General features: G+C 45.8%; 19 protein-coding genes across 19 annotated transcripts; 10 read left to right on the top strand and 9 right to left on the bottom strand.

Moving 5' to 3' along the window:
• Positions 1–8,847: 8,847 nt before the first annotated feature.
• K444DRAFT_638422 (uncharacterized protein) lies at positions 8,848–9,797 on the bottom strand (the record flags this gene model as incomplete). Its single annotated transcript, XM_024884252.1, has 4 exons — positions 8,848–9,046; positions 9,145–9,181; positions 9,343–9,385; positions 9,765–9,797. The coding sequence occupies 4 exons, from the start codon at positions 9,795–9,797 to the stop codon at positions 8,848–8,850; spliced, it is 312 nt and encodes a 103-aa protein (XP_024726728.1).
• A 3,820-nt stretch (positions 9,798–13,617) lies between these two features.
• Positions 13,618–14,247, top strand: K444DRAFT_283909 (uncharacterized protein). Its single transcript, XM_024871594.1, has 3 exons — positions 13,618–13,868; positions 13,929–14,015; positions 14,096–14,247. Exons 1-3 carry the CDS (start codon positions 13,690–13,692, stop codon positions 14,154–14,156), a joined length of 327 nt encoding a protein of 108 aa, XP_024726727.1. The 5' UTR covers positions 13,618–13,689; the 3' UTR covers positions 14,157–14,247.
• A 1,129-nt stretch (positions 14,248–15,376) lies between these two features.
• Positions 15,377–16,178, top strand: K444DRAFT_283809 (uncharacterized protein). Its single transcript, XM_024871592.1, has one exon. It carries the CDS (start codon positions 15,533–15,535, stop codon positions 16,073–16,075), a length of 543 nt encoding a protein of 180 aa, XP_024726726.1. The 5' UTR covers positions 15,377–15,532; the 3' UTR covers positions 16,076–16,178.
• Positions 16,179–17,426: 1,248 nt separating this feature from the next.
• On the top strand, positions 17,427–18,105 carry K444DRAFT_622442 (uncharacterized protein). The gene has a single exon (XM_024882100.1). It carries the CDS (start codon positions 17,591–17,593, stop codon positions 17,855–17,857), a length of 267 nt encoding a protein of 88 aa, XP_024726725.1. The 5' UTR covers positions 17,427–17,590; the 3' UTR covers positions 17,858–18,105.
• On the bottom strand, positions 18,032–20,478 carry K444DRAFT_638419 (uncharacterized protein; the record flags this gene model as incomplete). The annotated part of the gene is made up of 3 exons (XM_024884251.1): positions 18,032–18,112; positions 18,159–19,781; positions 19,831–20,478. 3 exons carry the CDS (start codon positions 20,476–20,478, stop codon positions 18,032–18,034), a joined length of 2,352 nt encoding a protein of 783 aa, XP_024726724.1.
• Positions 20,479–20,835: 357 nt separating this feature from the next.
• On the top strand, positions 20,836–22,668 carry K444DRAFT_622437 (MFS general substrate transporter). Its single transcript, XM_024882099.1, has one exon. The coding sequence runs from the start codon at positions 21,035–21,037 to the stop codon at positions 22,409–22,411; it is 1,377 nt and encodes a 458-aa protein (XP_024726723.1). The 5' UTR covers positions 20,836–21,034; the 3' UTR covers positions 22,412–22,668.
• A 434-nt stretch (positions 22,669–23,102) lies between these two features.
• On the bottom strand, positions 23,103–25,218 carry K444DRAFT_657742 (SET domain-containing protein). Its single transcript, XM_024886188.1, has 2 exons — positions 24,521–25,218; positions 23,103–24,468 (listed from the first exon to the last, which is right to left on the bottom strand). The coding sequence occupies exons 1-2, from the start codon at positions 25,046–25,048 to the stop codon at positions 23,380–23,382; spliced, it is 1,617 nt and encodes a 538-aa protein (XP_024726722.1). The 5' UTR covers positions 25,049–25,218; the 3' UTR covers positions 23,103–23,379.
• Positions 25,219–25,628: 410 nt separating this feature from the next.
• K444DRAFT_577030 (MFS general substrate transporter) lies at positions 25,629–26,606 on the bottom strand (the record flags this gene model as incomplete). Its single annotated transcript, XM_024877559.1, has 4 exons — positions 25,629–25,816; positions 25,881–26,250; positions 26,309–26,415; positions 26,505–26,606. 4 exons carry the CDS (start codon positions 26,604–26,606, stop codon positions 25,727–25,729), a joined length of 669 nt encoding a protein of 222 aa, XP_024726721.1. The 3' UTR covers positions 25,629–25,726.
• Positions 26,607–27,571: 965 nt separating this feature from the next.
• Positions 27,572–30,702, bottom strand: K444DRAFT_577028 (putative zinc finger protein; the record flags this gene model as incomplete). The annotated part of the gene is made up of 3 exons (XM_024877558.1): positions 27,572–28,335; positions 28,383–30,385; positions 30,552–30,702. The coding sequence occupies 3 exons, from the start codon at positions 30,700–30,702 to the stop codon at positions 27,811–27,813; spliced, it is 2,679 nt and encodes an 892-aa protein (XP_024726720.1). The 3' UTR covers positions 27,572–27,810.
• A 775-nt stretch (positions 30,703–31,477) lies between these two features.
• K444DRAFT_622434 (TspO/MBR-related protein) lies at positions 31,478–32,729 on the top strand. Its single transcript, XM_024882098.1, has 4 exons — positions 31,478–31,615; positions 31,809–31,929; positions 32,015–32,336; positions 32,419–32,729. The coding sequence occupies exons 2-4, from the start codon at positions 31,818–31,820 to the stop codon at positions 32,585–32,587; spliced, it is 603 nt and encodes a 200-aa protein (XP_024726719.1). The 5' UTR covers positions 31,478–31,615; positions 31,809–31,817; the 3' UTR covers positions 32,588–32,729.
• A 416-nt stretch (positions 32,730–33,145) lies between these two features.
• Positions 33,146–34,302, bottom strand: K444DRAFT_548512 (amino acid transporter arg-13; the record flags this gene model as incomplete). The annotated part of the gene is made up of 2 exons (XM_024876379.1): positions 33,146–34,090; positions 34,189–34,302. The coding sequence occupies 2 exons, from the start codon at positions 34,300–34,302 to the stop codon at positions 33,146–33,148; spliced, it is 1,059 nt and encodes a 352-aa protein (XP_024726718.1).
• Positions 34,303–35,051: 749 nt separating this feature from the next.
• On the top strand, positions 35,052–35,510 carry K444DRAFT_638413 (uncharacterized protein; the record flags this gene model as incomplete). The annotated part of the gene is made up of 3 exons (XM_024884250.1): positions 35,052–35,115; positions 35,169–35,314; positions 35,370–35,510. 3 exons carry the CDS (start codon positions 35,052–35,054, stop codon positions 35,508–35,510), a joined length of 351 nt encoding a protein of 116 aa, XP_024726717.1.
• A 502-nt stretch (positions 35,511–36,012) lies between these two features.
• Positions 36,013–37,120, top strand: K444DRAFT_638412 (uncharacterized protein; the record flags this gene model as incomplete). The annotated part of the gene is made up of 2 exons (XM_024884249.1): positions 36,013–36,395; positions 36,430–37,120. The coding sequence occupies 2 exons, from the start codon at positions 36,013–36,015 to the stop codon at positions 37,118–37,120; spliced, it is 1,074 nt and encodes a 357-aa protein (XP_024726716.1).
• Positions 37,121–38,011: 891 nt separating this feature from the next.
• Positions 38,012–41,163, top strand: K444DRAFT_638411 (uncharacterized protein; the record flags this gene model as incomplete). The annotated part of the gene is made up of 7 exons (XM_024884248.1): positions 38,012–38,389; positions 38,445–38,753; positions 38,808–39,084; positions 39,134–39,252; positions 39,305–39,558; positions 39,607–40,450; positions 40,498–41,163. The coding sequence occupies 7 exons, from the start codon at positions 38,012–38,014 to the stop codon at positions 41,161–41,163; spliced, it is 2,847 nt and encodes a 948-aa protein (XP_024726715.1).
• A 427-nt stretch (positions 41,164–41,590) lies between these two features.
• K444DRAFT_577014 (succinate dehydrogenase) lies at positions 41,591–43,983 on the bottom strand. Its single transcript, XM_024877557.1, has 4 exons — positions 43,803–43,983; positions 43,423–43,751; positions 42,152–43,375; positions 41,591–42,074 (listed from the first exon to the last, which is right to left on the bottom strand). The coding sequence occupies exons 1-4, from the start codon at positions 43,938–43,940 to the stop codon at positions 41,855–41,857; spliced, it is 1,911 nt and encodes a 636-aa protein (XP_024726714.1). The 5' UTR covers positions 43,941–43,983; the 3' UTR covers positions 41,591–41,854.
• A 1,302-nt stretch (positions 43,984–45,285) lies between these two features.
• On the top strand, positions 45,286–48,950 carry K444DRAFT_648721 (uncharacterized protein; the record flags this gene model as incomplete). Its single annotated transcript, XM_024885496.1, has 8 exons — positions 45,286–45,334; positions 45,384–45,589; positions 45,643–45,785; positions 45,838–46,421; positions 46,471–46,649; positions 46,698–47,777; positions 47,863–48,174; positions 48,948–48,950. 8 exons carry the CDS (start codon positions 45,286–45,288, stop codon positions 48,948–48,950), a joined length of 2,556 nt encoding a protein of 851 aa, XP_024726713.1.
• Positions 48,951–50,280: 1,330 nt separating this feature from the next.
• On the bottom strand, positions 50,281–52,908 carry K444DRAFT_670641 (uncharacterized protein; the record flags this gene model as incomplete). Its single annotated transcript, XM_024887653.1, has 4 exons — positions 50,281–51,844; positions 51,905–52,174; positions 52,232–52,489; positions 52,550–52,908. The coding sequence occupies 4 exons, from the start codon at positions 52,906–52,908 to the stop codon at positions 50,281–50,283; spliced, it is 2,451 nt and encodes an 816-aa protein (XP_024726712.1).
• A 3,220-nt stretch (positions 52,909–56,128) lies between these two features.
• K444DRAFT_670640 (uncharacterized protein) lies at positions 56,129–58,978 on the top strand. The gene is made up of 6 exons (XM_024887652.1): positions 56,129–56,487; positions 56,538–57,485; positions 57,543–57,953; positions 58,006–58,262; positions 58,326–58,517; positions 58,593–58,978. The coding sequence occupies exons 1-6, from the start codon at positions 56,222–56,224 to the stop codon at positions 58,943–58,945; spliced, it is 2,427 nt and encodes an 808-aa protein (XP_024726711.1). The 5' UTR covers positions 56,129–56,221; the 3' UTR covers positions 58,946–58,978.
• Positions 58,979–59,226: 248 nt separating this feature from the next.
• Positions 59,227–60,034, bottom strand: K444DRAFT_622425 (uncharacterized protein). The gene is made up of 2 exons (XM_024882097.1): positions 59,716–60,034; positions 59,227–59,639 (listed from the first exon to the last, which is right to left on the bottom strand). The coding sequence occupies exons 1-2, from the start codon at positions 59,971–59,973 to the stop codon at positions 59,463–59,465; spliced, it is 435 nt and encodes a 144-aa protein (XP_024726710.1). The 5' UTR covers positions 59,974–60,034; the 3' UTR covers positions 59,227–59,462.
• Positions 60,035–60,371: the final 337 nt, after the last annotated feature.

Below are 60,371 nucleotides of genomic sequence, written 5' to 3'. Positions count from 1 at the left end.
ATATACGAGTTTATAAGAGTAAGAATAATTAGAAGTTTATTTAATAATTTAGACCCTAATATAATAATAGTAATTCCGGATTATATAAATTAGCTAGTATTAATTATAGATTTAATTAGCTATATTTACTTTTTAGATCTTTTTTCTCGGGCTATTATAGATTTATTAATCTTTTATAAATAGTATTTCTTAACTATATTAAATATTATAGTTTTAGAGCTTAATACCTATATTCTTAGATATTTACTAGGCTAATTATAGATATACTAATTAGTAGATTCCCTAGATATAAATAAGTCTTTAAATAATAACTTATATAAGCTATTTATAAAATAGTTATAAAATATTAATCTTTTTTTCTTATTATTATTTTAGTTTACTTTTAAGATTAGAGCTCTAGTATTATTCCTATAAAACCTATATTTATAAAAAGGTTTATATAATAGAACTCGAATAATAATTATAAGCTTATAGATATATTATATTAAGGCCTATTTATTTAGAAGAGATTTCAATAGCTAGTTATAAATAATTCTATAGATTAAGCTATCTATTATAAATACTAGCCTAGAAATTACTTTTTCTTAAAAGTAGTTTCTAATTTATTTATATTTTATAATAATTATTAATAAGTTATAAGATTAGTTTTTTTATATTATTAGTTTAAACTTATAAATACCTGTATTTATTTATAAGTAGTTTTATATAAGAGTTTCTTATATATTATTTATAGAAAACTTAAATATTTTTTTATTATATAAGAACTTATCTAGAATATTTAATATAACTTATTCTAAGGTCTTAGCTAATTTACTTTAGTACTTTATTTCTTATAGGTATTTTATAAGTATTAGATAGCCTTATAAGTTAGATTAAGGAATTTAGAAATCTATAATTATCTATTTATAAATAATTTATAATTATTACTTTAAATATTTTAGGACTTAAATAAACCGAGAATATTATTATTAGTATAGCTATTTCTTTGGAAGTTATATATATAGTTACGGGATACGGGATACGGGATATAAGTAATAGGATATAGGTAATAGGATATAAAATACAGGATATAGTTATATAACCTCGTATCCTATTAGTAACTCGACTAGTAGACTAGATCTCTTTAGGCTTAGTAGATTTAGGAATTATATATTAATACTATAATACTATAATTCCTACTTCTAAATAATAATAACTTTACTAACTAATATAACTAGTATTTCTATACTTATATAATAGTATTATATATTACTAATAAACTAATACTAATTAGTTTATATATATAAATTAGAGAAGATTTTAGATTAGTCCTAAAAGTATTTAATAACCTAAGATAAATCTAGTCTATTCTATATTAAAGGGGGAAACTATTTATTAATTTTACAAAAGTATTTAGTAGCCTATAGAAAAGATATCTAGCTTTTACTAATTAATAAGCAGTTAGTCATTTGACTATCTATCTATTTAACTTCTACTATTCTTTAAAACTAACTTCTTTTGGCCCTAAGACTACCTTTTTAGAAACTATTTTTTCTACTTATATAATACCTGTATTTATAGGACTCTCTTTCTAGAATATATACCTTATATATATCCTTAAAACTATTTAACTATTATTTCGATTTTACTATTAAGTCGAGTCCTTTAAGCTTTAGATCCTCCCGGAATTATAATATTTTATTTTCTAAATTTCTCGTTATAAATGAAATATTTAAGAGCAAAATATTTACTTTAATACCTATAATATCCCTAGATATCTGGGATATCTGGAATCTAAACCAGGTATCTAGATATCTTTATTACTAAACCCTTTCTATAAATCTATTACGAACTACCTTACCTTTAAACCCCTCCTGCTATAAACCATATATATATACTAGAGAGAATCTGAACTCGGTTTAATATAAATACTAATAAGGGAAAAAAACTAATTAAGAAATAAGAAAATAGTATTAATCCGGTAACTATAATAAAGGCTAAACTTCGGAATATATAACTACTAAGATATATTAGTATATCTTATATAGGAAGAGTAATAATAATTTATAGAATCTATTCCAGGATAATTTTAAAAACTTTAATACTATAGTATATAGTCTAATTAATTATATATTTATATAAAATCTTCGAGCCTAACTTTGGTATAATAGTATCTATATTAAATAGAATTATAGAAACCTTACTATTATATAATTCTTTATTAATCTTATCTAAGAAAAGATAAAGAATATATAAAATAAAGCTAATATTATTAATAATAATCTAATTAGAACGGATCTTCTTTAGGGACCTATTATATTAGTTTATCTTATTCTAGATAGAACTAGATATAAGGAAACTAGATAATCTTAATTAAGAAATCAAGCTATTTATCTATTTCTTCTAAATTAAGGCTATCTACTACTTCTACTTTTATTACTACTAGTATTACTACCGAACTCAAATTACTATTAATTAGTATCTATTATTTCTGCTAGAAAGCTTATTAGGGAAATAATAAAGATATATTCTAAAATATAGAAATATAATAGAACTAATAGTAGTTTTAATTATAAACTCACTATTTTCCTTAATATCTACTAATATATAGAGCTCCTAGAAAAGGCGCTAGTAAGAGCTTTTCCTATTATATTAAAGAAACTAGTATAAGACTACTTCTATAATAACTAGCTCTCGAGCCATATATATAAAGAGGCCTATATAAATATTTATAGTTTCTTTAAAGACCCCGGTTTCTATTATCGAAATTTAGATAAATGAAATACTATTACCTTAGTAACTATAATAGTAAAGGACCCTAAAAAGATAATATTTAAGCTTATCCAAATACTAATTAATAATCTATATAAATTATAGTATGGTTTTGCTTCTGCCTTATAAAATACCGAATTCCTATATAATAAGATTATTACCTCTTATTAAGGCTTACTAGTATACTAATATATAGTCTCGAACCCTTCTAATAATCTCGGCTAGCTTATTAATAAGCTCTAATTATCTATTACTACCTATAAGAAGAAGTAATAAATTATTACTAAAACCTATTTTACTAATTAATAATACTATTCTCAAAATCCTTTAAATTACCGTTTATCCGGAAATTATTAATACAGACCTAGCCGTAACTTCGAAACCCGTAATAACTACTTTAAGCCCTGTAATTATAATAAGTATATTCTAAAGTCGTGTTTTATATATAAGAGATCCAAATACTGCTTATAGAAGTATATACTAGAGAAATAAAAAACCGAGAAGGCTTAATTTAAGAATAGAAATATTTACTAATTTAGATCCCGAAATACCCGCAACTTTAATAAATGCTTTAGTAGTACTTATATATAATATATTACCGAATTCGAAGAAAAAGAGGATAATAAAAGTAATAAGAACAAACTAGTAGGTAATACTTTTAAAGCCTTACTAGCAGAAATAAATAAAGAAAAGAAATATTACTCTAATTCCTACTTTACTTCTATTAAGAGCTTCCTAGCTATTTCTATAGCCCCTGTTCCTACTATTCCCATAACTAATACCTTTATAAATAACCTTACTTCTCTTTCCCTTATATACTAGATAATAGGTAAAAACCATACCTTAGAGTCTATTAAATAAATAGAAGATACCCAGACATTTATAATTAATAATATATTAAAATATAATACTTACTACTTTTATAAAATCGTAATTAATACCGGAGCCTCCAGATTCTTAACTACTAGTTCTAACTAATTCCAAGCTTTATAGTAGACTAATAGTAATATTAAACTTAATAAAATTACTAAAGGTTAAGTTAATATCCAGTTTAGTATTAGATCTATATCTTCTATTAGATCTATAATAGTAAGAATACTAATTAGGTAAGTATAATTCCATATTATACCTATAAAGACTTCATTCCTATTTAGCTTAGCTAATATAAATAAGCTAGAAGTTTATTTTAATAATTTTACTAATTATTTCATTATTTCTAATAAATGCTTTATACCTGTAATATAATGTTTTAGATACTTTTTCCTACTTTAGAATATTACTTTATAAAGCTTTATTTCCGAATTCTTTATTTATAACTCCTGCTTTCTTATAAAGATTAAATTATAATATCTATACTACTATTTTAGTTATTTATCTATTAGTAAGCTTCGAAATATACTAGAATAAGCAGGCTATAATATTAATATAGAAGCCCTTAAATACCTTATAAAGTACTATAAATAATACCAGAAATTCGGATAATTACCGGAATAATTTAAGTTTAACCTGAGAAATAATATTAGCTTTAATTACTCTATTATTATTAATATTTTCTATATTTCTAGTAAGCCTATACTCTATATTATTAATAAAAGTACTAGATATTAAGCCAGCTAATAGCTTTAAAATATTAATATATTATATACTTAGAATACCCTAAAATAGTATTAAATTAATACCTATTTAGGCCCTCCCGATTAGATTATAGCAGATACCAGAAAGCAGTTTACTAGTAAGAAGTTCACTTAGCTTATAAATACTATAGGAACTAAAATCAAAATCATTTCTATAGAAGCTTATAGTTCTATCGGAATTATAAAATACTACTATAGCCTAATTTAATATATTTACCTTATTATTATAGCCGAAATTAATAGAATTAATAAGGATACTATATTTTAAATAGCTTTTAAGGCTATTAATAATTTTACTAGACCTAATAGTATTATTCTAATTCTTTTAATTTATAGTACTTTACCCCGAATAACTAAATATAATACCCTATTACTAACTATATTATAGTAATTAGTAGTATTCAAAAAAGTAATAATAGAAATTCAGAAGCTTTAAGCTAGATACCAGATTATAAATACCCTAAATACCCGAAATAGTTCTAGTATTACTAATATCTATAAACTTCTCTTGAATTCGGATATTCTTATATAGTATAAAGGAAGTACCGGTTAATCTAGTAGTTAGGATAAGCCATATAAGCTAGTAGCTATTAATAGGGAAAACTATATACTAGCTCTATTATATAGTAATACTACCTTTTATTTAACCTCTATAAAGCTCTTTTATATAGGAGATATTAAGGTTATTACTAATAGCCCCAAACCTAAACCTATTTCCGAACTCTATAATAAGGCTAAAGATAATACAAGTATAATTCCTTCTATTATTCCCGCTATTTTACTAAAGTATAGCAGAGGACGCCCTTATAAGAACCCGGATTTTATAATATTCTTATAGAATAATAACTTATATAAGGACTCCCGTTAAATTAAAGTCGCTAGCCTTTTAGAAAAAGGTATATTTGAGGTTATTTCCAGATCTCAAGTACTAAAGGAAATATATATTTTTAACTCCCGATTTATTAATAAAATCAAGAATAAAAATATAGAAAGAGAGTTTAAGAAGTCAAGACTAGTTATCCAGGCTTATAATAATAGTAAGAAACATATAGTATTAATATAATTACCTATTATTTAATATATTAGCTAAAGAATTATTCTTAGTATTACTACTATAATAATAGATACTATAAAGCTATATTTATATAATATCTCGCAAGCTTATATCTAATTAATAACCTTACTTAATTATAATTTTTATATTAACCTATTTCGCAAGCTTACTAAAAAGCTAAATCTAAATAATAATTCGGTTCTAAAGGTTATAAAACTACTATATAGTATACCGGAAGCTAGGAACTACTAGTTTAAGACTTACTATTCCTACTATATTAACGAGCTTTCTATAGAATAGTTAACTTATAATTCTTGCCTTTTCTATAATAAGTAATTCTTCGAAATTATTAGCCTTTAAACTAATAATACTCTATTTATCGGAACTAATAATTTTATAAAAACAGAATAACTAAAGCTCTAAGAAGCTAAGTTCTTAGCTAAAAAGTATAAATGCCTTATTATTAATTATAATTTCAAGTTTAATAGAGGTATTATTTATATAAATACTACTAGAATTACTTTTATATAGAAATACTAGTATAAAAACCTCTAAACTATTTCTATAAAGAATATTACTACTATAAATAATAGAGGTACTATTTATTAAGATCTCTCTATTAAGAACTAATATATTACCTAATATACTAGAGAAGTATATATTATATTAGTCTATTAACCAGAAGCTTTATATAATCTATTAATTATTACTTAAGCTATTAAACCCTCGGAAACTAATATAAAGATACTTAATAAGTATATTTAATAGTAAATTAAGAATACTGCCAGAGGACTAAGATTCGTAAAGCTAGTAAAGGAGTTCTTATATTTAATTATTTTTATAAATACTTTATTTGCAAATAATAGAAATCTCTTTTCCCAAATTAAATATATTCTAGTTCTAGTAAATAGAACTAGATATACTAATATTATTTACTAGTTCTCTATTAAATATAAGAAAGTTACTAGAAGTATTCTAGCTTCGGAACTCTATAGTATAGCTTATGGCTTTAATATAGGTACTTTAGTCAAATCTATAATTAATAAAATACTAGAAATAGAATTACTACTAGTAGTCTATACGAATTCGAAGTTATTATATAAATGCCTCGTTAAATTAGGAACTACTCGAGAAAAGTATCTAATAATTAATATAATATACCTCTACTAGGTATATAAATAATAAGAGATTATAGAAATCAAATAAATTAAGGGAGAATTAAATCCTGCCGATTTCATAACGAAATCAAAGCTAATAAATGCCCTCAAGTATCTAATTAATATAAATACTATATAATTAGATATAAAAAAATAGATTAAGTATAAATAGGGCAAGAAATAGATATATGAGATAGAAGGATATTATAAAAGGAAAAGTTATATATAAAAGGCCGCAGTCTTTAGTATATAACTAAAACCTCGGAAGTAATATAGATATATAGAGTATTTGGGAAATCTAGTACTAGGCCGGATTAGAGAATTTGTATATAATCGGAAAGAGATATTATTTTTTGTATTTTTAGAGAATTTCTAGTATTAGTATAGCTATTTTTTTAGGAGTTATATATATAATTACGGGATATAGGATACGGGATATAGGTAATAGGATATAAGTAATAAGATATAAAATACGGGATATAGTTATATAACCTCGTATCCTATTAGTAATTTGACTAGTAAACTAGACCTCTTTAGGCTTAGCAGATTTAGGGATTATATATTAATACTATAATACTATAATTCCTACTTCTAAATAATAATAACTTTACTAACTAATATAACTAGTATTTCCATACCTATATAATAGTACTATATATTACTAGTAAACTAATAATTATATTATTAGATATTAAAAATATATATCTCTTCTAGATAATTCTTTATAGGATTTATAACTTCTTATTTACCTTTATTTCTAGTATTAAATAATCTATTTTCTTATTTTTTTCTAATATCTTTACCTTTTTTTTTTTATAAAGAACTATTAGCTTTTTATAAAGCTTAGTAAAATAATATATTCTTTAAAAAAGAATAAGTAAATAGTAATAATAAATAGTAATAATAAATAGTAATAGAATAATAGGCTATTTATATATTAGTTATAGTCTATAGTAATTTATAGCAGATATATATATATATAAATAAATTACTAGAAATAATCCGGTTAATTATATAATTACTAGTAATAATCCGGAGAAATAAGAGAGAATTAGTAGGGGTAGGGGCAGAAGTAATAAGAGCTAGAGTAAAAATAAGAAAGAAAGAAGTACCTATAATAGTATCTATAAGTATTTATTAGGTTAGTTACGGTTTATAAAAGATTAGTAAATAGGTATAAAAAGCACTTATAGAGAGAATAATAGATACTTTTATTACTATAATAGTAGTTAGTATAGCTTTTACTAAAGAAACTAGCTATAACTATATATATTATCTATATATCCGATCCGCTAGTATAATATATATACCCGGCGGTATAAACTTGACTAATGAATTAGCTAATTTCAGCCTCTAGGTTGGCAGGCCGGGCGGGGTTAGTAGTATGGCCGGGCCGCAAAACAGGTATATGGCGGGCAGCGAGAAGGAAGAGGGCTACTATGGTGCGGGCAGGGCAGGCAGGGCAGGCAGGGCAGGCAGGGCAGGCAGGGCAGGCGCTAGTGCTACTACTGGTGCTACTAGTGCTGGTGCTGCTGGTGCTGCTGGTGCTGCTGCTGCTAGTGCTACTGTTAGTGCTGGTGCTGGTGGTAGTGGTGGTGGTGGTACTGCTGCTATAGCGGGAGCAGATGGGAGAGAAGACATTCTACGGACCGTAAGGAGCGTTACAGGCCAGGGGCAGGCCCGTAGTGGGTATAGGGGTTAACTTACGTATGCGTATATATATGTGTATTTATTAAAGGAAAGAAGCTTTGGAATTCGAAATTAAAACCTACCTTATTTAGCTTACCTGGAAAATTTTTAGCCTTCAAAAAGTGAATTTTCAAAGTGAATTTAAAGTCAGTAAAGCTGATATCCCTTAAATAAGTGCCTGAGGCATCTAATTGATCTCGTGTACCTTTAGGCACGAAAAGAGGCGCGAGTTGGTCGGGACCTCAGCCAAGGCGCAAGATAGTGTCTCTAAATGCGATCCTTCTGACAATGGTGGCTGGTAAGTGAAGCCGTAATGTCTCGCTGACGATTGATTTGGGCACCTTGAGGTTTCTGATCAGCTCGAAAGTTAGGGGTTGGTCACCAATACTTTACACTTCTGCGCAGAGTGATTCCCAGGATTTCGGATGCCGTGCAAACTCGAACATGATGTTGTTTATGGCGATTGCTGAGGCATCGCGTGCTGGGAAGAAGATGCTGACGATCTGGCTTCTCAACGCCAATGGGCCTTGTGTTTCTTGGCCATTTGATGTAGGAGAATGTACTACTCCTTCTTTTCGGCATCATAACGCTGCTTGTGGGTCTGATCAGGCCTACTTTGGTCCTGAAGAGCTCTCTGGACATGCTTATCGATAAATTCGTGGACGTTTGTGTATGCCCTGTCCCAGGATTTGTCGAAGTAAAGGAGAGGTTTGAAAGGTCCTGCCCTCCTGGGACAACCCGAAAACCCCAGATTAACATTGCTTGAAAAGGATAAAAATTAGAGCGAGAGTATGTGGTGTGTGAGAGGCCTAGCCTCATACAAGAGTGTATGATGTGTTCTAAGGAGTGTAAGACTTACAATCGACGTGTCACTCCCATTAAGGAAGTGTCAAATGCTTCCATAAACTCAGTAGCATCAAATGGAGTAACTGGAAGTAGCGATTCGACTAACTGGCCAAAGATGAACTCGGAAGATGTATCAAGGAACTAGGAATATTGACGCAGATTTGGCGAGCAATCTTATGGCGGTGGTTCGTTGATATCAAAATGCACTTACCAGTCTCTTGAACAAAGGCTGCAAATCGACTGTCGTCCCACCCCTAGGTATAAGATCAGAGAGCTAACCAACGTGGATTTCAATGTTCTCAAGGTGCGCAATCTCAACACGATTGAATGTTAGTCTGATGACCCCGCATGTGCGTTTTCCATATCCATCCATATGGGTAAAGACGCCTTAACCTAGAAATTATTTTGCAAGATTGGCACGCATCGGTTCGACGCCGAAACCGTCGAATTTTGTTGCGGCGATAGCTTGGATGTTCGTGGGATTACATGTCGATATCTGTCGGGCACCCAGAGCTTTGAATGTGAACGTTTCTCCATGTTTCCTGTGCAGGTTCACAAAAGCCTTTGGATGCTGGCCACATTTATTTTCTCTTCCAAGGAGACGGAAGAGATCGATTCATAGGAATGGCTCACTCTTGGGATATCAATTTGCGGGTTTGCAGCCATGTTGGTTGACCGCTTTGTTGAATCGAGAGCGTAATGATCATACTTTGAAGGCTGATGATAGAAGATAAACTGCTCTAATTAGGCCAAGATCTCTAGGTAGTGCACTATTTGAGTTAGCTTGGGTTTTGTGTATGTTTGTTGAAGGAGAGAAGCCGAAAGAAAGGCTTTCAAGGGGCTGATGAGGGGTTGTAGGACGGGTTATGCTGACAGTGTCAGCAATGCATGGTTCAAGGAACGCAGTCCACGAGGTCCAGTACAAGGGGGCAACAGTACGAGCGAGCCATATGACTGGTTCAATTAGTTATCTATATGAAAAATCCGGGCGACTTATCACATAAAAAGCCAGTATTGATCGGTGAATAGATGCGTGAACAGTGGATGACCTCGTGAAAGCCATATGATTTTTGTAGTGCTTTGATTACTTTATCCAAATCTATCTGGAAAGAGAAACGGACAAGCAAAGTCACAATCAATTCCTAGATTGTAACCGGGCATTGGGAAAGAAATTAATTGCGCCGATGGGGGTTCACTCGATTGATTCCCCACTTGGAAGGCAAAGCAGTGCAGGCCTGCTCAGATGCATTATCGATTTCCAACACGAAATTGGAACAATGAGCATGGGAGCTTCTCAAGTTGGCAGATAACGCAGGCAAAGGCGAAGAGCAAGATGATATTGCGGGACATAAATTGTTATTAAGAGCTCAGTGTAGAGAAAAGGACATGTCATCCTACTGTATGATTTGTATTGTGAGTTTTACTTGGAAGACACCTTGATAAGAGAATCCCGAGTCTGGTAATGCTCCGCGCGATTGAGGCAGGTGCAAAGAGTGGAGCAGGCAGTGGTATCTCATACGAGCTCTCTGATTTTTGGTCAATGCTGTTTGCTCCTCTAGCAAAACATAGGGATCTAACTTTCATGCCTTTCTGTCGTTTTCGTGCTATAATGTCATTGCAATTGCTCGTTGAGATTGTCGCATAGCCAACAAGCAAACCATCAACGACCTCTCAGCCAGTCAGAAAAAGGCTCTCCGCCGTATCACTTCACAGCAATGAAACCCACCCCATCTCTTGCAACTGCAAGGGCTTTCCTCAACGCCTGCTCCTCCGTGTCGGTCCACTGAATACTCAGCTGGTCCCACTTCTTGGTCTGGTACTCTCTCTTGAACTGTGCTTGCATAGCCTGGAGTCTGCTCATTTCTCGAGGATCGCCAGAACCGCTATAGATAACCAGTGCCGTACATGGCGGGAGTTCCTCGTGGATCTTAGCAATACGCCGAGTCAGCTCTGCTGTGACTTCGGAGACGGATTTAGAGGGATCAATGGTTGCCGGCGGTGGTAATGACGTAGTGGAAGCATTTGAGGGGTCGACCGTTGGCTTAGAAGGCGGGACATCCTTTACCTCGACGTTTGTATCAGTCGGAGAAAGAAAGGGGTTCGATGGAAGAGACGTGGTTCCGCTGAAAGGATTAGAATCCGATACTGGTTTTGCATCCCCGTTGGGCACGACTGCAGGCGTTTCGTCCTTTGCAGCAGCCTCGAGAGCAGTCGCCTTGTTGTTATTCCACCAGCCCTTCAAGGCTTCTAGTTCCCTGAATCTTGCCCAGACAAAGTCAACCCCTCCACCTGGAATCTCCCTTCCGTCAGGATCGCCCTTGACAGCTCGAATGACACCTTCCATGACCTCTTCATCATTCTTGCATCCAATGGGAAAATTTGCAGCAGCGCCGGGCCCTTTTCTTGGATCACCCCAATCAACAGCTGCGCTTGATTTGCCATTCGTCGGACTTGGTACAGCCGAGCCTCCTTGGTTCCTATACTTGACGCCGGCTCTGGCAACACGCTTGAAGATATTCTCGCCTTGTGCATCGCTAGTGCCCCAGTCCTTGCCCTTCTCACATTTTTGCTTAACCAATTCGAGACATGTTCTTGCATCTTCAATCGAGTCGTGACCAGCACCTGGACCGGTTGTGCCATGGCCTTTCTGAATCTCTTTGCCCAAGTATTTTTGCGCCAACCACTTCAGGGACGACTTTAGTGGAGGGCCACGTGGATGGGGGTATATAACAGCGGTGTCAATGATGAATGGGTGGGTGATTTTGAGTGCCGTCAGGTCTGAATTCAAGGAGTGGCCGATAAGTATGGTGCGAGGAGTGAGGATATCAAGAAGCTTCTTCTGGATATCTGGAAGTGTCGTAGTAACAGGCGCGAGCATCTTTTCCGTGATTCCAGAGTACCTATACCACATTAGTCAAAATTTGTTCAGTCTGCGGGAAGGCTTACTGGGTCACGTAGTTTGTAATGGGCTTGGCCGGCTTGACAAGTTCATCTATGATGACAGAGCCATCCCAGCCTACCACGCTGATTCGTGTGAGAGAGAACTCGTTTTCTCCAGTCATACACATCTCGCAGTCCATAGCAAGGATATCTCGACCTGCCGTAATACTGCCTGCTTCGATTTCGTTGTCTGGAGAAGTCCCATCAACGAAGTTTTTGACCAATGTATCAACCCAACCATGCTCCTCAGAAACACCATTAGACTTTCGACGTTCCATCAAATTCTGCCTATCGGTTTCGTCGTCGTACGCCGCAGGATGGAGGGTGTAGTCGTTCTCGTGAAGTATGTCTGGAGGATGAATAAACTCCGTGATGGGGGTTCGAGAATTCTTCCAGCCTTGAGGCTCCTTTGCCGGAGTGGCACCCTTCCTATTCTTGTTCCAGTTCTTCTCTTCCTTACTCTTCGGCAGAGGTGCTGTGAGCATAGCATGGAGCGGAGAATGCATTTTGCCGTACTTGTCATCTCCTGGGGTCTTGACGGGCCATATGTGCTCGAACATATCCGCAAATGGTTGCAGAGACTCCGGTAGTGTGTCTACCTTCAATCTATTGGGATAGTATTGATCTGGTGATCTGTAATTTCTATCATATGATTGTAGTTGGGAAGAATTATCATCGGCGGCCAGTGTATCAAACATAGACATCTCCAGACCTGGGACCATGAGAACAACAACTTTTCGAATCTCGGGTCGATGGCGGACAGAGACAAATTGAGGCGATGATCCATCTGCAAGAATGTATAGAACCAAGGTCTGAAGGTCACTGATCTTGATCTGTGAGTTCAATCGACATTCCTTCGAGAATTGGATGGAGGGGTAATTCTTCGAATGCGATTTGGGTATCTTCTTCGCCTTCTTCCTAGCACGATGATCTACCGTCTGCCACTCCTGTGAGCTGTGCCCATCGTCGTCCTTCGGCGATCCGGAGTCTTGACTGGGGCGTCTTGTAGATGTCAGATTGAATTTTGGGAGATCTAGTTGTTGAAGAGGCGGCATCGTGTTGCCAGTCTGCTCAGTGTAGCTTTCATCCTCAAACTTGCGCTTCTTACCATTGCTTCCGCTGTCAGACGATTGATCTGGACGATAATCGACGACTTCTTTGTCTGCGGTTGCCATCTTGCTTGACGTGATGGTTCGATAGGTCGTAGGCTGGTGATGAACCTCAAGATTTTCGGCGAGGTTTGCTCCCCTGCTTTTTAGTCGAGGCTAGTGCGAGGCTGAGACATGGCAAGGCTGAAAGAGTTCGGAACGGGCTTTCCTCCCACATAGTTTTTCTGAAAGTGATCAAGGGCAAAATTTATTAAAGATGCCCCAATCCATTTAGACCGCCATCATCAGTTGTTTTGATATCCTTTCACGTGGGAAATTGTTAACTTGATTGCCTCAGCCACTCCGTTGTTCGGAGACGCGAAAATTCGCGGTCGACGCGTCCATCGCGTCAGATTCTTGAAAAGGTATTCAACCACTTCGAGATGCATCAAGCTCCCCAAAACCGCCATTGACATCACATCGAAGCAGGTTGAGCTTGCAACTCGTGGGCTAAATGACCCGTTGTCAGGATGGACATCGTTACCTGTCACTGTCTAAAGTGCCAATCGGAGTTGGGGCGCTTCAGGAACTCCTGGAATGGGATTGGCAATACCTACTTCAGCCCTGTGCATCCTCCTCTGAGCGTTAACGGGGTTGAGAGTACTGGAGATATCTACGAAGCCGCCCAAGGTTCTCAAATTGAAGACAGGTATAATTTCTTGAGTCCATGCGATATCCCGCTCAAACTTGCTAATGTCAATCTTCGCAGCCTTCTTCAAGATCTAGCATGTGCAGTATGTCAGCATGTTCTAGGTTTACGGTGCGACAGTGCGCCAGATAGTCATCTGTTGCAGCAGTGAGTCTCCCTATCGCAATGTGTGCGCTCTCTCGTGGTGGATATACAAAGCGGCACTAAGTTTCCATTGTCCTTCAAAGTTTAAATTTACCTGGATCAGAGGGGTCAGGACTTTTAATATTCTACTTCGAGAACCTCTGAGATTTTGGGAAGGGGCGGCGTTTATTGTACGACCACCCAAGGGAACATTCGGACTGGAAGCAGTTGAAATGTTCTAGGGGCTCGAGACATACGGTGCCGCTTGTTTTGTCTATCGCGAATCTCTCTTGCGTCATGGCTAACTCAATTTTATAGAAACCAACTGATCTTAAGACTTGCAGAAATGTCTGTCATGTCAGAGGGATCTGGTGGAAAGGCCAAGATTTCCATCATGAAGACTTATCCCCTCACGAATTCCAGTGTTAGAGCCAGAACCCAGTCTGTCTCCAGAAGACCATCAGTCAGTCAACCGGTCTCCTGCCCGAAGCCTCCACGTCTGTTGCCGAGTGTTTCTCGAACACCTTCTACAATCAGTAGACAGTCAACACCGATGAAGACCCCTCCCCAAGTAGACGTTGCCAAGTTCAAGTCATGGGCGGAGGCAGCCATTAACACCCAGCAAGAGGATATTGGTCGACTCTCTAGGTCAGTTGACCGTATAGAGCGAGACATGCGGCTATTCAAAGACTTTATGGAGGAAGTCCGCACAGAACTTGCTTCGAATCGTCAGCTTCAAGAGCAAGAGAGTGGAGAGGGTCTCGCGAGTGTTAGCGCAGAGCTCGATGCGCTACGTCAACAAGTTAATTCGAATCCAAGGCCCGTTTCAAGAGGCAGTTTCGAGATCTCAAATCGGAGTCTCGATATCATAGCCAAAGATGTCCAGCTAGTCGGCCGGAAAGTTGATGAGATTGATGAGCTTAAGAGGGAACTGTAAGTCTCAAGGCCTTCATGCTATTGCTGATTGTCTTGCGATTTTCTCCTGAGACATTGCCCCAGTTCCCCCGGAACAATGTATATTAAGCATTTAACTAACTCTATCGTTTCTTAGGGGGCAGTTGAAGGCACGCCTCAGCAATTTCGAGAACCCTGCAACGAGCTTGTTGGAGGAAGCAGCGATTCCTTCTTTGGAAGGTCCTGCAAGTACTGCCGAGGCAAGCTTGGCTCATCATCTCAACGAAGCGCAGACCAGCGTCAGGGAGACCCGGTCTCGACGCAAAGGAGACCATGATCAGATCGAAATTAGTGGAACAAGTTCTGTTGATTACCAGCGAGAACTCCCAGCCAAGAGAAGAAGAACCAGAATCAAGCCTGTTAACGGGACAAGCACAGCTGCCGCAGAAAACACCTCAACTAGACCGGAGCAACAATTCAATGCAAGGTCAAGATTGGTGATCGAAATTCCCTCGTCAAAAGGAGCCACTCATTCTGTAATTCCCAGCCAAGACGAAGAACTCCATTTCAACTCCGTTGAGGATGAGGTAAATGATGACTATCAGCCTCTAGGACCGGCCACGCCGGTTTCTGGAGAAGATGCAAGAATGGATGTCACTCCCCCTGTCGATGAAACATCATTGCCGTTGTCAGAACGAATCCTACACCAAAACAAAATCATAGAGCCAGATTATCGAATGCGCGAGAAGGATTTTCAGCGGGGCAGGAAACGAGCTTTAAACGAGCTTCTCCTTACTAACGATAGCAAAGTCAATCGGCGATCTCGCCGTTTTCTTGGTGATCAGGAGAGTCAGACCCCGAGCAGATGGAGTCTGGCTCCCGAGACACCGCGAACAGGAACTCAAGATATTGCGAGCCAGCAGTTAGCAGACCCCTTTGAACTTCCTGTCTTGCCTTCAATTGAGCACTTTGAGTCTGTTCTTCATCCGCGCTTCACACCTCAGCCCCAGCCTGGTTCCTTGAGTAGTTCAATCACACCAAGAGCCCTCAAGCCATTAAAATGCGGTTCTTGCAAGAAACAATACACAAGCCGTACAGGTCTGAAGTACCACCAGGAGCATGCAAAGAGTGCTGAGTGCAGGCAAGGTGAAGGCAACGTGTCTCACGGAGAATTTACCTGCGATATGTGAGTCACAACCGTTCGGAGTATTCCCCTCTTCAATGTCCAGCATTTCTTAGGACATTCTACTGGCAATGTTCAACAGCTCTTGGAGCATTCTACTCACGAAAATATCTGAAAGAAGCATGCTGAATCCGATTCCTTGGGAATAGGTGCGGCAGCAAGTTCGTCGATCTGCAGAGATTGGACAAGCATCGATGTCGTGGCGAATTGGGAATCAAAATTACATTGGAGGACAGGGAGAGAAGCCTAGCTCATGGAAAAGCGGCTGTTGCTGCTTATGAGGCAACACTCGCAGAGAGAGAAAGACTTGTCCGGCAGACTCTAGACAGAGAAATGTCTGCGGTATTGTAGGTATTACGGGTGCGATAACAGCGTAGCGAAGTTTGATCAACAGATCGCGGAAATAATGATTTGTGTGTAGTGACATGGGCATAGTAGAACCATTGCTTCGATATTGCAAGACTCCCCTAGGAATACGGCAAAAGACTGTGTTTATGATAGAGCTCAACTCGACTCGCCTCGAATGCGGATCAGGGGTGGTGCCCCACACCTCCGGTTCATCTGATGCCTCCGCAGTTAGCCGTCACCTCGCCATGACCGCAGCGGCGCACAAACTTCCCCAGATTCCTCGGGCTACGGCCCAGAATCTCGCAGACATGTCCGCCTCCCGGACGGACATTCATACAAGCCAAGAGTCATATACTGAATTTCCATGCAATGTAGTCAGTCGGCTGTCTTGATCTGGAAAAATCCGTATTGTTCCCAGCAATCATCAATCTGGATCAATCCGATCTTTTTCTCCCGACGATCAGGCTGTAGTTCCGCTAATAGTCGCTAATTCGTATCATGTCCTTTCCTATATTATGAGGTCTACCAAACGAGAGACCTCTGGAATTTACTACATTGGTTACGCAACGCGGAAGAAGAACAGGACGATGCTGGGCAATTTACTGTAAGCCCATCCCTCACTCCCTTCTTAGTCCAGAATGAGAAGCTTGGATGAGTGAAAAAGGTAATGGGAGGATGGGAAATAAATAGATTCAACTTCCTCGTCGGACCTCCCTACACAATAGGGCTCTTCCAACTGCCACAACGCTACCAAGTGGTCAACGGCTCCTCGACAATCCGCTCAGGCGTGCCACTTCTGCCGTACTGCTTCGTGATCCCCGTGGGCGTCATCCTCACCTCGCTGCTCGCCGGCAGCTTGAATATTCCGCCTGTTTACTTCCTCGTCCTCAGCACCGTCCTACAGATCCTCGGCTCTGCCCTCCTGTCTGTAACCTCGACGGACGACAAGCTTAATGGTAGCCAGTACGCGTATCAAGCCCTCTCTTGACTTGGGATTGGTATAGGACTGGGCATGATCTTAATTCCTGTTCCGTATCCAATTGAGCCGAGAGATCATTGTTTGTCCCTTCCCCTTCCACCCCTCTCACACACTACAACACCCCAAGCCAAATCAAAACTGTACTGAAGATTCCCCAAAGCGGTAGCAATCGGCTCGGCCACGCAGTTCCGCCTCATGGGCAGCGCCATCGGCTTGGCAGTAGCAACCAGCATCCTGAACACCTACCTCCGCTCACACCTCTCCCGGTTTCTCTCCGCCCCTGAGCTCTCTTCCCTACTACAGAACACACAAAATGTCAGCACGTTGAGCGTCGAGAAGCAGGAATTGGTAAGGAGGGTTTTTGGCGAGGGCTACAATCTGCAGTTTCGGATCGCGACTGGCGTGGCCGGAGCGCAGTTCTTCGCGGCGGGGGTTATGTGGGGGAGGAGGAATGTTGTTTGATTTGACTTTCTGTTGGGTCTAGTTGCGAGAAAGGCATGATAGGTAGAAGAGAAGGAGAGACAATGATGGGCGGAAAGATCCAGCTGAATCTTGTGGGACGATAGGAGGTCAAGTAGAGTGTACGGCACACCAAGCAGGGCTTGAGATTACGTGAGAAGTGAACTGGGAGGTACCTCATACCAGATTATGGGCATCTTCCCAACTGTCAAAGAGCCAATTATTCATACCATCGAAATCGATCATCGTATCCTGCATCTGCACTCGTTAGCCTTCTGCTCTCTATACACCACACGCCACTCACCAAAAGATCCCAATCAACATTAGACTCCGCCATCACCTGACTTGCTCTTTCAACAGGCCTCTGTTCATCAACCAGGGTATGCGTGACCAATCTCCTCAACAACCCATACGCCTCTTCCGCAGCCACTTTCGCCCTCCCAGCAATCGCCTCTCTAAAATCCTTCCCACTCTCCATTGCGGCAGCCTGACTCTGCACCATGCACAAAAACAAGTACCCCTTAACATTCGTCTCACTCCCAATCTCCACCCTCCTCCTCTCCACCCGCACTAGTTTATCCAGTGCATCATGCAGCGGTCTCCTCCCCACCTTCCCTGCTTCCGACGCTGGCGACGAATCCTCCTTGATTTGATTTATCAGCTCCAGCGCCACGGCTGTGGAGGCGCGCCACAGGATTTCCTCGAAGAAGCCGCCGGTGAGAAGGAGCGTGAGCGGGAGGTGTTGGTTTTCTGATGTGGATGTGGATGGGGATGAGGAGGGATCGTTGCTTGGATAGGGGTGCGAGAGAATGGCTAGCGCGGCGTCCAGGGACATTTTCCGCGAGAAGTAGAATCGGTGGTCGGTTTTTGCTTGGATGGCGAAGGGGTGGTGCAAGGCGAGCAGGAAGCGGCGGGTGAAGAGGTCTAGGAGGTTCCTGTGTGATGTTGTGAAGGCGGTTTGGGGCGCTTGAGGTGAGGTATAGAGGGTGGAATGTGAGCGTATGTGGGATGTGAGGTCGCTGCTCAGTGCCAGCACCTTTTCGTAAGGTGGGATGGAGCGAAAATCGTTGATCAAGAAGCTAATCTCCAGTCTTGTACGTAGGGATTGGAGAAGGGTGATTTGAATTGAAGAGTCTGTGTAGACCGTATCTGGTTTTCGAGTTGAATAGGTCTTGGTTTGTTCGTCGATATCCGCGTCGTTGTAATTTGCGGGCGGCTCGCAGTCAAAATCGTTGAATGAAAACATAGGCGGCATTCCACAGTCGAGCGAGGACTGAGTGGTGAGTTCGGTAATTGTAGCCCAGAGACGTCTGCGTAGTTCTGCATGGAAGACTGAAATTTTGGGGAAGTGGGAAGGATCGCGGTGGAGACCCATGCTCATGGCGGTACGGAAAAGTGTTCCAACATTTATCCAGAGTAGATCACTTTCAAGGTTGTGCGTCTGGCGAGCAAGGGTGAAAAGGCATTGGGCTTCAATTCCTGCAAGATTCAATCTTGCCTTTTCGAAAGGGCCGCTAAGCCAAGTTTGAGCTGCGTATATCCACTGAGGAGCCAGAGAGCGTAAAGCAGTTCCGTTGGTACCGTCATCGTAGAAAATAGTACCAATGGCCAGAACGAGTAGCAGCTTGACAACAAAACTGGTGCTTCCAGCGGCTGGGTCCTTCCAATATTGCTCATACTCTTTGAAAAAGAGTCCTCGATGCAAAATCCGATACGTTGACTCAAAGGTATCAAAGTAAAGCTGAACTAGCTGATCCGCAATTTCTTGTGATGGGATATGAGATTTGAAGTCCGGAAGAGTGTAGGAACTAATTGGACGTTCAGCCTTAACCACCCTTGCCATATCTTTACATTTCTTCAAAAGCTTCTGAAGTTCCGAGCCATTGTCGAACTTCTCGTAATTCTTCAAGGAACGGAGTTGATCGAACTGTTTCTCAGGATTGTTCTCTTGTTTACTATGGGGATTTTGGTCATACCTCGTCAAATGTATTCATCCAGTGGCTCATACCAAAGAATCTAGTTTTGTTAATGTTGCCTCGTAGTTTGGGGATTTTGGTTATGGACAACGATGGGCCGGTCTCAATCCGTCTCGAGGAATAGTTATTCGAACTTGATGTTGTATCCTCCAACTTTTGAACACGTTCTTTGAGTTCTTGAATGCCTGCTTCTGTTTGAGGTGTTCTTGCCCCAACTGAGCTTTCAGAGGCATGTTGCTCAGATCGGGTGTATTCGGCTGCTGGCGGTGGAGGTCTCCAGGGAACACTTGAGCTTAGAGAGCGATTTTCGAATCCAGGGAGAACTGGGGCTGATAAGCTGTTGAACGGAATAGTATCGTTTGGCCCGGAAAATCCATGATTTGAATTTGAAGGCGGTATGGATAAGGTATCGTGAAGAGTTTGTTGGGCGAAATTAGACAACTTTCCCTTGGCGGCAACTTCGGGATCGTCGTATTTGCAGGCAGCGCTGGTGGCGCTATTGTATTGGGAACATTGAGTGCAGGGTAACTTCCTATCACACTTGACCTTTCGGTGTCGACATTGGACACATGATAAGGCCGGCCGACGTCGTCTGCGCGGCGTTCGAACGGGCACCTCGCTGAGGCTAAACCCTTCGGATGAGGCCATAGCTCTGTTCGGGCTCAGGTAAGCCACCTTTCATCTTAACAATTGATTCATAAGTTCTAGTATCAAGTCATCGGGGATATCGTAATCGATATGAGAACAACCGGAAACACCCTGTTAATAAGCAAGGAAGCTGAACTCTGGTGAAGATTTTGGAGTTAAATCCGGATAAGCGAACCCGCCCCCCCTAAGGAACGGCCGTCGGCCGAGAAGGTTGAGCCCGAAGTGGGAGTCTAACCACTCCGAGCCACACAAGGGACCTGACACATCAGCACTAGCTACACTGGTCGTCCTCGTCTCCCAGACACCGAGTTTTAGGTAATGCGAGATCAGATCTTTTCCATCATTTAAACAAGTCCTCGAGTGTGCTCGGTCATTTCTCTGTCCATCTTTTTCGTATAAGTATGTGTCCAAAGTCTTGTCCCAACACCTCACCGTAACCACCATTTGAGCTTCGTCACTTTCTCGGCCCACGTATATCATTGGCCACTGGGCTTGCATCAGAACTTCATATAACCGATTCGCCCCTGTTTGCCCCGCAATCGAGTCGCCTCACAAGATGGAGAAGGATCCCCAAAATGGCGAGGAAGCGCCCTCCTTGAGAGAGGAGGGTATCAAGAAAGATCAAGATTACAATGACGCCGATAATAAATCCGACGAGACAGAAAAACCCGTACCCAGGCCAGAGGACGCCCCCAGAGCTGAAGCTCCAAAACCCACTGGAACTGGACCGGTACCAAATGGCGGACTTCAAGCATGGCTTCACGTCCTGGGCGGATTTTTTCTGTTCTTCAACACTTGGGGTATCATGAATGCCTTCGGTGTCTTTCAAACTTACTACGAATCCGGAGCACTTTTCACTGAATCCTCATCCAATATATCCTGGATCGGAGCAATCCAATCATTCATGCTGTTGACAGTCGGATTCTTCTCCGGCCCGCTATACGACAAAGGCCATCTCCGAATCCTGTTGATCGTTGGCAGTTTCGGCATTGTGTTCGGACACATGATGCTCAGTCTCTGTCACACTTACTGGCAAGTACTTCTCGCCCAAGGATTCTGCGTGGGAATCGGAGCCGGATGTCTCTTCGTACCTTGCGTTTCCATTCTCCCAACATACTTCAACACGAAACTCGGGCTAGTCGTCGGTCTCGCCACGGCAGGTTCCTCGTTCGGCGGCGTCATCTACCCAATCGTCTTATACCGACTCATCGACAGTGTCGGTTTCGGTTGGTCTGTACGAGTAATCGGCTTCATCGCCCTCGGGACTCTTGTCCTCCCAATAACGGTCATGAAGATGCGCGTCAAGCCGCCAAAAGCAAGAGCACTTATCGACTGGTCCGCATTCACGGACGTTCAATTCGTGCTGTTCACGATCTCCACGATGATCGGCTTCATAGGTGTCTACGTCTTGTTATTCTATCTCTCCTTCTTCGCGGAAGAACAGCGGATAACAGACACGAACCTAGCGTTTTATCTTGTGCCAATCTTCAACGCAGCGTCGTGTTTCGGTCGAACACTACCCAACGCTCTTTCAGACAGAACCGGACCTTTCAACATCGTCGGTCCCGGTGCTGCGATCGTCGGGACGTTGATTCTCTGCATGATTGCAGTGAAAAATATCGCAGGGGTTGTCATCATCGCCATACTGAGTGGATTCTTCAGTGGTGTTTTCATTGCGATGCCGCCTGTCTGCTTCGTCGCATTGACCCAAGACAAGACAAAGATTGGGACGAGGATAGGGATGGGCTTTAGCATCATTGCTTTTGGAGTGTTGGCTGGTGGGCCCGGCGGCGGTGCTATCTTGGGCAAAGTTACCCCGTTGAACTGGCATGGACTGTGGATCTTTGGTGGTGTCACGCCGCTTATTGCCGCGGTGTTATATGTGGGACTGAGGGTGCAGAGGAGCGGGTTCAAGGTCAACGTGAAGGCTTGATTGATACTTCTTCATACTTGACAGTTTGGTTCACATATTTTGATAAAATATCATGAAGTTTGGAATGGATTCGAGATAAAATGGGCATTTGCATAGCATTGGAGGGGGACTGCATATTGGAAATGGCAGCATAAACACTGGACGGGCTTTATTATCGTATATACGGAGCGCTGGATCTGTAAGGAAAATAATTTAGAACAGATAATTGTATGTATTTTGACCCGGGACATTTGCAACAACTGAATACGTTGTACTCGAGTAATATTGCCTCATCTACTTTATGGGGACAACACCATAACTTAGCGACCCAGCCCCTGAGAGGTGGATGTTTAGCGATGGGGTGGGGTAATGCGGGGTAAAACTTCCCCATGCTACACTGTAGTGACACCCATCCAGGCCGCATCTACAAACAAAATCTCATAAAAATCTCCCGAGGATTATTATCAGGCAAAGGATCAGACAAGGTTGGCTAGTGGGGGTCTCAAGGCTTGAGATAATCAGTAAATGAGATCGACATTTCAAATGAGGACAGAAATAACAAGCAGAACTCTGCTTCCATGTTACAAGGAGATTCTGAGACTTGATAATTTGGCAAGTAGTTCAGCATATTGTTTTGGCTTACTGTGAGCCTAGTTCAAGATTTATTTCACTTGAATGCTGCTTCGATGAAAGCCATTCTGAGAATGAAGGCCAGAATTTCAAAAGTATGTGCAGTGAGGAGATCCGTTGATACTAGGTTGCCGTAAACATACACATGGCTCGTACACTACCAGAGCTGGAGCGCGTCCAGATAGGCCTTGGGACGGGCAATTCGCCAAAGAATGGCCATAAAAGATGTGGCTTTCAGTCATCGCAATCATGAGACGAGGCTGGCGCACCCCCATCCAACTCTTCAAATCATAATATGTTGAATCCTCCAATGTTCGTGATGCGTACTTCCCATTTTGTTTTTCCCCTTTCACATACCATCATGGAGTAGTAGTCACCAGCTCCCATGCACATTCTGACAGCTTCCTCAACGCCTCCATGATCGTTTTCGCCTCCTTTTTACCTTCTGCAGAATTTGCATCGGTCATCCACTCTCGTAAACGCCCTCCCACTTCACGCCTGAGCCTTTTCGCCTCTTCCACAGATCTCAGCTCGGCCTCAACCCTCCTCATAAATATACTGTCTTTTCCATGGCTCTTCGGTGCTTGTTCCACGACGAGAATCATGATCGCATGGACTGAGTTGATCCAATCGAAATCTTCGATCGCACGGTGAAGCTTAGGCTGGAGTTTCGCATCCCCAGCTGAGGCTTTGTTGGCCAGAGGCGAACGTGTTGAGATTTCTTTGAGTAGTCTAGCGATGCTAATCAATCGGATGATACGTACCGGGTGGTGTGGTTGTGGGTAGTTGTAGACATCGCATTCTAGAAACAAGAAGAGAAGGATTACCAGTGCGTCGAGCCAATCGCGGCCATCGAGGTAGTTCAAGTATATCTCGTGCATGATCTTAGGGACTGGGTGGAGCGCGAATTCCCCCCTGTCTGGCTCACACGCACAGGCGGCTTTCTTGAGCACTGGGGTCTTCGCCCCTGGGTATGTGTTCATTGTTTGGCTCTGCTGGAGATAGCTGGTCGCCTTGCTGAAGTCAATGGGACAGCCACCCCCGACATTTGTTCGCTTGTAGCGGCTCACGAGATTTTCAGCGTTGCGGGTCAGAGAGTCGCTGTTGCACAGCAAGTCAACTCTCCCCTCTGCCTTCGGAGCGTAGCGCAGGAATGTGGAGTACGGACTCTCGTCTTTGCTGCACTTCCCGCATTGACAGTCGAAGAAGTATCTCTGTTTGAGGTTCGTTTGTCTTGACGTCCGGTCCTCCGTGGCGGTAATGTAAGAGATGAAGACTTGCTCTCCTTCTCCAATTGATTCCAGTGCCCGCAATGCTACAGATCGCCCATTAAACACGACTACAGCATTCGGACTGCATGAGTGATTGGCTAGCGCCAAGATAGGCTCAAAGCAGAGCCCAACCGGGGTATCATCCGCTAGCGTAGCACGAAATGCATTGGTGATCATCTATACATGTATCAGCACGTATTTCTATATCCGTGGAAAACGGCGTACATACCCGGCAGAGAACCTGGATGGCAAGCTCTATCCGATCTTGCGGACTCTTCGAAAACGCAACAGCACCCTGAGCCTGAAGCACAATGTCGTCCCACCGCTTTCGATTCATCTTCAAGTTTTCAACATGGGATTCAAGGGCCGCCCACCGTGGATTCAAAGAGGCGCCATGCTGGTGCTGAAGGAGGAGTTGGATCAAAGCACGAACAGGTGTTGGGGGAATGTCTGGCAGGCTCTTCAGAATGGGACATTCTTTCAGGTGCCCGGCGAGCCAGTCCTTCTTATGGCATTCGGAAGAACAGTACCGCGGGACTTTGCACGCGCTGCATCTCTTGAGTGGTGGAGCGTCTTTAAGCGGCGAGGCCTCAATTAGGCAGAACGAGCAGACTTTGTCGAGCGCCTCTTTTTCCACTACCAGAAGATAAGGAGAAGAGAGCTGGATGATGACATCGCCGATACCGATATCTTGGCTCGCTGCAAGACCACTGCCGGCAATTGGGTCTTTTATAACGCTGGTGTTGTTGATGTCCATGGCTGTTGGTAACTTGGTCCAACGGGTGAGAGATCCGAATGACTGCTCTGCTTGGGAAGAATGGGAAAGCCGACGATCTTCCGAGCGATGTTCGTTCCCCCAAGAACGGATTTGGGTGTGGCTCGGAAGATTTGTCAACTTTGTTGCATATTGTGGCGTGCTGTATGAAGGAGGCCTCGTTGAATAAGGTCGGAAAGAGCAAAGGACGTCAAAATGGACATGTCACGTGATGGACCACTCTTCGCCCCTTTTTGGAAGGAAGCGAGGGGGAGTAAACACACTGGATTAGCTTCTCCTCTCGTCCTTTCCGTTTTTGGAACGCCTCCGGAAGGGCGCGTGGAGTTGCATACACGAGCGTCTCAGTCGATCGTCTGATCTCTTAATTAAGATACGCTATTCAACCCTCACCTCGTTCCACACGGTCCACTTCCTCTCCCAAAAATATCCCGAAGGTCGAAATCTGAGCCGAGTTTTCTGAGTTGTCATACGAGTTACCATTAGATAAGTATTAATAATGCAAGATTACCGGTATATATCTACGTTTACAAGTGCATAACACACTAGCATCAACTTTTCAGATCCTACTCTTGCCTCGCTTCGACGAATATTGCTGGGACTTTCTATGTCGTGACGCAGTCCGACCTCCTATTGACACAGCGCATTCCTCTCTCTACCCAGCTACGGAACACTGCTCCAAGTTGTGCCACTGGCAAGGAGCGCCGTCACTGTGTTGATTTGCGTGAAGGTCTGGCTTACCATCAGTGTTGACTGTCATTAAAACATCAGCCATTTGTAAAAATCAACTGATGAATGTTTCCAGCTTAAAACTTACTGTAGCGTAATTATAAGAAGGAAGGTAGACCGCCGCAGATGGCCCTACACACCCACACCACCCCCGAGTATACGCGTGCAGGAGGACTATGGAGGCAATGCCAGGTGGGATGCTGGCTTCGTTAGATGTAAGGAAAAGGAAAAGCGGCAGGGGAGGAAAGTATTTGAAAAGAAACACCCAGCACCAGTCGCCTTTAATGTTTATCGCGCCTCCAAGCACGGGGCCTGGACCCATTGCCAGGACGAGGGCGAGAGTCGATAATGCCATGTAGGTGGGCCACTCGCGCTTCGGAAGCAGCTCGAAGGACATGACGACAGCAAGAGCGTAGCATCCAGAGGCTCCGATGCCTTGGAATGCCCGGAAGGCAATTCTGATCCAGAATCTTTGCGTTAGTCAATGTCTTAGGAAACGGAGCAAGCCTCCCTTACAACTGAGTGATCGTTTGACTCGCTCCGCATGCACCTGAGAATATCACAAAGGTGCTGGCGGTGCAGAGAAATCCCAATTTACGCCAGAATATATCGCTGAATTTGCTCTAAATAATGAGAAGCCCCTGCTTTCTCGTAAGGGACTTAATCGTGTCTGGTTGTTAATGGTGGAATAGTGGGGACCAAGTCGTACAACGTATGTAAGCATATACGCTTCAATAATCCACCTACTCTTACTGAAATCCCCCAAGTCGTTGGCGATGGTGACGAGAGAAGTGCTGACTATCGTCAGCTCCATGTTGACCAGCCAGAGAAAAGTGCATAACCTCAGAGAGGAGAAAACAGTCAGCGCATGTCAAGGAGCGGTGGGTGTGTGTGGTGACTGACGAAAGAGGAATGATATTCCTTCGCCAGCCAGTGATATAGATATACGGATCCTCGTCACCAACATTTACATTCTCTTCTTCCCAGATACTTCCTCTCTCAACCCGCCCACTCATCAAAGATACCTCAACAGCGCGTTCTTGCTTGCTCCTTCGAGCAAGACCAAGATTCCTAGACTTCTCGCTCGCTCCGACCGTTCGCCTCACATGCCCCACTTCCCGACTGCTTGAAGCATACATTTCCGTGACCGCCCCCGACATGCCGTCTGGATTAAAATTTAAAGCAAAATCTGTGGGTTGATATCCCGTATCGAATGTTGGAGAGAATGGAAGGGGTTGAGAGTAAAGGGCGGACTTGCTGGAGATTCGCACTTGGCCTTACCCGTGCGGAGGCGCCTACCGGCTTCCGAGGGATTGCAACTAGAGAAGACATCCCGGACAAAAGGTGCGTTTGGATTGTTTTGGGTTCGAGTAAGGTTGGAAAACAGCCGGCAAGGGGTTTTGGCTCAGAAAACTGTCCCATCTATTAAGAAATTGGATGGGAAGAGAAGTTTTGGAAAGTTCGGCCTGAGGAAACAATAAGATATTTAAATACCTTCAGTGCCCGATACCGAGGTGACAACTGATCATCCGAAGGGTGATAGAGATATACAACGCGTTACTTGATTTGCTAACCGTCATTTATGTACGTCAGCCCGTACCCGAATATAATATGCATGCTAGATGGACGAGTAAACGATCGTGTAAGCGTAGATGCTGTGCCCCATGGAAAGGAAGTGGCGTAAGCCAAAACATAATTCGCAGCCTCTCATAACTCTATCTGAAGAACCAGTCCTAAAACGGAAGTTCAGATACGGAAAGCTTGAGCTCACTTGAGCCGCTCCGTATTGCACGCAGGGCATCCGCCTTCAGAGAACGCAAGACAGATGCTCATCAATGTTCCATGCCGTGTTCGTTTTGATAATCTTTTCATGCTTCGTCAAGCTAGTAGCACTGCTATGATACACTTCCACAATGTTCCAGATAAGCTGGATCGAATCACCTCTCCCTCAACCATGCCATTCCACCATGTATGTTCATTTCCCAGCTAAGGCGATGTTCCAGAGTAAGCAGGAACATTTAATAGTTCAACTCTCCCGATCCACCACCCGCAACTGCATCCAAGTCCTCATAACTTTTCAAGCTGCGTCCTTGTACTGCCTCGCGTGGACCAACAGCCGCGCCACCTGCCGCGCCGTCTCCCCATCGTCCTGCACCGCTGCTAGCACCCCCACGTCTGGATCCAGGAGGCGGACTCAATCTTCCGTTCTCGCCGTAGCGTTGGTTGGGTCTCCTGTCGTATGGTCCCGCGCGGGTATTGTTCTGGTATTGTCTGCCTCCTCGGCGGATTGGCCCTGCACCGCGATTGTCACCGAAACCTGGTTGAACGGCGTTTGCGAAGAAGGGAGCAAAATGGCCAGGAGGACCGAATGCTTGCATTGGAGCCATGCCGTTGCCTAAGCCGAATTGTTGTAAATTGAAGCCGCGAGGAGTGCCGGCTGGCATCTGATTGTTTGAGGGAGGGAAGTGGCCATTGCTGTTAGCATCGGATCTTGATGGTGCGATGTGAGCGGGGTCGAGAACATAGGTATTGACGAGGTCAAACTGACATGAGGTTAGCTAAGCTCTGGGCTCGAAGATGTACCACTTACGTCTTTCTTCTTTTCCTCAAGCCAATCTGGATGACGCTTCTCAACATGCTTTCTCCAGAAGTGCTCCTCCTTGAAAAGCTTTTGACATTCTGGGACACGGCATCTGAACTTATGCTCATCCTCCTGCTTGACAAACTTGATCAACTCTACTTGCAAAGCCTCTTCGGTCGGCATGCCACCAAGCTTTCGAACATCAGCAGAATCAGGATCCAGGATTTGCATAAGCTTTTCTTCGAAAGTCTTGACCCAATTAAATGCGCGTTGAAGCTGTTGCTCGGCCTTTGTAGCTGTACCGTTTCTTTGGAACTTTCGATCACCCTCAGGAGAAAGTGCACCCGTGTCCATATCATCACTCAAATCAGTTCCGGATCTCTTCTTTCCTGGGAATGGTTCGCCAAGCGCGCTGGCTCGGGCTGCAACTTTACCAGCAGTGCTCAAGGTGTTGCGTGGTCGGCGAAGATGGCCTCCGGGACACTTCCGAGTGAGTTCGTGGATGGAGTCGCTCTCGAAGACACAGAAGAAACAGAAATTGAAGACTCGTCGAAGGTACTCGACCATAAGGTCAAGCTGCTTTTTCTTGACTAGAAGGTCCTCGTCGTCGACTTCGTCATCCAAAGCACCCTCTTCCTCTTCTTCCTCTTCGTCTTCAATCTCCTCGCCTTCATCCATAGCTTCATCGAGACCAATAAAATCACGATTCTTCTTGACTCTCTTGACAACGGGAGCAGTGACCGGTGGTACAAGCCGGCCTTGGCTCCGCAAGTCTTCAACCCGCTCTTCAATCTTCAATACGGCATTGAAATCAGAACCAAAGTCTTCTTCGTACTTTTGAACTAATCGCTGAGCAAGTTCGAGATCCTTCTCAATACGCTCTGGAGCGGAGAACAGATCCCAGAGAGCCTTCTTGCGAGGTTGACTAGGTGGAACATGTACGCCGACGTGGCAAGTGAAGTCTCCTCGAACCTCGTCCTTGACAGTTTTGCCATTGATTGCTTCTAAGGCCTTCTCCGCTGTCGATTGTGGAACCGGAGGAGCAAGTGGAATATCCCCGTCTTCATCCCTGACATCTGGCCGGTCAACAATTGGAGCAATTTCTGGGGCGGGATGGAGCATGACCCAACCAATTCGATGGTACCGCTTGCTGGGGTTCGGATCACTCAAACTCAGCCATTTGAAACCTCCTTCGTCTTCACCTAGATGTTCCTTGCAGAAAGCCTCCAGATTTTGTCGGCTGACGTGAGGGGCAATGGTTTTAATCAGAAGAGTCGGCTGGAAAGCGTTTTCATCTCTGATATCACTTCCTCGGGAGGGGACAAGATCGCCAACGCCAAGAACCTCATTCGCAGCAGTTGTCTCTCCCTCTTCCTTCTCAATCACTCCACCTAAACCATTGCTTTCACTCTTGGGTATGCCTTCCAATGAATACTCGTCGAAGGTGCCGGAGTCGAGATCTTGCTCCCATTGACTGTAATTGCTTCGTCGGAACTCATTGAGTTGCTTGCGTAAACCATCCCTGACTTCTGCAAAGTACCTCTCCAAGAACCACTGCTCGCCTTTATGCTCAGAGACAAAACTCCGTGCCATCTTTGCCTGGAGCTCTTCTTTGTATGCATCGTACGCGACTTGTATCTTGGCCTTTTCCTTGTCACGATCCTCTTGACTATCACGAGATCGAATAGGGCCTCTCTTGCCGGTTCTGGCCAGCTCTTTCTCTTCCTTGATCTTTTCATTTGTGCGCCACCATTCACCGAAGTATGAAAAGCCGACTTGGAAAGGTAGTGTAGCTGGGTCTGCTAGGGGATTGACTGTGATGGGAGGAGGGCCCGAGTCCTGGCCAGGAACATATCGATCAATATTGAGGGGACCTGGTGAGACTCGGCGTTCGCGGTCTCCACGATCTCTCTGTCTGGTATAATCATCCCTCGGAACTCGACCGGACGGCTCGTATCGATCAACGGTTACGGGGGAACGAGAACGGTCTCGGGTACGACGTCTATCGGCACCTGGCAAAGAGAACCGTAAGTACAATGGTCAATAAATTTCTAGAGATGCATGTGGGCAAGCAATATGCGCAATTTGTTAAGGACTGCGGTAGAAGAACGGGTAAACCGTTGCCGGCCCGATAATGGGAATGAAGATGGGACCGGCTGAAAAATAACGTTATGGGACGAAACATACCAGGAGATCTGCCACGGTAGAATGTATCCGTCCGAGGATTCTCGCGCTCGCTCGATCTGTATTCATCCCGTCCACTCCAGCTAGTGCGCTCGGGGGGGGACCGGGCAGAGCTCGACTCTCTGTAACCAGGGTAGGCGTCCATTGTACCAGAGGGTCGATAGCGATCGAGAACGCTAGGTGGTCGACTTGGCAGGCTGGGTAGGACAGACGCAATCCTTTTTGGAGGCTCGTAGCGTCCTAGCGAATGTCGTTTGTTAACCTGGTGAATGTGATTGTCGCAGCCGGGCGGGGACAACGAAGAAGCTGCTACTGCTGTTTGGCGCCATGATTGCCGTTAGATTGATTGTTCAAAAGAGAGGCAGGACAATGAGTGGAGTGAACAAGGGGGAAAGCGACGCAAGATAGTATGGTTTGTAGAAAAGAGGGCAGAAGTGGGAGGTCGGCGCCTATCAATCAATGGCGAACGACAACTGTCTGGTCTCCAATGTACCATAAAGAGTGGGGGGAATGGAAGGATTGAAGATGTGCAGGTGAAAGGTACGGAGGCGGGTAGTATTGTAGAAAGAAGGATGGACGAACAAGATTGAGTATATCCTCGCGCGCGGCGGTCCTCATCGCAGGCGGAGCTGGAGAGATGAGGAGGAGGAGAAGGACGGTTGAATGTTCCAGGCGGCGTGGATCTTTGAGCAGCCATGGCTTTGGCCGGGGGCTGGGACTGGGCTAATCGGGGGCGCGGGCGGTTTGGGGGCAAGCGCGACAGGGCGCGAGGTTGGGTGACAGGAGCATATGGCTCTGATTGGCTCGGTTCAGTCGACGGAGCGGAGGAACGCCCTTGCCCGTTTTGGACAAGCGTGGCGTCGATGAATGTACAGGGGTCCCTGGCCAGGAACGGTGCTCCCAACTCCAAGTTCCAAGGCAAGGCATGGGCTGATCCGCTTGAGCTCAATGGTACCACCTTCACCTTCTCTAGTACCATCGCTTTCTCCTCTCCCATCAAACAACGTTGTGTTCAACAGCGTAACTCCGTTGTACCACCAAGCACTGAACATTGGCAAGTGAGTTACTCCGTTTGTTTACACTGCGCTCCAAGTTATCCCTGGACAAAGCCATTCATTCATGTGAAGCGACGTCATAAGGAGGGGAAGCTCGAGTTGAGCTCAACCTCGACCTCCAACATCACACCATTCCATTGTTCTACTGAACCCCGAAACATTGAACCTCAGTTCTCAATTCTAACAACACCAATAGACCGCAACAATGACGACCTACATCCCATCCATCACGCTGCCAGCGATGGTCTTCCAGAACCCCGCAGCGTCAATCCTCCTCCCAATCGCCCTGGGAACAGCTGTAGGATTCTCCGTCCAGCGTAAGCTCTCCCTGCCGTCCCCGGCCTCTCAACGAAGCCGCTCCCCCCTCCTACCTGCATCTTCCAGCTAACACCCTCCCTCCAGCAAAAGAAACCCAAAAAACCTACATGGCACTCAAGCAACCCCCTTACCGCCCACCCCCTCAAGTCTTCGGCCCCGCTTGGACCGTTCTCTACGGCTTGATGGGCTACGCCGCCTACCGCGCCCACTCAACAGGAATGAACCCCCTTTCCTCCGCCAACCAACTCGTGCTCTTCAAGCAAGGCGCGACCCTCTACTCCGTGCAACTAGGCCTCAACCTCCTCTGGATGCCGCTCTTCTTCGTCGCCAAGCGGCCCATCGAAGCCACCGTTGACATCGTTGCCTTGACTGCTACGACAGGGTATTTGACTTATATCTGGGGGCAGTAAGTCCTTCCTTACCTCTTCCTTCCCCCCAAAACTCCCCCTCCGGAATCTCAAAAGCTGACTTCCTTGCCTCCCGCACAGAGTTGATCCCGTCGCTGGCTGGGCTCTCGTCCCATACCTCGGATGGTTGGGCTTCGCGACGTATCTCAGTGCCGGAGTTGGGTACTTGAATGGTTGGAATATTGCGGATAAGGAGGTTGACGCTAGTCCCGCGGGCAAGGGGACCAAGTATGTTGATGAGAAGGAGTAGATTGTTTTTGATTGTACGAGAATTGGGAAGGGAGTGAACCAAGCTGGTGGGGATATTGGGGGGAAGTGGATCGGTGCTCGGAATGGGAATTCGGAATTGGGAATGTGGGTGATTGACGGGGTTTGCGTTCGGCCTGTTCCGGTGTTTTGCTTTGCTTTTACTCAATCAAACAAACAGATTGGGTTTGTACATTGTTTTCCAATGCAGAATTCTCACCATTGTCCCAGCTCCAGAACGCACAATGTCAAATTGTCATCATTACTTTTTATTGTATTTCGAGCTTCTTGAGCCTATGCTAGCATTCTCTTTCTATCCTGCAGCACCGTGTTTATCGTCCCATTTCCTTGGAAACAATGCCAACCCAACCCTGTTTGAACGCCAGCTCCAAATTGCGAGCCATGAAACCATATGCTTCCCGTCTATTGAATATGCTCAGTTCGAGCATGTACGCTATGCACCAAAAATGCTCAATGATAACCACCCATGTCTCATATAATAGTGGGTCCCCTCCCTTCGCAGCTCTTCCATAGTAAAGAAAAATAATGGCCAGCGAACTGATCAAGACAGATGCAAGCCCCCCTTCAACGCATCAAAAACGACAAAAATCAACGCCGAACTGGGAACGCTCCTCGCAACCGTGATCCCGCACCCGCGATACAACCCCCTCACCCCATACGCCCTCCAGATCGCCCTCCCTTCGTCCCAGAACCTGACCTGAGGAGCTGTCGAATTTGCGGCTACGGTCTGCATGCGTGATTTGATGGTGTCTGCCGGGAAGAAGAGGAAGTTGTAGGACATTCCTGCGGAGGCGCCTGCTAGGGCTTGCTGGTAGAGTGGGAGAGGGGCGAGGTCTGGGGAGGATTGCGTTGTGGGGAGGTTTTGGGGGCTGGGGATGGAGGTGGAGGTGGAGGGCGAAGATTGAAGGGTGAGTGGAGTGGATCGCGAGTTCCAATGCCGGAAGAGCTGGGATACGGTTTCCTTCGATCCGAACCAGGCGGCGCATCCTCCTGTTTCCCGGATCAGGGTTCCTAGCTGTCCGTGCCAGAAGCCTCGAAGGCCTTGGTGCCGGAATACTTCTTTGATTACGGCTAGTGGGCGTGGTGCTACTGCTACTGTCCCTGGGGCGGAGGCTGGGACTTGGATTTTGCATTTCACCAGTTCGACGGGTGTGAGTACTAAACTTGTAAATGCACCAGAGATAGCTCCCGTAAGCCATAAAGCGGAGAGTGGAAGAGGTTGTTGGCGGGAGTAGAGGTTGGCTGTGAAGAGGAGTTCTCGACCGACGCGCTCCCAGAAGAATAAAGAGGATGTTTCCAGCGCGGCACCGACGAGAGGGGCGGAGATGCCGCGGTAGAGTCCTAGAAAGCCGTCCGAACGGATGGATTGGCGGAAACAGTCGAGGGGGCCGGTGTACCGTAGGGGAAGGACGTCAGGTTGCGATTGGAGACGCACTTTCACGGTGTCGAAGGGGTATTCGATGTATTTCCCTGCTACGCCAGCGATCTGGGGGCGTGTTAGAGAGGGAAGGGGGAAGTGAGGAAGTTGGGGAGGAGAGAAGTGTGGGGAGGAAAGGTTGGTGAAGTGAGAGAGGGGGGGCGTACGGATCCATATATGACATCTTCTATAGCGTCCATGAGTGCTTCCTTGCTTTTGACTGTAAGAGAAGGAGCGGGAGGGCTTTTGGGAGCGAAGTCTGCGGTTGTTGCTGTCGCCATCTTTCCAAGGTTTTGTAATATGGAGGAGCTTTCTCCGTGATCGGCGGGGTCAAAATGAACGAGGTATGTTCTCTGATGATTTACAGCTTCGTCTCTGCGAACAGCTTGAACACACCCTGCAATGAATCTCCTTTTCACTCGGCTCAACCGTTGGTGGGTGTGTTGGTGTATTTAAACCAGGTACTCAGCACTTCGTTTTATGGTTGCACAACGCCCGCCTTGTGCACGGTAACGAGCAGGAAGAAAACCCCGTGCAACAGGCGTTGGAAGGCGGGGGAGCAAGAAGGCGAGTGCACCTCTTGCCTTGGCTCAAGCCGCCATCGGATTTTGTGTTCCAAGAGTGGAGTGGAATGTGGACAGGGAGAGGGCGAGGTGTCGTTGGAGCCCTTTATCGAGAGTGCTATCGAGGTAACATTTCGAGGGGCGGTCAAGGCAATTTGGTGGGGCGTTTTCGAGGGAAACCACGCATGACACGTATTTCGTGCGTGGTAGTTCGATGTACGAAGAGGGGTAGGTGCTATGTGGGCTGTGTTCGAGCTTTTATTGAGCTGTGGGTGGTGTCATTTCTGACTCCGAGTGAGAAAAAATCACGCACAAAAATATTCTGAAGGCGGCAAAATTGCGGGGCTAGCGCGGAACTCTTTACAGTACGGTTATCAGATTCGAGTCTTTTCTTCGCCGATAAGGGCCAGATCAACGACGACCCCGAATTCTTGTCTTCTACCCGTTCTCACCCCGATCAATACAAGATGTCGGCTGAAGTTGCAATTGTTGTTCCTCAGGGCGTGGCTGCCCAGGGCATGCGCAAGAATGGTAAATCCAACCTGCTGCTATGGAAGTATGCTCAAGTTCTAACAGCACGCCAGGAAAGCAATGGCACGAACCAAAGACCGCATTCCGACCAAAGGCAGGCAATTCATCATTCGAGAAGCGTCAAGAAGAACGTAAGGCCATGGCCGCAGTGAAAGCCAAGGAGAAAGAGATGAAGGATGAGAAGGAGGCTGAGAGACAGGTTAGTAGTGGCTGGGAAAATCAGCGAGCACTGAGAAACTAATTCTGAATTGCAGAGGAGAATACAAGCTATCAAGGATAAGAGGGCTAAGAAAGAGGAGAAGGCTCGTTATGAGAAGCTGGCAGAGACGATGCATAAAAAGCGGGTGGAGAGGTTAAAGAGGAAGGAGAAGCGGAATAAGATGTTGAAGTCATGATTGAGTGGGACATGGATAAGACGATCGATGGCATTTCTGGCGTTTGGCATGGAAAATGGAGTTGGATTTTGGAATGAGGTGTGCAGGAGAGCTGTGGGACAATGCAGCTTTGGCGCAGGACTGCTATACGCAAGCCGGACTTGGAAGAATCTGAAGGCATCGCTCTTACACGGGATGAGAGACTGAGCGGGAATGATCGACATCATGCTCCCTTGCCTTTTTGGACTTGAGAACAAGCTCGAAGATCCCATGTCTGGAGGGGAGGAGCGGGATGGAATGTGATTCTAGGGCTCAACTCACTCTCAGAGCTTAGTAAAGTCACAACACAAGGGAAATACTTCTGCATATACTCGACCTCGATAAACTCAGCGAGAAGGAAAACGGGCTCGGCGTTTTTGAAAATATATGGATCTCCTCCAGATATCCTACACGTGATAAATGCGCTCTGGGCCTTCCCGACCCACCGTACAAGCTCCAACCATTTCAGCCTTGCAACTTCAACATGCACTTCCTCCCAGGCCACGCAAACATGTCCAATCCTTTTCAAGAACCCTCATCCAAGCCCTCCAATGCGACCTCACCAACTCGTCCCAAACACCTCACAACTCGCTCTATCTCAGAAGTCCACCACAAGCATCACCACCCACATCTCCATCATCGTCGAAAAGAGGAGAGTCAATCTGCACACCACAGTCAAGCGGCTTTAGGCTCCTCTGAGGGAACGAGTAGTCGGAGTGAAGGCTTCACTCCAAGTCAGAGTCGGGATGTGAGTCGACGGGGAAGTATTCTTGGGGTGGATATTCCGGAGGGGAATGGGAGGGAGAAGAGGGCTGTTAAGGAGGGCGAGGTTAGGGAGGAGAGGGAGAAGGGTGTTTTGAGGGCTGCGTAAGCCACATACTTCTCACAACCTCACTTCAAGGGAATTGGTCGCTAACGGGCGGGTTCACAGCGAATTGCAGAATGCTTTACTCGATCTCAACACCCTGTCGAACAACACGACTCGTCGCCTGGACAATACCTACTACTCCGTCCTCGAGAAGCTGAGCACCCTACAGAACATAATTGACTCTTTGAAAGAACTTGCGACTATGACCCGGGAACTAAATGACGATTTCAAAGTCGAGTCAGAGGAGGTGGTGGTTGACATCAACACACAACTGGCTCAATTCTCAGGCTTCGACGACCAGCAAGGGCGAATTGAAGCCTTGGCGTCGCGAGTTCAAGCCGGCAGACAAAGAATCAAGACACTTGGAATCCGGGTAGATATTGTTCAGAACCGTGTGACGTGCTGGGAACTCGCGGAGAAAGAGTGGAAGGACAAAACGAGGAAGAGGTTACGTATAATGTGGACTGTTATCTTTGTATTTCTGTTTATCTTTGTTGGGATGATGATTTTCCAGAACTATACACCGGCGAAGACACAAGGTGCGAGTCCCTTTAAGGGCATGAATACCAGTGGATTGCTGGGGAAAATGCCGGGTATGAAGGGGTTGGAGAATGAGACTTGGTCTTTGAAGAGGAAGACGGAGGATAAGTTGGATGAGCTGAGGAATCACAGTCAGGAACCACTGGGGGAAGATCCAAGGCTCAGAATCTTTGATGAGTTATGATTTATGGGAATATGGTTTACGGGTACCAGCAATGTTCCAAGACTCCAAGAACATTGCCTGTGGATGCCAAGAGAGAGAGGGAGAGCAGATAAAAAAGATCCAGGGCTGTTGCCTTGACGAGCTTGAATTTTTGGATACCGTCAAGTTCCAAGTCGGCCAAAAAACAGTAATTGTGGAGACATAGGGCGAGATACTCGGTCAGCTGGCTTGTGAGACCTGGGCGCTAGGGAAGGATATGGACTGGACTTGGCGGGGTCGTATGATTTCAAAGACGGAATCTTTTGGGAAAGGATGAACAGTTCCTTCAAAGGGGCGGAATCTCCATGTACAGCAGTTGAGCATCCATCCTGAGTAGCCAAATCCAGTGCGCCACTTTTGGGGGTTGGGTTGCAAGAGGTTGTTCCAAAGTTATCTCCAACAATAGCACAAGGCGGGTCTTTCGCAGCCGATGACGAGGACGCTCAAGCCACAGCCCACACACATCCCTGTTCCAATCACCACAAGGCACATGCATCCTCGCATCCTGAGACTACCTTGCCCAACCTATATCTTGCGAGCATTTGAAAATAATTGCTGCATCTCTGTGCCCATACGAATAAATATTCCTTTCTTCCTTCTTCCGATTCTCCCCCCCATCGACATTCCCGTCCACTCTTTACCGCGTCACACCCGCCTCTGTTACAGTGGAGGATTCACATACAGTAAGACTGTACCCCGCTAAAGGCGCAATATTGCGCAGCTCGATTCCAAACAGTTACAAGCCACAAAATACCGCCCTGCAAACGCGGGAAATCACTGTGTCAGCAGCATCTCGGCTCCTCTATTGCTTTAAGAAGCTCCTCTCCCTCCTCCAAACAACCCAGAATCCGAAGACCATAACAAGCAGACAAGATGGCACAGCCAAACGGCTCTGCGGTAGCTGGGAACCCCCCCGGAAAGGAAACGCATGGCCAGGTGCTTACGGGCAAGCAGGAGCACTGTAGATCCTTCCCTGACCCTCAAACCAGTTTAGAGAGTGGCATTACTGATGAGACAACAGACCTGAAGCGCGAGCTGATCGCCCAACAAGTCAAGTTCGAGATCACGGAGCTCAACTCCCCAACGGCACTCCAGCGGTTCGGCGCCCCCTTCAAATCCGACTTTGGTGAAGTCAGCCCCCTGGACTCAGACCTACCGATCCTACGGTACATCTTCGTGCATCATGTCAGGGAATTCCCGTTTCTAGATAAGGCGAAGGAGGAGGAGTTTTGGCAGGATAAATTGCAAGTTGTGAGTCTACCTTTCCTGGTGTTAGATGGAGAATTGTTGCTGATTTGGGGAATAGTTCCTACAATCCTTCGCGGAAAAACATATCTCGTCTTCGGAAGATCGACTCGAGGAGACGAAGCGGAGGAAGCTGTCGATAAAATGCCAGAAGTTGGTGGAGCTGATGATGGTTTCGGGGATCCCTACTGCGTCGGGGTATGAAGAGAGGATTCGGTTCTCTGAGCTCGAGGTTGTAGATGCGGGGGCCATTGATCACGGAGTTTTGCAGACGTTGCCCGAGGGGTATTATTCGAATGGTTGGGATGTTAATGTTGCGGGTGTGAGGACGACGAATGTGAAGAGGAATATTAGATACCATAAGCATGCGGTTCGTCTGCTATTGGAAATGGATGGCTGGGGATATACTGACATTGTGGTGTAGGAATTCATCCTCCGGGTGAAGCGAAGGGGGGAGCTCGAATTCTTCGTTGGGAGACGATATGGCGATTTTAGCAGGCTTCACAAGAAGTTACGCACGGAGTTACCAGGGAAAGTTCTCCCTCCTATGCCGAAGAAGAACAAGCAGAGTTCAACGACTTCAAATCTCTTAAGTGCGGTACGGAGAGGGAGTGATTCGGATGCATCGTCGGTATCGTCTGTCTCGACCATGGGGATAGCACCTCCAGTCAACACGTCGATAAACAATCTATCAGTCAGAGGTAAATCGCTCAATTTCCCGACTTGCAAGCTATCCTAACCCCTCCACAGATCACCGGAGAAGCCCTTCGTCAAATTCCTTCGGTGGGAGAGCTTCTCCTCGCTCCTCCATCGATTCACGACAAAATCTTAACCCATCACCTGCGCCTACACCTGCGCCTTCAGATGAGGTGAGAAAGCACGCAGTTATCTACAGATTGGAACTTAGCTGACAACAGAAAGCCCATTATCCTATGGCGCGAGAACCAGAGAATTTCCCTGAGAGCCTTCCTTCGCAACCTGCTGGCAAATCCTCAAATTGCACAAACCAGAGCAATGCAGGACTTCTTGACTCAGTCGCCCATCCAACCGACTGACGCAGATGTGGAAGATATTGCTCGACGAAAGGCGATGGATCAGAAGAGAGTCGAGGAGCAGAAGAGGTTTTATGAAGTTGCGAGAAAGAGAGCTGCGGAGCTTGATGTGTATATGGAACAGTAGGCTTGCGTTTGAGTTACCTGAGATCTTGTACTAACCACTCACAGATTCCGTCGAGACATCGTTGAAAAGAACGGACTTACCATGCTCTTCAAGGAAATCAAGGAAAAGCAAACCATCCAGGATCTCAGCATACAATATCAGAAATTCGCTGAATGGCTACGAATCGAAGTGGCAGCAACAATCTATCATCTATTCCTAGCGGAAGACAACTCACCAGAACTCTTTGCTCAAGCCAAGAAGATCCACTCCATGATTCCATATACCATCATCAAGAACGCCATCCGAATTGCGAACCCAGCAGCGGTCATGTCCAGCATCCTTGATATTTTCCTTGCTCAACCATTTGGGGCGAGATCACTCATGCAGAGGATTTTCTCTCTCACTCTCAACGATGGAATCCGGAGTTTTCAGAAGTCAATCGATGCTCTTTACGAGAAGATTGGAGATCCAGTATTTTGCGACAAGATCAAGCAATTCACAGATGCTTCGGAAGCAATCAAAAATACCGTTCGACAAGAGGCATCTGACGATGATATCGACTTGATTGTTGCAATCCTCAGAACAGAAGAGATCCACCCCCCTCTGAACTCGGAGCAGATTGGCAAGATCTTCAACGCTTATGTAGCCTGGAACAGTGCGGTCGAGAATGTAGATGAGGAGATGAAGCAGGGAGCCCAGCTGTTCTCGTACTTGAAGCAGCTGTTGAAGCTGTATACTAGGCAGCGAGATAAGGCCATGATGTTGAGTATGATTGAGGAGCCCGTCACGCTGCACTTACTTCGAGACCTATTCACCATCTTTTACGAGCCACTTATACGTGTCTACAAGTCAGCAAACGTCTACAACAGCGTCACAGACTTCGCAGTATTCATCGACGACATGATTCAAGTACATTTCCCCTTCTTCCCCCAAATCTCTACTAATGATTGGGACAGGTCGTCGACAAATGCCGCGAGCAAGACGTCTCCGCCGACCCGAACCAGACGGTGCAAGCCTTCATCGACCTGTGCCAGCGCCACGAACACAACTTCTACAAGTTCGTCCACGAGGTGCACACGCACGACAACGGGCTTTTCACGCAACTCATGGGCTGGATAGAGGGGATCCTCGAATTCTTGCGCAAGGGTCCGAAAGCTGGGAAGCTGGACATGAACGCACTATTCTCCGGCGCCGTGTCAGTAGGTCAACTCGACAAGGCAAAGGCTGTTGCTGAAATCGATTCCTTGATCGCATGGCAGGAAGCGAGGAAGAAGTGGCATCAGGACAAAACTCGCCAGAAAATGGCGGCGGAAGGTACAGGAGATGGCCTGGGTCTCAACATCGAGAGTGTACCAGGAGGCATTACCTTCAAGAGCTCCGATTTCGGCTTGAATGAAATGGATCTGCAGGATATCGGGTATGCGGATGACGAGGAGGCGAGCAGTGATGAGGAGGAAGAGGACGACGAGTTGGATCCTATTGACGCGGAGAGGAAGCGGAGAGCCAAGAAGCAGGACCATCTCAGACGGACGGCGGGCGAGCCGGTTAAGCCGGTTGTTACCGAAGTAGATAAGTTGATGGAGAGCTTCTTGAGTATGCTGAGGATGGTGCTTGCTGAGTAGGCCAAAGGGCGAGGCCGCACTCGATAGAAACGAGGAGTACACGGAGGACGAGCAATCGGGGTGATGGGAATTTATGGGAGATTCTCAGGGAAGGCTGCCATGATAGAGTGGGATATCCTTGTGGAATTAACGGCATCTTGGGCTAGGCGGAGGGAGGTCGGGATTCTGGTTGTATAGATGATGCATACGATGCTATCGTGATACACGGTAGCATGTCATGTTAAAGCTAGACTCGCGAGATACGCCACCTTACAGTATGAAAAATGGCATGGGCTTTCTTTCTTGATTCCGTCACCATTCAACCCTTTTTCCTCATTTTTTAAGTTTATTAAAAAATTTCCCACCTTCTCTTTTATATTATACCGCTATACCAAGCCGAGGTTCGAGGCTTCACCTAAGCGTAGGAGATGGCATGTGTTTTCTCGATACGGAGGCAATGTTCTCGTGTCTGGCTTTGCAAAAATTATGATGGACAGACAAATACTTCTTTGCAAATATCGTATTCGTACTAAACACAAATGCATGCTTTGCTCCCCAAGTACCAACTAACGCAGCTATGCTACAGGGCCAAAACCCGCCCCACATCCCATCTCTCTCTCGCCCGTGTCTCCACACCTACTCAACTTTCTTTCAACTTCGCCTTACCCAGGCTCGCCCGCCCCAGCCAACCAAGGAAATACCTCCTTTCTTTTTAGTAGACACGCTTGAAGGGAGGGACAGCCTTGCACTCATTCTCATCCAGCGTGTGGCCGACTACAGCTCTGTAGGAGAGGTCCACCTTGCCATGTGGCTGCTTCTGGAACGTCAGGCTGTGCTTCATCCAGTTCTTGTCGTCTCGGTCGGGGAAGTCTTCTCGGGCGTGAGCACCTCGGGATTCCTTTCTCGCTGCTGCTGCTTCGGCCGTTTGGACACTGATTCATTAGCCACTGCTTCAAAAATAAAAAATAAAAAAACCCCAAAAAATTACGGAGGGATATTCGCTACTTACGCGCAAGTCAACAAGTTCCGTAACTCCAGAGTCTCAACCAAATCTGAGTTCCAGATCATGCTTCGGTCCTTGGTCCCCACATCCTTGAATGTTTGGTCGACCTCTTTGATTTTCCGAACGCCCTCATCCAGTGACTCTTGTGTTCGGAACACGCTGACGTCTGTCTGCATAGTCTTTTGCATAGCGAGCCGGATGTCATGCGTGCTCTTAGGTCCGTCGGCTGTTCGGATCTGGTCGAGGACGCTGATGGAATCGGCTCCTGCGTCGGCACTGATCTCCTTGTGAGGCATGCCAGGCTCGAAGTTGTCACGGACAGTGTGGGAGACGGCACGGCCGAAGACTATTAGATCCAGGAGAGAGTTGGCTCCGAGACGGTTGGCACCGTGGACGGAAACACAAGCAGCCTCACCGCATGCGAAGAGACCTGGAACAACCTTATCCTTGCCCTCGCTGTCAACTGTAAGAACTTCACCGGTGTATTTCGTTGGGATACCACCCATGTTGTAGTGGACAGTTGGCAAGACGGGAATCGGTTGCTTTCGAACATCGACACCGGAGAAGATAGAGGCGGTCTCAGAGATACCAGGGAGACGCTCGTGGAGAACCTCGGCTGGCAAATGGCTGAGCTGAAGGTAGATGTGGTCCTTATCTGGTCCAACACCGCGTCCTTCACGGATTTCCATGGTCATTGATCGGGAGACAACGTCACGACTGGCCAGATCCTTGGCAGTTGGTGCGTATCTTTCCATAAACCGTTCGCCCTCAGAATTCAGGAGATATCCACCCTCACCACGAGCACCCTCGGTAATCAAGCAGCCAGCTCCATAGATACCAGTTGGGTGGAATTGGACGAATTCAAGATCCTGGTTGGGAAGACCCGCACGAGCAACCATAGCCATTCCGTCACCTGTGCAAGTGTGTGCGGATGTACAACTGAAATATGCACGTCCGTAACCGCCGGTAGCCAAGACTGTGTTGTGTGCTCGGAATCGATGTAGAGTACCATCTTCTTGATTGTAGGCAAGAACGCCCTTGCATTCGCCGTCTTCCATAAGCAAATCGAGGGCAAAGTATTCAATGAAGTAGTTTGTGTTGTGTCGAAGAGATTGGCCGTAAAGTGTGTGCAGAAGGGCGTGTCCGGTTCGGTCAGCTGCAGCACAGCATCGATAGGCTTGTCCACCTTTGCCAAAATCCTGCGATTGGCCTCCGAAAGCACGTTGATAACTGATGTAAATGTTAGCATGATCCCCAAACCAGTTCGAGAATCTTACATCTTGCCGTCGTCGGTTCTCGAGAAGGGACAGCCGTAGTTCTCCAGCTCAATGACCGATTGAGGCGCCTCTCTGGTCATGTAATGGATTGCATCCTGGTCTCCAAGCCAATCCGAACCCTTGACCGTATCGTACATGTGCCACCTCCAATCGTCCTTGTGCATGTTTCCCAGAGCAGCATTGATTCCCCCCTGGGCCGCTACCGTGTGACTTCGAGTTGGGAAGAGCTTGGATATGCAGGCAGTGTTGAAACCAGCCTCGGCAAGACCAAAAGCTGCCCGCAGACCCGATCCGCCAGCTCCGACGACAATGGCATCGTACTCGTGATCCTGCAAAGAAGGTCAGAAAGATTGCCTGGCTCCATTGTCCATTGTACCTACAATCACTGGGTACTTTGTGCTCGCGAATAGTGAGGCTTCTTTGGCCCGGAGGGGCGCGTGGTGTGTAATGTAAGTCCTCCTCAATGCTTTTGACAGCATTGGGGACGAGCCCCGATGTACAGATTTAAGCTTGTACATCTTGACGGAGGTGAAATGAAGAAAGACGAAGAGTTGATACTGCGCGGAGGCAATCCAAAATCGTGAGGTGTGAAATAGTTGATGTCGTCCACCAAAATGCTCTAGCAATTGAGCCAATCACAGCGGTGTTCTTGTTGCTGACAAGCTCCGGCCCATTTTCTGCCGACCGAGGAGCCGAGAGAGGGTGCCATCACGTGCATCTCGGAAAAACACGGCAGTCGTGAAGTCTGGACTGAGAGCTGTCTCCTTTCATCTGATCTTTCGCCTTCGATAGCAACAGCAGCGGGGACCGATGCCCGATGATATTTCCGTCCCGTTGTCCTTACGTCCTATCTTATCTGTCTTTCTGGATCTAAGGTTATATGTTTTAGCAAAGTCACTCAGATGTACTGTAATCTCGCAACACTGGGAGGCACGCGTGAACCTCCATGCGGCAGGATCAACATTAGCGTGGACCCCCAAAGCGACCATTCTTTCAATTACCGTTTCTCATATATACTTCCTGCTTTGGAAATTCCACTGGAGAGTTACAAATCTCTACGGATTCAATTGAGCGTGGTATGATATTGCAATGATTGGTGGATCCGGACAGCGTAACAAAACACACTTCGGACCCACCATCGAAAGCTCCTCGATATCCTTTGGCGTGGACATTGCTTACGTTCAATCTTCACGGCATTATAGGGAAAGTTTCCTCGTTCCGAGTGACTTGACAGTACCTCCTGTCCTGGATGACGGATCTTTTCTTTCATCCGCAGAGCTGCGCCGTATTCCTTCATGTATACCCCATGTATCCCATTGCAGGCAATTGAACTCGAGTGAGACGACCCCGGACCCCCGTGCTTTGTTTGGTTCCGAATTGATTGTACGCGATGTTACAATGCCTCATGTTCGTTCCATTCAGGCCCTGGATATCGCCCAGGTTCAGCCTTCGGAAAACAATTTCGCGAAATGCGGAGACTCTTTGCCGCAGAGATTGTTTCCACATATATTATCTGTTCACGTACATCTACCGTCACGCTTCATATCGGCGGGAAGGCTGGCCGCAACACACTCATTCGGATCGCTTAAAACCAAACGGGTAATTTCTTTTCTCCAAAAGTTCATCGACCCCAGTCCCTGACCTAGTAGAATGCACTTTGCTCTGTTCCCCACATTGGTTCCTTACTGTTTCTTCTTGGGAGAATTCTATATCCTCCTTCCAATGGCGGGGTACACGAAATCACCAGGCCGCTGGTTCTTGCAGAGTGGCAAATATAAGGTCATGAACCATCCGCCTTAACAGAAATTTTGTCGAGGCTTGCGTTTATCTGGATCTCATCTGCTAGCGCAGTTCGCTGTCAAGATGAAGTCGAATATTATTTTGAGCAGCGCTCTGGGCGTTGCCTCGTTTTGTAAGTCATGGCACTCATTCTCAATTTGCCAATACTGACCAATGAGCAGTTGGGAATGCAGTTTTGGCGCAGGATTATGCGACTCACGGCATGTACACCGAGCCGACTACCGGAATCTCTTTCTATACCAGCATGGAGGCCGATGGGGCATCCACCGGCAGTTTTACGACCACCACCCTAGGAGGGTTCACATTTGGTATGGCCTTGCCAGGTAATGCTGCGACTGTCGATTCGTACGAGTACATCGGTCTCATTGTATGTATCTACTGAGTTTTGAGGCGAAGAAAACGCAGCTGAGAATATTTTAGATTGGCTCCCTGATCAATGGGACAGGATGGTCCGGCCTCGTTCACGGTGACAACACGGGTGCGGGCATGCCCAACCACCTGATGCTCTTAGCTTGGCCGACGGGAGTTGGAAACACAATCGCAAGTTCCCTCAGATACTCAGTGTAGGTTTTCCATGGCAGATCTATCAATGACTCATCTGACAATGTTTTCAAGATCATACCAGGCGCCAGTGGATTATAAAGGAAGTGCTAAAATTACACCAATCTACTCGAAGGTCAACGCAACCAGCTACACACTCATCTATCGATGTGAGAACTGTCTCATCTTTGATGATCCAACTCAACCAAGCTTCAACACGTCAACAAGTCAAGCAACCTTCGAGTGGGGCTGGGCTCAGTCCTCTGTCTCCCCTGCTGACAAGACCAACCCTGACTCCAGTATTGGCCAGCACAACAATGGAATGGGCGAATTCCAGATCATAGTCTCCAAAGCCGCGAATGCTGCATACGCGAAGTGGGTAGGACTGTCCTCTACAGTTCCAACCTCATCGGCAGCTGCCCCTACTGGCAATCCTACCGCTACCGGTGCTCCAACCACAGTCGCCGCTCCCACTACCACCGCTTCGGCTACCCCCACCACATTCAAAGCTGTCCCAGTCCCAGCTGCGACTAGCTATGATTATGTTGTCGTTGGTGGTGGAGCTGCTGGAATTCCAATGGCAGATAGGCTCTCTGCTGCGGGCCACAGCGTCCTGCTTATTGAGAAGGGAGTTGCCTCCTCAGCTAGATGGGGCGGAAGTGGGTTTAATGTCAGATCTCTTCGGACGGAAACTAACATCATTAATAGCCTATCGACCTGAAAGTGGATGGTTGGATGGTTACAACCTGACGTGGTTCGACATTCCTGGAGAATGTAATAGAATCTGGAATGGAGGATCCCCAGGTGTTGCTTGCACCGACTTGGACCAGATGGCGGGATGCATTCTAGGAGGAGGAACTGCTGTCAATGCAGGTCTTTGGTGGAAGGCGAGGTTTAAGCCCTGAAATTCTAGTATTCAACTAACTTCTGACCAGCCCAACCCTCCTGACTGGGACTACAATTTTCCAGATGGATGGAAATCCGAAGATATGCAGTTTGCTACCGAGCGAGTCTTCTCGAGAATCCCAGGAACTGATCATCCCTCCATGGATGGAAAGCTTTACATCCAATCTGGCTTCGACATCGTCAGACAGGGACTCGCCGCTGCCAATTGGACCAGCGTCACAGCTAACGATGTTCCTTGCAAAAAGGACAAGACATATGCGCATACTGAGTACATGTACATCAACGGTGAACGTGGAGGCCCAATGGCAACATACCTGGTCTCCGCTAACGGCAGAAACAACTTCCACCTCTGGCTAAATACCAGTGTTGAGAGAATCAACCGCATCGGTGGTCATGCAACGAGTCTCGATGTCATTGCAACCAACGATGGAGGACATGTTGGTACGGTGAAGTTGACCAACACTACAGGCCGAGTCATCCTGGCCGCCGGTACCTTTGGCACTCCAAAGATCCTGTTCAGAAGTGGCATCGGTCCAGATGACATGCTCCAGCAAGTTCAACAAAGCCCCGATGGCCCAACCTTCATCAAATCCACCGACTGGATCAATCTGCCCGTCGGCTACAATCTCGCTGACCATCTTAACACCGACTGCGTCATCTCACATCCCAACATATCCTACTACGACTGGCCAGCAGCATGGGACACCCCAATTGAGGCCGACAAGGTAAGCTACCTGAAGAACCGAACTGGTCCTTTCGCTCAAGCCGCACCCAACATCGGGCCCATGATGTGGGAAGTGATCAAAGGCCCCGACGGAATCGACAGACAAATGCAATGGACTTCCCGCGTCGAAGGCTCCAACGGTGTACCAAACGGCAACTCCATGACCCTCTCCCTCTACCTAGGACGTGGCTCTGTCTCCCGTGGCCGCACCACCATCGGCAAGTCGTTGAACATGGTAGTCAACACACTTCCATACGGCGACCCCAACGATCTGACAGCGGTCGGATGGGCTATCGACAATATGGTCAACGCGTTGAAGACCATCCCGAACATCACCTGGAACCTCCCACCACCAGGCGTCTCAGGCGCCGATTACTTGAAATCCGTAAATGAGCTCTCCCTCTCTCTTTCTCTCCGCTGCCTCCCCTTCCCTCCATCCCCGATTCTTCGACAAGAGCTGACTAGAATAGATCCCATTAACCTACGCCAACGTCGGCGCCCGGCGCGCAAACCACTGGATGGGCACCTGCAAACTCGGCACCGACGACGGGCGTCTACCAGACGGGACCGCAGTAGTCGACACCAACACCAAGATCTACGGCACGGACAACATGTTCGTCGTCGACGCCTCCATTTGGCCAGGGATGCCATCCACGAACCCCTCCGCTCTCATCGTCACCGCTTCCGAGCGCGCTTCCGAACTAATCCTCGCACTGCCATGTCCAAAGAAGATTGGCGGTGTCGTGAAGAAAAGAGGTCAGTTTTATAGTAATAGTGGTGGGGTAAGTGGACGGTTTGGTTGGTGGAATTGGGGTGGCAGAGGGAATAGCTTCACGTGCGATGGAGGGTTGACGTGCAAGGCCGTCAACTACTTTTATCCCGTCGCACGTCGGCAAGGATTCCTCGGGCATCATGCTGGGCTTTCGGGCCAAACCTACCTACCCCTTTCTTCCCCTCCCTTTCCGAGCCCTTGCTTCCCCTTCTTTCGTTAAAAGAAAGGTGGCTGACCTAAAGTAGTGTATGTGAACGAGAACAAAGATGGGAATGATACATAATCGAATCGCCAAGTCGAGATTGGGCAGATCATGCCGGAGGGGCAGAGAATCAGGGGAAAGGGGAAGTGAAGGGGAAAGAGGAGAGGGGACATTAAAAATCGAATTTGTACATACATTCTCTTCTTTTGGTTGAGATATCGAAGAAAAGTAGCTTCCACTTGCCTATCTTCTGAGCATGGACGATCTCACTAGAATTAATTCATCTCATCGCCCCGAAAATTGGCGAGTTGGGACAGGAACATCGCACCCACATCCAGCCACTGTATAAATCTTCCGGCCTAACCAATTGACAGACGATCCAACGTTCCCAGGATTTCATTGCCGAGGCCGAATGGAATGTTCCATGCAATGATGCAAGCCAACAAACAGCGCGTCGGTCGGATCTGAAGTCCGAGAAGCCATTCAGCCGCATGGCTGAAGCCACCCACGACCGCGGTGGAAAGGGTCGGGACGACTGCCCGAGAACGAAAGGAGCAGCAGATCATTGTCTAGATAGAAAGTAAGATTTTGGTTGATTGAGCTACGAGTATATGGAGCACAATTTATCCACCTCTCGCACAAGCATGTTGGCTGAACCCGTGATGGGATTAAGGTTGCGGTAATTTAAAAAAAAAACAGGGTTGTTTTATATTATTCTGGGAATAACAAACGGGGGGGGTTGGATTTCCAGTGGGGTTTTAATTTGTATAGTAATCACGTGTGTATAACTAATTAGGAAGAAATCAATGAAAACACCAAATTTCTTATCCACTATCGTTTGCAATTAATTCATCCCGGTAGTAGCACTGGGCTCGTCGTAATTTGAATTCAGCTTGAGTAAGCGTCCTTTTATGTTCTTTTCGGCCTATGGTATCGATTAAATTAGTGGTATTAATGATTAGCTATATTAAGTGAGTAGTATAAGAAATAATAATTGTTTGCTCTAGGAGAAGTTTGTTATCAAGCCAGCCTAATTAGGCGAGTAAGTCACACTCTGTAAACACGTGAAATTATAAAACTCCTTTTTTCTATATATACAAACAATAAAACATGATACAAACCTGGCCTGGTTTTTTTTAATAGAAACCGTTTTTTACGCACCCCTAGATGGGAAGATGTTCAACGGCCCTTGCATTTAACAATATAGGTGGTATTAAAAATACCAAGAGAGGGGTCGAGGAGGTTCTCCAGTCTTATATTTCCGGGATGAACTGCGCGGGGAAGACGACTCTCTCGAGACGAGGGATGTCGGTTACACAAATGACAGCTCATATTAAGTACACTTGGTCAGATTTTTAAGAGAAATGCAAAAGCAGGGCTCAATTATGCAGGTGTGCTTCAATTGGATTTAGTCCCACTAATCGGATCCTCTATCAGATCCCACATTATCCACGAAAGGAATCCAGATTTTCCGTCCAAGGTTTCCAAATCCAATTTATGCACAGTACAATCTTGTGGTCGTTCCGAATCTGTCATTCATTATGCATCCTCGTCGTCCCCCCGCCCAAAAGGAATTGGTCCAATATCCAGACTCCAAATGCCAAGACAGGACAGTTTTTAAAAGAAAGAGCACAACAATAGGTTCTTTCTAACTCCATAAAAGGTCTTCATCAATGCAAGTTTCTCGCGAGAATCGAACCATATTGGAAAAGTCATGAGAACATGCTGTCGTCCGATTTGGAGACGAAATTGAAAAGGGCAGCTCGAAGTGACCACACGCACAATAAGGCCTCATCATCGACTCTTTTACTAATGAAATAGAGGGGATAGACCGCTTTTCCAGGCACTTCAGAACACCAGGCAAGTCGAATTTCTCCGACGTCCATGTGTCTTCCTCGCATTGCCGACGGTGAGTCAGTAGCTCTGTTTGCGCAGCCGCCCATAAATGGCCAAGCGTTTTATCTTTCCGGAAGACTTTTTCCGGTCTGAAGTCCTCATGGTGAGTGCAGCTGAGTGAAAATCCAGGGTCAGTCCTACTATCCTCCCCTTCGTCGGAGGATCTTCTTCCTGTGAAATCCTTAGATTCGTTTTGATTGTCGAAGTCAAGAGGAAAGCCATCGTGTATTTCTTTTGCGAGCCGAAGTATGTGGCACAAGATCTTCCAGCCAGTCTTCGTAATTTCAGGCCACGCGTCTCCGGACTCCCGTAGGAGGCCTTCAGCAAACTCAGCAGGGGTAAATCTTGGTGGCTGCAGGTGTCTCTTTCCGCAACACCAAGCAACATAGGCAGAGATATATTTGAGGTCTGGCGAGGATCGATTTCGCACGTTAGAAGTTTGAGCAAACAAGAAATCGCTCCGAAAAGATCCTCATCCTCGTGGGTAGCTGTCGCAAGATAGAAGGACGTCATTACAAGTGAATGTAACGATGAGAGCTGCAATTTAGCGCCACAGTAAGAGCAGTGGTTAAGAAAGAGACCACTCGGCGCTCCGAGCTTAATCCCCAAGTTATCTATCTCCGTAATGCAATGACATACAGCTTGAGCCGAGGTGTGGCAGAAGTTGTGCTTCCACTTTGATGGAATAGCAGACTTGCCGCTCAGTAGTAACTGTTGATAGCACGGAGAGTCTGCATCCCAGCGTCCGCATATGTCGGTCTCCTGTCCAGGAAATGTATGGTTCCTCTCCAGAGCGTGGTCTACCGTACCGGGCGAAGTAGATGTGTGGTTTCTAAGAATTGTGATCATGAGGGTGTCCAGGAGAGTATGACCAAGATCATTGCTATCAGCCTCCTTGTCCCAACGCCATTGACCTGGTGAGTGTATAAATAGAATGGCGACTATAAGACAGCAAGTTTTGGAGCCGTCAAGATAGCTTGTTGCAAGGTGAAAGGGATACAGGTTTGAAGTGACGAGATTTGCTTCCCTCGCCTTCTGAAGAAGATCATAAAGAAGAGAGGCGTTGCGACCCATGATACTGAATCCAATTGCTTCCTCGAGTAGTTCGTTTGGGGAACTCTTGACCGCTTTGACAATAGCGGGTACTGACAGCGGCACCTGGCTCAAGTTTATACTACTGAAATCGTTACTCTCAAGAGTTTCTTTCAGTCTCTCTTCGAAAGTAGGAGCCTTCTGTGACTCTTGCCAGCCACCTCCATCAAATTCGCTTTTAGATGAACTCTCTGACATATAGTGGGAATCGCTAGCAGTGCAGTACTCCGTATGAACACTCCAGCGACAGAACTGAAAGGGGTCTGCAACATCAGTGGACCCAACGTCGTGGCTCTCTGGAAAATTTGTACTCTGACCTTGTGTTCCTGATTCCGGTGGGCCTGGTAATCTTGCAGCTGAATCTATAGAAGATGACTTCCGGTCAGGGAATCTCAAGTTGGTCGCATTCCGGGTTTGTGGCCCACGTCCCCAGTTCTTCGCTGTAGTAAAGCCAAAGAGCCAGAATCCATAAAGCCAAATTGACATAGTACTGGCAAAGTAGGTATTAGGTCTCACCGTATCTAAAAATTGCGCCTTTTTGACGACTTACCTTGCTTCCGTCTTATTCATCGATTTTAGAAGTTCATTGTGTCTTCCTTGCAGAAACATGCTGGCTCGCTCCATAACACCAATGGACGCCAGGGCAGCAGATAGTTGAACCGGCAATGATACTTCGTGTAGGGGATCTACTAATTCTGGAGGAGTGTGGATATGAAAGTCTTTGGGCACGGAAATTTGTGCTCCCAACGACGAGGGGCTGTTGGCACGATCGAAATGTTGCAGGGGTAGAAAACCCCGAGGAATATTCCATTTTAAGAGTCTAATCATGATTGTCAGCATCCGGTTAGGGTTCAGATGAACAAAGTGGAAATCTCACATTCCGTTAGTTGACGCGAAAAAGCTTGGTAGGAGCGACAATTTGGCATGGCCAGCAATCTTTAGGCCCTTCACCATTCCTTTAGCCTCCCGTTGAAGTTTCCGTGATTCGACTGGTCTCCCTTTGTATGTGGCCAGCATACCCTTCCCAAGTTTTGCCCTATCTCGGCCAATGTGAACGAGCTCTCTTTTGTCCGTGGAACGTATGTTTTTTCTTGGGCCCCACCACTTTTTGAAGTGATTCTTGTATTGATGTTCGCTTTGACCGTTTAGGTAAGCCGCATTGTCATGTATTCCACCAGTTTAGTTGGGCACTTACACAGCATCGAAACCGTGCTTCTCCTTCATAATCCTAACAAGGTCGCGGAGGGGAACATTCTCGGTGATGTATAGTCGCTCAATTTCAGGTTTGAGAACATTCCACTTCTGATTAAAGGGAATTCTTTCTGCATTTTCCGGAATTGAAAGGCGTTGTTGTCCTACCGTTGAGGATGCGATCGAAGTCGGAATAGAGGAAATGTCTGTGCTCGTGGTATTTTCCGCAGGCGTGGGCGGTTCCCCGATGTCATCACTTTCTTCGTCGACGATGTCGAGGTTTTGCAAAGACTTAGACACCCAATCTTCATCGTCCCCAACGAACTCACCCAACCAATATTCATCTGCTGGCCCCAGATCCATTGGACAGAAGATTGGAACAGGACGAGTATGAGCTCGAGCGAATATCGAATCTCTCTGTGGCAAGTTGATGTGCAGAAATAATCTTAGTTTGGTAGATGTGTGCTGTCGAACCGAGATATGAATATACAGGAATACCTCGCACTGCTGGAAAGGAAACGACGCCTGAGGGCTGAAAACAGGCCGCGATCACTATTGGCTCGCTTCAGAATCAGGTGTCCTTGCCGTTGAACAAAAGTGTAACTCCCAATTAAAACCCTGCAAACTCGCCACTTGTTGAACCCTGGCCCGTATGTCTCAGGCGTTTTCGCTTCCAGAATAACAACCGATGATTGGCAGTTCTCCTTTTGTTGCCAGGTTTTCGACCCATCTCGCTTCACTCATCGCTCCTGCACACCCCATGGTCGTAGGCTTGCAGAGTTAGCCACTAGAATACTTCGATAGCATGAAAACAAAAGGATACCAACCAACCAACTCTATTTTGCAAAAGTAGACTGTCCACTTATATGTTTCGGATAGGCCGATGGAGGGGAGAGTGCTCGAGAGTGTCCAAGGCACGAACCTAGAAGCAAAATCAAGTCCATTTTATAACATTCCAACTCGGCCACTGCTTGACGGCCTTAGATATCATCTGCATTCCTGCAAAGCTTTCAAAGCTTGGTAGCTGCTTTGCTGAAAGCACTTCAGGCCCTCAATCACCAAAGTTCTTAATCGTGTTACCACATTCGCTAAATCCACCACCAGAAGAACACCACGCAGACCATCTTCCATCTCCCAACTCTAAATTTCCTTCCATCGAAGCTACACACTCTGGCCATTAATCCACTACATTTGCAAACGAGGTTCAGCAAAAAATGCCATCCAAGTCAAGCACCATAAAAGGCAAATCCTCGCCAGCGACTTGCAAAGACGACATGACAAAAACGGTCGGAATTTCAAACAACACACCGTACTGTCCGTACCATAGCCCAATTCTCCGTCTCGAAGTCAGCATTGTCAGTGGGCATGGACAGACCCCGATGGAGCGTTTTCTCGCTGAGCATCCATCCGAGCAGCCATCGTTTTTCCTTCGAGATGATACGGGCAAGATATCCACCTGGAAGGAATGTTTGTGTAGAGCCATTATGGAAGCGGACAAGAGAGAGGTAGCCGAGGGAGGGGAATAACGGAAGAGAGCGTAATGGTTCAGGATGGCATAAATTGACTTGGGAGAATGGAGATAGACTGAAGACTTTCCACATGTTTACTCCATTTGTGTAGCGGCACGGCTACTTCTCCTTACTTCTATAACAGTGGAGAAAAAGAAGAAGAAAAGTTCATCCATCGCTCAAACAGCAAAAACTTCAAATTGCGGAGAGTACACATCATAACTCCATCCATTGGACTATCCTAGCCATTAAGAAATTAGTGCACGCACAACAAGTACTCCCCTAAATATGCAGAGTAGAGATACGCTAACCATCCCATAAAAATTCATACCGTGTAAATAAAAGGCTCTCCAACAAATCCAGTATCACAGTTTAGATTTGCGTTAACTGCCAAGAACATCAAACTTGGAGATCCAAATCAAACTCGATAAAATCGCTACTCCAAACGTAAATACCGTGACCTCTAAGTATGCGCAAGAATACCAATTTACTCTTACTAAATGTATAGCCCTGGGCCGCGATCAACAACGGCAAAGTTTGCATAACCTATTTCATGCATCTATATTTAGAACACCTTGATGCCGAGCAGAGACCAGAATCAGGGATCTAGTTCTTGTCCTTCGCAACTCGACGGGGATCACGGCATAAAGTGATGGGACTACGAAGCATTTGTACTACAACTCCACTTTCAGGCCACTTTCTAATCGGTTCAACTACTAAAGCCCTTATATTTCTAGACCACTGCCCTGAAAGAACTTTGTATGCCATAAGCAAGGGGTACTATACCTTTTAAGGCATATTCCCTGTGCTTACAGGGAGGATTCGCTAAGGTAGCCATTACCGCCCTCACAGTGTCCAAGCCTAAAGTAGTTGCTCCGCCAGCAGCGCCATAACCCTGCAAATGTTAGCTTTTGGATGCTAGCTTTTACCCTTTCTAACTACCTTTATAGCGCTTCTTAAAGCACGATATTTTAATTATTATATGAATATCGCGCTTCTCATGCAATTTTTATTATGAATTCTTTCTTAGTTACAAAGCTATAGTAAAGTAATTGATTAATTAATTACTTTCGCCTTAGGAGAGGAATAAATATTAGACTACAATACCATAATCACAGGAGTAATCACTAAAGAAATAAGCCTTAAGATTTAAGATCACCGGAGATTACTCTGAAACTTCCTTAATTACGATGGTGATTGAGTTTTTGCATTTTGCGAAACACTTTTAAATTATTAAAAGCTAGCTTCCAATATCGAGTATTGAACGCTATAGTCCACTGAGCGCTAAGCGAGTCTAAATGCCCTGTAGTCCCGTCGCTTCATGCCGTGATCTGCTAATGCCTCGCGACTTGGCTATACGGACTAGCATGGGTGCGTCTTGGTCAACGCACGAGTTGTGGACAATGAGATCCACGCCTCGTATGTTTGCCGTGCATATGTTACTTAGCAGATGGGTCAAATGAAACTGTGTTGCGGACGTTTCGAGCTGTACTTCAAATGGGTCCAAAGTTGGCTCTTGCAATGGATGAAGATTCCCCTGGGGTGTTGTTGCCATCAAAAGATATGATGCTGATCAACGATGGTGCGTTAGCTGAGTGCAATTGTGAATCATTATGGAAGAAGAGAGTAATCTCTTATTACATATTTAAGAGCCTCTCTTTCTTCGATGCCGAGAAATCCGCTCACGTCTAGACTGCCCACAAATTCCATCCGTTTTTTCTACGCTGCAAGCTAGAGCTAGGGCAACCACTTGATGGATGGCACATTAGAATGCTGCAAACTGGTCAAAATGTCTCGGATCGAGGTGGAGCCGAAGAGGAGGGACATTCTGGTAACAGAAGCAGCCGAGACTCTCTGTGGCTTAATTCCTTCATAGTTACCCTCCACAGATTAGCTCCACCCAAAACTCCTCCCATTGGACAGTCGATCCTTTCGCCTTTACGTATCAGCGTGGGATCGACGTTCGGAAAATTTATAAGCATGCATACTTAGCCCTGCCTGCCAAGCCCCCACCCCCGCAGTACTTTTGCTGTCAGAACCCCGTCAAAAATCCCGTCGTGACGGAGTTAAGTTAGGTTCCTCATCCGCATTACTGTGTACCCCGAAGCCGTTCCGAAGTCAAACTCCGTTCCTACAAGTCACTGCCGACACTCGATACCACCAACTAAATGAATCAAAAGAATCTCGTCCAATATCGTAACGACACAAACCCGAAGCCCGGGGCTTCAGTGCTCGATCGGAGCCCAGATGATAAGCAGCCTCGAAAGCCGGTCCGAAAGCGCCAACGAATCCCATCTGCATGCGAACCATGTCGACAGCGCAAGACAAGGTGCGATGGCAGCAGGCCAGTCTGCAGCCTCTGCCTTCGCCGATCGTCAAGTAACTGTGTTTACCGAAGAGAATCGAGAGATGAAACAAGGGACCTGTCAGGAGTGCAAGTAATTGTGCACGAAAACTTGGGTAATGGCTAACGTGAAGTGAAAGGGCACCACCAATAACGGACTCAACTGGTAGTAACTGGGGAGTCCCGTCAATTTCAGGAGAAAGACATTCGGATAATGCAACTCATTTGCCATCAGAATCACGGGTTCGGGGCACTAACACTACATCTGCATCCAGGATTAGTCAACCCAATCGACTGGAATCCTTGACAGTGACCTCTTACCTCGACAGTCGGAAACCTTCTCCGTCAAATGAGTTCTACGGCAGTTCAACAACGGCCAAGTTGATGCACCAAGTGCAAGGGAGTGCGAATCCCACCACCGGGAGTTCAAAGCATACTCCTGGATTAATAGGAGGACCACCACCCGGAAAGAGTCCTACGACAGCAACAAGCGGCAACTTTGCTTCAATGGACACTGAGCATTTACAACATTTAGCTCTCCCGACACGTGATTTGGCTGACATGCTCTTAGACACATATTGGTCAAAGGTCTATCCGGTCTCTCCAATCGTTTACAAGCCCGCTTTTGCAGCTGCTGTAGAAGATTTATGGAAGCCGAGAAAAGAACTGCGCAACTCGATAGGAGACCTCGATCTTGGAATAGGTTCATACGGTGTTTCAGACTCTCGGACCACTCTATTTCACTGTGCACTGAATGCCATTTTTGCATGGAGTTGCCAATTCGCGGGTCCTACGCTATCCAGAGAAGAACGTGAATCTCTGGCACAAACTTTCTTTCTTCGTTCCAAAAAGCTTCTCGCTATCAACCTATTCGATAATGGCAGTGTGGCACATGTGCAGACTCTTTTGCTCTTTGCGCAGTGTATTCCCAGCACGCTGTTTCCCAGTGCATGTTGGAACGTCATTGGTCTAGCGTGCAGAACTGCTCAAGGCATAGGCTTGCATGTAGAAAGATCTCCCGCCCACAGATCACCTCGTGGACTTGAAGTCAGGAGACGTGTGTGGTATGCTTGCATGATCATGGATACGTAAGTGCTCTTACTATTTTTTTAATCAAGATCTATCATATTGAACACTCATTATAGCTCGTACAGCATGGTACTTGGGCGTCCAACGATGGCTTCCTACCAAATTACCATCCCTTTACCAACAACTACTGAAGACGATGTAATCTTTGATATCCAAAATGTACTGGAAAACTCTTTCCAACCGTCCCATATTAACTTCATGGCGGAAATTGCTAAGCTTTATGTTACACTGGGAAAGGTATTGTCGAATATATACAAGCCTGGGCCTGTTGCCGCCAAGGACAATGCAAGCAAGGAAGGGAAGAGTGAGAGTTTGAACGCCGTTGTGGCATTGGACGAAGATATATCCAATTGGGAAGACAACATGCCATCGTGGTTACATTGGGAAAGAGGAATAGACACTCGGGATGGGTTACCTGAATCTCAGCAGTTGCTGCTTTCTAAACAGTCAAATCTCTTGCACGCCAGGTCAGTAAATCTTGCCGCATTAGTATCAGCGAGTCATTCCTAAGTCAAAAAGATATCTCTCCGTCCGAATCGCCTTACACCGGCCAACATTCCTACGCTTTTGCCAAAGGCTGGGTTCCGCAGCTCAGAAGAATCCGTCTACCTCCCAAACTTCACCCGGAAAAAATACAGAGCCATTCCGGGATTTCCGCTCTTCGATGAGTATACAATCTTCTGTAGCTTGTATTACAGCAGCAATTGATCTCGTCAACCTATCTCACGAATCTACTCGAAAAAATGCCGATACCTCCTGGTGGTTCGCCATGCATTGTAAGTAAATGCTTGTCCTATTATCTCTCTACTTGTGCTAGCTCGGCTTTGACAAACCTACAGACATAATTAATGCCGCAACAATACTCATCCTAGCTGAATCATGTCCACCTATGCACTATTATTTCGACTACACAGAAGCACACAGTTCTTGGCTCCTCTGCTGTGACACATTACGGCTGCTCGCCGAGGCTGGACATCCATCAGATAATGTTCTGAATGGCCTATACGCAATGCGTCAGCAGTTAGTCCAAAGTAAGTCCCCAAACTTGTCGGAGGCTCTCGTAGACTATCATGAAAGGCTAAAATCTAATTTCCGGCGCATGGAAGGCCAGCTTCCGACGACACGATCAAACGCCACCCAAGATCAGACTCTGGAGATTGGTACAGAAGAAACACCAATAGCACAGGACTGCGGTTCCACTCACCTTCAGCAACAAAGCTTAAGTCTACCTGCAGGTCAGGAACAAGATAGCTCAGGCTTCCAAGCAGGTCCTGGGGTTGAAAACTCGAGCGACCCCTCGACGCAGCCATTCATAGATTTCATGATGCAGGACACGGATTTGATGGCACTTGGGTTCTTTGATCAGAGCTGGTTAGGTTCTCCACATGTTGATCCGGATGTAGGATTCGATGGGCCGATACCAATGTCCGTAGATTTTGAGCACGACGCTGCTTTATGAATTTATCCTACATTATTACTCAGCTAGTTTGACTCTCTACCCAAGACTTAACTGTATCTGTATTTTCCTAGCTGTGCTTACGTAGCTTGACCCCAAATCAACCGAATTACTCGCCCAGTCCCCTGAAAAACGATTTCGCTTCAAACATGTTACATTTGGAATACTTCGAGATATCTGAATAGCCACTTAATTTGCACTGTTAACGACCCGAATAATAGTGGGTCGATGATTTTAGGGCTTCACTTAAACTTCAGTCAAATCGAGTTGATTCGTAGGAAGTGATTTATTTCATTTTTTTAAGTGTTTTGAGTGAACTACCAGAACCGTGCGAAATAAACGAATACAGGGTTTTGCCAAGATGAAAATGCTTTTATCATGACCCTCCGCATTCAAACAAATGGATATGAGAGAGTGGGAGACTAGGTTCTGAATCTCAGCCATACTCAATTCCACGTAGTTTTCGTCCGAATCTTCATCCGCTTCCTCCAACTTGTCTCAATCCATTCTCTCAAGGAGTCTAAGGCTTCAACCCTTCCATGCACATTTCCTCCACCGCCTGTTTGATTCGCCCTACCTGCAGGCACAAGTTGTCATACTTTGTACGGAGCTCTTCTAGCTCTAGTTCCAGCGTCCGCATGTAGTCCGCCTGACGCTGCCGAAAAGCTTTTTGCGAGGCGCGATTCTGGACACGTCGCTGTAAGGAGTTAGAAACCAACTACAAAACTGGGAAGACTATCTATAGAGAGGATGAAAGAGTTCTCATGCGCTACTTTTTCAATTCTTGGGGAAGGTAGATCAACATTGACCGAAATCGATTCCGGGTAATTCTTGGTTGTCTCTTTTGTGAAATCTGTATTCGGTAGAGTGTGGAAGTCTACTGGTAGCTCGAATGATTGAGTTGGAGTGCTTGTCCAGCTTGGTTCATTCATATCAATCCAGCCTGTGAAAGGTGGACCATGGTCAAGACATGATTGGCTGTGGTAATAGATTCCGGGAAGGTTGGCTGGAAATGATTGCTGGGCTTCCATAGCTGTTGTGTAGTTAGGAGAATCCGACAATTCTCTCTCTTTAGAGGTTAAGCAAAAAGTCTTGGCACATCATTCAATATGTAAACTCATCGAGCTTCCTTCACAGCACTGGATAGTTGAGTTTATAGATTAGATCTTACAATCGTCTACTACAAAGAACTCCGCGGTGGAGAAACGGTGACAGTCTCCGCTCCGTGGAGATGGCGAAATTATGCGACCCAACCTGCCGTATCCAACGCGGAGCACATCTCATCTATGGTCGTAAATCGGAATCCTTCCCGAACAAATGACGACGAGGCACATTCGTACCTAATAATAGTGAAGGACACTTGGCAAAGTGCCATCGCTAAGGCGATCTGACCAGGATTAATTCAGCCCCTCCACCCCGGGGATAACAT

This window comes from Hyaloscypha bicolor (genome assembly GCF_002865645.1).
Source record: "Hyaloscypha bicolor E unplaced genomic scaffold K444scaffold_189, whole genome shotgun sequence".
Taxonomy (NCBI): Eukaryota; Fungi; Ascomycota; class Leotiomycetes; order Helotiales; family Hyaloscyphaceae; genus Hyaloscypha; species Hyaloscypha bicolor.
This window is presented reverse-complemented; position numbering and strand designations above follow the sequence as displayed.

Coding starts and splice junctions, on each gene's coding strand:
- K444DRAFT_283909 (XM_024871594.1), top strand. CDS start 13,690: ATGGACATCGTTACCTGTCACTGTCTAAAGTGCCAATCGGAGTTGGGG. Junction 13,869..13,928: donor GGTTCTCAAATTGAAGACAG/GTATAATTTCTT, acceptor CAATCTTCGCAG/CCTTCTTCAAGATCTAGCAT. Junction 14,016..14,095: donor GATAGTCATCTGTTGCAGCA/GTGAGTCTCCCT, acceptor TGTCCTTCAAAG/TTTAAATTTACCTGGATCAG.
- K444DRAFT_283809 (XM_024871592.1), top strand. CDS start 15,533: ATGGATGTCACTCCCCCTGTCGATGAAACATCATTGCCGTTGTCAGAA.
- K444DRAFT_622442 (XM_024882100.1), top strand. CDS start 17,591: ATGGGCAGCGCCATCGGCTTGGCAGTAGCAACCAGCATCCTGAACACC.
- K444DRAFT_622437 (XM_024882099.1), top strand. CDS start 21,035: ATGGAGAAGGATCCCCAAAATGGCGAGGAAGCGCCCTCCTTGAGAGAG.
- K444DRAFT_657742 (XM_024886188.1), bottom strand. CDS start 25,048: ATGGACATCAACAACACCAGCGTTATAAAAGACCCAATTGCCGGCAGT. Junction 24,469..24,520: donor CCATCCAGGTTCTCTGCCGG/GTATGTACGCCG, acceptor ATACATGTATAG/ATGATCACCAATGCATTTCG.
- K444DRAFT_622434 (XM_024882098.1), top strand. CDS start 31,818: ATGACGACCTACATCCCATCCATCACGCTGCCAGCGATGGTCTTCCAG. Junction 31,930..32,014: donor TGTAGGATTCTCCGTCCAGC/GTAAGCTCTCCC, acceptor CCCTCCCTCCAG/CAAAAGAAACCCAAAAAACC. Junction 32,337..32,418: donor TTGACTTATATCTGGGGGCA/GTAAGTCCTTCC, acceptor CCTCCCGCACAG/AGTTGATCCCGTCGCTGGCT.
- K444DRAFT_577014 (XM_024877557.1), bottom strand. CDS start 43,940: ATGTACAAGCTTAAATCTGTACATCGGGGCTCGTCCCCAATGCTGTCA. Junction 43,752..43,802: donor GCACAAAGTACCCAGTGATT/GTAGGTACAATG, acceptor CCTTCTTTGCAG/GATCACGAGTACGATGCCAT. Junction 43,376..43,422: donor AGAACCGACGACGGCAAGAT/GTAAGATTCTCG, acceptor CATTTACATCAG/TTATCAACGTGCTTTCGGAG.
- K444DRAFT_670640 (XM_024887652.1), top strand. CDS start 56,222: ATGAATCAAAAGAATCTCGTCCAATATCGTAACGACACAAACCCGAAG. Junction 56,488..56,537: donor ACAAGGGACCTGTCAGGAGT/GCAAGTAATTGT, acceptor GTGAAGTGAAAG/GGCACCACCAATAACGGACT. Junction 58,263..58,325: donor CTGGTGGTTCGCCATGCATT/GTAAGTAAATGC, acceptor ACAAACCTACAG/ACATAATTAATGCCGCAACA.
- K444DRAFT_622425 (XM_024882097.1), bottom strand. CDS start 59,973: ATGGAAGCCCAGCAATCATTTCCAGCCAACCTTCCCGGAATCTATTAC. Junction 59,640..59,715: donor CTTCCCCAAGAATTGAAAAA/GTAGCGCATGAG, acceptor AACTCCTTACAG/CGACGTGTCCAGAATCGCGC.